The sequence below is a fragment of the Cryptomeria japonica genome, chromosome 10 (genome assembly GCF_030272615.1).
Source record: "Cryptomeria japonica chromosome 10, Sugi_1.0, whole genome shotgun sequence".
NCBI lineage: Eukaryota > Viridiplantae > Streptophyta > Pinopsida > Cupressales > Cupressaceae > Cryptomeria > Cryptomeria japonica.
In genome coordinates, this window is record NC_081414.1 from 680,572,696 (window position 1) to 680,644,784 (window position 72,089).

The following is a 72,089-nucleotide window of genomic DNA, read 5'->3' on the forward strand; positions in this document are numbered from 1 at the left end:
TACTTGTGTAAGGTTCCAAGAGCCATGCAATTCTTTGTGAGCCATTCTAATTGAGCAATTGGATCAGCCTTAGGATCAGGTGGTGCTGTTATTGTTCCATCTATGTAGTGTGTGAGACCCTTTTCCATTAATTTACTCCATACTTTAATTTTCCATGATGCATAACTATGTGGAGTTAAAGGTGGAAATTGATTAGAACTCATTGCAACAAAAATGGAAAGAGCACAAAGAGAGGCACAATCACACAAGACACCCCCCCAAATTCACTCAATCAAAGAACCCCCCCCAAATGTGATGATTTTGGCACTTTATAAGTAGTGCGTATACAATGGGCCACTTGCAAAAAATGGCAAAGTGGATTTCTGATTTACAATTTTACAACTGCCTTAATAAGGCCAAAAGAGACTCAAACTGATAATGCAAGAGATCTAACTAAGATCCAAGCAATTTACAAGTATCGAATAGGCCAAATAAGACCAATATCTGAAAGTACAATTTCCACTCAAAATCTCTAAAATCTGATCATATATTATGAAATTAGATGAAAAAATAAGCACTTTAAAAAAAAACGGCACCTAAAAAGGAGGTCGTATCAGCTCAAACGAGGCCTTTGAAGTTGCAAAATTGAGGATTGGATAGGTACAGCTGAAAGAATCTAAAAATTCTGAAAAACCTATGCACCAAAATCAGAAAATAACCACACCACTGCAAAGATCATGAAATTTTAGCCCATTTCAAAAAACATTGCACCAAAAAAGGAGCAAAAATGAGCAAGATATGGCCTTTCAAAGTTGGACTGCAAAACTGAAAAGCTCAATGGAGAGGGGTCAAAAAAATTTCAAAAAATGCTGATGTGGTGCTGATGTCAGCAATTCACTATGTTAAATTTGACGATCGTATGACCATCGCAAAAACTCTGCCTCCCTACTGACTGGGCATCCGTACTGTACGGACTGCTAATTGGGCAGATGACTGTGCAGGTCTGCTAACATAGCATACGGATCTGACATGGTTGACAGAATGTACAGTTTTAGCCCGCGGGCCAGTGACCGCCTGCCACATGGCAGACGCGGGGCCGCCTATCTTTGGTGGTCACCGGTGGAGGAAGCGGCCGGAGCCGAGGGAAGCCGGCGGCGGCGTGCAGAGACTGGCGGGTGAGTGGTCGCTGAGCGGTGGGAAGACCTGGGTGCCGGCGGGGAGACCTGGGCGCTCGGGCGGTAGCGAGCGAGCGGTCACTGAGCAGCGGGTGACGTGACTCAGCGGGTACCAGTGCGGGCAGCGGCGGGAGGACGAAACGGCTGGCGGTGCCTGCAACACTTGCGACACGCAAGTACGGGGTACAAGGGGGTCTGCGGACCCCGCAAAAACCAGCAAAAAAACTTTTCTTTTTTTTTGATTTTTTTGATTCGCCTTTGATTTTTTTTTTCAAAATTTTTGAAAAATAAATTTCTTTTTTTTGAAAAAAAATTTTGAAATCTGTACAATAATAGCCAAAATGGGGGAAAAAAAATTTCTCACCAAAATAGGTCGACTTTATAGTCGAAATTTATGGAAACGGCCTCCCGGATTCAATGGTGATGTCCAAATCATTGTATGACGCCCCCAAAAAATGAAGATCCCCAAATCCGAAAATAGAAGCCTTCCATGATGTCTCCAAAAATTGATCAATGAAGCCCCAATAGCTCTAATACCATGTAGGATTTTGCCAAGATCAAGGGCACAATGAAAAGCATAAAAGAGACAATAGAATGACAAGAACAAACTGTATTCTCATCAATATGCAAAATGATCAACTGGATTAACCAATACAATGAATAGAGGCCTGCTTATATAGGCAAGGCCATATGGATGTATGAGCACACAAATATGACATGTGGCTCAATGAGAAATAAGGGTAGGTAAGAAATACTAGGGGTAGGTAGGAGAAATAATATAATATTCCACAAGAGGTGGATGACCCACCAAATGTGGAGTGTAACAGCAAAATAAGACCACAAAAGGTGGAATTTCTCCTACAAGCTCTATCCCTATGTGCACTTTTCCCTAAGTGTCTCAAATCCAAACTACGAAGAGATGCATTATCCTAAGTTAACTTAAGTAAGTGTAATAATATCCAAAATGAATATTTATTTACACCAACAGTCTGAAACTCAATAGGGAAAACTACAGAATCTAGAGTGATAGGATGAAGATCTATATCAAGAGCTTAGGATGTCAATATTGGGAACATGTTGTTACTAAATATAACTTGCCTAGTGGGATTCTTTCATATGATCAAAAGAAAGAGAAACAGGAGAACAATCAAGCCTTGGGGGCCATAATTAGTTCCTTGTCTGATTGAGAGTATGTTGATGTTCATGGATTGGAGACTGCCTATGAAGTATGGAAGAAACTGGAAGATATCTATAGCATTGATGAGCATGTTAAGATTTCCAAAGAAGAGAGTCTGAGAGGTAAATTTGATGATATGCAAATGGATGAAGGTAAAAACATTTAATGATATGGTGAGAGGATCAAGGAGATAGTCAGAGAGATCAAAAGTGTTGGAGGTATAGCGGAGGATACCAGTTAGGTTACCAAGTTGTTTCTGAGTTGGAATTAAGTTTGGTGAAAGTTTAAGTATATTTTCTATCTACTAATTCACCCCCCCTGTCAGTAGTTGATCGGATCCTTATAGTTTCATCATATTATCACATGTGTCTTTTGAGTCAAAATGGGAGAGACCAAAAGAGAACTCAACACTTTGCATTGTCCCCAAGTAGATAACACTAGGGACAATAAATAGAAGAATTAAGAAAAAAATAGAAGAATTAAGAAAAAAATAGAAGGTTATGAACAAGTGAGAGAGGATAGAGAGAGAGAGAGAGAATATACTGCATGAATGAAGCTAATCAAGCAATTCATTCGCCTTCCAATCTTTCCCAACATTGTTTTGGTAAGGTGGATAATATGCAAGAGGGTCCTCTTTGAGCACGGTAGATGGAGCTACCACAAGTTCCAAACAAGGACAATGCTCTAATGATGGATCACTCTGTTTTTTATTAGGAGCTAGGATTAAAGCTTGTGAAAATTGTTTAGATAAATCATTGTCAACATCAACATCAATGCATTCATAATCATCATTGGAATCATTAGTATCAACTTTGTTAGCATGAATATCATTTTCATCTATCTCTTCATCAAGATTAATAAAAATAGGATTAATTGGAATAGAGCATGAACCATCATTTTCCTTAATTTTTTTATGTTTTGGAGATTGAGGTTGAACTTCCTACCTAGGGTTGGATGAAGGCTAGACAAATGGAATCACATCAACATTTGGAGTCTTCAGGGAGGAAATGGGTTAAGAAGCAAGCTCATGAACCTTGGAATGACATCATCGTCAACATTCTCTCACACAACAATTTATTTTAGTTTTAGCTAATGATTGTGAAGGTGTAGGATTAATAGGAATAGGCTTCTTCTCTTCCTTTAAAGAAGGATGCATGGGAGAAGGTTTTTTAGGTTGAAATATAAGAGTTGTCAGGTGCTTCCCTTTGTAATATGTAGGAGGCAGGAATGCAAAATATAGAGGAGGAATAGAAGGTGTAGAAAGAAGACCAGGTCCATCATGAGGAGGAGGAATAGGTATATCATGAAGAAGAGGAATGGGATTAGGATCTCTAGGATTTCTCAAGGATAGGATCATATCATTCTTCTACTTTGGATAAGGTTGAAAAAGAACATCACTTCTAGTTTTAAGAGGTTCAAATTGTTTAGACCAAAAGTAATCAAGATGAACAACTCCACACCTCACTGTGCATTTGTACATGCTATGATTAATTGTTATGATCTTGTCATTAAGAGGAAATTTCAAACATGTAGGAATCGATTTCATAGAAAAGATCCAACAATGTCCCAAAATTCACATGAAATTGATCCGATGTAGGAATGATAGCAAAAAAAGACATCTAAGCACTTAGTACTGACCTCCACAGGAAGAGTAATAGAGCCAATAGTGGGACAAGAGAAACCATCAAATATCTTAATCACCACATCAGATTTATTGTATGTTACTTAATGCAATTATAAGGTATAAAGATATTCTTCAGTTATCACATTCACCATCACACTCGATCAATGAGCACCCCTCATGAGAGTATGTCTTTAATCCTCACAATGATATATAGTGGGCCATCAGGTGTGTCAATAATCCTATTAGAATCAAAGGCAATACATAGGTTCTTAGAAGGTGTATGTATATCAATAAGATTAACCACATTATTAGACTCAAGTCCAAGATCATTAGGAGAAAAGGCAAGATGCTCAGACTCAATCACATTAGTAGAATGAGAAGGCAAAGGATTAGTAAAGATTTGGAGGAGCTACGGATTTGTTTCCTTTGTCATTCACACCAACTACATATATGGTATTGTTATCAATAAGGTCTTTAATTCTACTCCTTAGAGAATAACACTTTTCAGTGTCATGAACGGGTTAACGATGATATTGGCAAAAGGCTTTGGAATCATGATAAGGTGGCAAAGGTTTGGATGTGACAATTGGTTTGATGGGAGGAGGTTTCAACATATTTTTATTCGATAATTGTATCATGATGCTATACAAAGATTCAGAAAGAGGAGTAAATTATTTTCTAAAATACTTGGATAAAGGAGGAACATTTGTTGTTGTGGCTATTGAAGAACACAAATGGACACTGAGAGGGGGGCGAATCAACGTATTTAAAATATTTTAACTATGTGTGCAAATACTAAAACTGCAAATTAATTAAGAACACACACACACACAAATCAAACCACAATACTCGATTTATGAGGAAAACCCAATGTGGGAAAAACCTTGGTGAGAATAGTTTTTGGAGTCTACTGCTCCAATCTAGCCTCACAATAAAGAAAGTGTTTACATTATGTTTAGGGTACCAACCCAAGGAGCTCCAACCCCTGATTCTTTTGAGCACCAACTCAAGGAGCACCTACCCCTGATAAATTTTTAGCACCAACCCCTAACTTTAGAGAACTAACTCAAGGAGCACCTACCCTTGCTTTGAGAACCCACTCAGAGAGATACAATGATATTAATTTTTACAATGCAATGATAAAACCTTGTTACAAATGTGTTTTGTAACACACAAATTTCTCACACTTGAGAATAGATTTTTCTTCCTGTTGATGTTCTTCCTCTTTTTCCTTTGTTTGATTATCTACTTCTCTCTACCTCTACTTCTCCTTATCTCTGCTTCACCTTTTTCTAAGTATTATGTCTTCTCCATTATTTGTCTTTTTTGCTTCTGTAGCTTCTACTTCTTCTCTTGGCAGAAATTCACTCTCTCCTCCAGCTCACTACAGTAGTCTCATTGAGACTTCTTTATTTCTACCTCTCTCTCTATCTCAATGACCACACCTACCAATGTTCAAATCTCATCACATCTGCTACTGGATTGAATCAACTCTGTACACATCATATTTTTCCTCCAATGCAAAATTTTAATATTTTATTCAAGTCAGTTGTCTTAGAGATTTGTACCTTTGGAGATTTTATTCTTTGTCCTAAATATGAACTCAAATTTGTTGCCTATGTTAAATGCATCTTGTTTGTCTTTGGATCATTCTCTGTACTTAGATTACTAAGTTTAGTAATATTTCTCTACCCAAAATGATCTGGAATCCTTCCTCGAGCCACACAACCAGCCCACAACTTGGTTGCCATTAATGTATTCTCCATTCTCTTTCGACCTGCCTTGAAAAGATCAACAACTAACACACTTAAATCCATCATCACCAACTTCTGCATAATTCTCATCAACAAGCCTGGATGCCACATGTCTTCAAAACAATCTTCCATGTCGTTCAGTCAATGTTGATAAACTACCATGTGAAACCATATGAGTATCAGCCTGCACTTGTGGCTTCAAAATCCTAACATTTAGCATTTAAGTTGCTTGGACAACATTGGTCAACCGCATTCAACCTGCCACGTGGACTATCGAGCTGCATCAGACTCCATATTGTGACTAACTTTCATGTTATGCGCATCTCAAATATGTCTATAGGATGGTAGGAGCCACTAACTACTTTCTTTTCATTAGCCTACATCATCATTCTCAAACCCCTTTTTCTCATGTGAGCTAGTGGGATGCACTATTTTCAATTTGTTTTACTCCACAAGAGTTCCATCCTCTAGTTATTGGTATCACTGGATAGCGGGGAATGTATCTCCTTCACTTGTGTTATCTTGCAAGGTCATCTTCAAGTCTATTTTACTCATGGCAGCTAGCGGGATGTATTAGCCATTCTCCTCCTTGATGCCCTACAGACTCTTTTTTGTCTATGCTTCCTAACCACGGGATAGCGGGGACATCGTTTACTTTGTTCTTACTTACCTTACATGACTTTTTGTCCTCGACATTATATAGTGTAGGACGGTGAGAGACATATCTTGCTTCTCCTTGTGTTACCCCACACAACCATCGCTTCTCATGTTTTGAAGATGCAGGATAGCGGGGAGCCTCTATCCTTCCATTTATTTATTATCCCATAGGACCAATTTGTTTAGGTTATCAATGATGTGGGATGGCAAGGAGCCTCATGCTTCATTTTTGTATTATCTCGCGAGATATTTTTGTTGCAGTCCATCTTGTTGCGGGTTAGCGGGAGCGACCTCTTACCCTTATCCTTGTTAGCCCGCATGGTTATATCACCTTGGCCTTCTACGGTGAGAGGTGGTGGGATACACCATTTGCCTCCTAACTTTGTTATCCCACAAGGTCTCTTTCCTTCACTCGAACACACTACGGGATCCCATATGCATGCATCATCATCTTCATGGACCAAAACACAACTACAAGCTAGACATAAAAGTGCATGATAAGGAGAGCCGCTTGACACAAACTGCTTCTTGCCAAGACATGGCAACCACTACAACAAAGACAAATTTTGTTAGTATAACAATGAAGCTCGATTAAGAAAAAAGATGGTTTTGAGAAATCGCCATCTTACACAGAAAAACATCATCTCTGAGACAAAAACCTTGTCTCATCAAAAAAATTACCATCAAATGGATTTTTTACCTCTGCAACCTTCATCATTTGTGTAGCATAACATGACGTGTTATGCATGACTGCATAACCTACAAGTTATGCACTTCTCCTATCTTCATGTTCTGCACACCTGCTACCTGCTTCTCTACAACCTCTTGTCATCCCTGTTACTCTTGTGGACATCAATGACAACATTTCCAAAAATCTCTCCCTTTTCCATTGATATCAACACACTCTTAGACCATTTATGCCCCTTTGACAACAATGGCAAAGGGTAAGACAAGCAACACACTCTTCTTCCCCTATGATCATCTAAGTATCCATATATTGCCTGAAGTCTAGATGAACCATTATTACAATATAAAAAGTAGTGTCTATGGGGGAAAAACAATGGTTATCACACAACTAGGTACTCAATCTAGAGACACAAGTTTCCATTGAGCAGCTATCTGAATTCCATTCTTCTAACTCATTTATCTATCAATCTGAAGATGTGTGACTTGAAATGGGACTGCAAAGTATATGCACTTTTAGGCAATTGAAAATGATTAAATAACCATTTATAGAAAAACAAATTTCTTGAAATCACAACTCTAAAGATAGTATTAATTTTTTGCTAACAAAATACCAATTTCTTCAACTTGTACAGAATTAGCTATTATGCCCCACCATGGTTGCAAGAACAACCACAAAGTTATAGATTGTGGCTACAGGAGAAAACAATGAGCAAGCAAATGAAACAAAATTAAGTAACTTGAAGAATAAAATGCATAAAAGACAACCATACAGAATCCTCACCAAGTGGGCCCCCTTGGATGAGTCTCCTGAGAGGAGAACTAAAGCAAATATTAATTGATTAAGCCCACAACCATATCAAAATGTTATATTGACTCTAAAAATAGATACTTTCTTTATTCAGAAATCAACTGGACAACATAACATTACTCAATATATGATCAAGAACTAACCAACACAAGAATGGATAAAGGATTTATAGCATTCATCCTTACAACAAATCCCATATTCGCTCCACTCCCCACTATCTAGGTGGAAGCTTTATTTGAATCTCATAAAATCTAAGAAACCTAAAATAATCAGGACCCCTGTCCTTCTTTGAACATTTGTATATTTTCCCTAAATCCTCTCTAACATCATTCATGACAACTAACAGTATTTATTAATGGATTGGGATTAGTTTGCAGACTCCTTAATGAGCAAGGATAGTAGTGACCAGGTCCATAATAGATATTTGAATTCTTCTTGCCTTGTTGTACATCCTTTGTCCATGTTACCCTATTGCTATAAATGAGACTATGTTCCTTCATAAATATTGTTCAATGTAGCTACCACACAAAAGTTAGAGAAATCATTCTATGCATACATCATGATCATTCATTTTGAACACATTCACTAGTCACACATAAAAATAGTAAAAACTTATGATTGCATTTATAAAGTTCATGGTTTTGTCAGAATAAAGGTTTCAACTATAGGTAATAAGACTTATCAAAACAAGCATATAAGGTCGATAAGCATGTTCATGAAGTCCATCATCAAAATATAAGTCTTAAAGATAGAAAAATGTCTATAAAAGAAGCATAAAACTATGGCTCATCTATGCCAATACTATCAGCTAGTTGGAGAATTATCAGCTAGGTGGAGAGGAGGGCCTCTATCAATCATCATGAGAATTATTAGCTAGTTGGAGAATTGTATGAGTAGGCCTTATATGGGCCAAATTTAGATTTTGCATTATCTCCTTGGTCATTATATTAATAGCAGCTCCTAGGTCTATGAGAGCATTTTGAATCATGACTCTAGTTATCATAATTGCAACAACTGGTCTACCAGGGTCTGAGTACTTAGGCATGAACACTTTTCTCAGCATAATGTCAGCTAGTTTACCCATGACATGAACCATTGTAGGGTCCTTTTTCTTCCATCCAGGTTTCTTTAAACAAGCTTCCCTAATAGATTTGATATATATAGGTAATATCCTTAATGGCGTGGAAAAGAGGAATTTTTATGGAGACTTGCTTGAGTTGATCCAAGAAATCAAATGTTGGCTCAGGAATAGATTTTGGTTGAGTCAATATTTGAGGGAATGGAGGGTCTGTATCCTTAGGTTCATTAGGTGACAAGGTTAGTGTAGGTTCAACTATTTCTTCCTCCTCATTGGTTAACTCTGTGATTATTGGAATAGCTGGTGATTACAATTTTTTTCCTGACCTTAAATGAACATCACTGATATTAACTAAGTAGAAAGGATATTGGTTAAACTCTACTTAATACATAGTTTTTTGTTGTGATTTATTGTTAGTATTAGGTGCAGGGTGTGTAGGAAGTTGAGTAGGTCTTGGCGGAACATTTTCAAGTGGCATAATAGATGGTTGGGTGGTGGGAGGTGGAATAACCTGATTAGGCCATTGTTGTAATCTCCAAGTCTGTAGTTGGGGCCAACTGGATTCCTGAGCCTGCTAGTTTGCATGAGGTGGCTACCAATTTCCTTGAGGTCTAGACCAAGAATTAGGTTGGTAGTTCCATTGTGGTTTCCCCTAATTGCCAATATTAAGAGGATATTGGTTTTGCCATTTATTATTTGATGCATATGAATATGGACCATTAAAAGATAAAGGATCAAGAGGCATACCTTATCTTGAAACCCATGGCTTTCATTGTGCCACAAAAAAAAATTGTCCTTCATCATCCTCAATTTGATGAAATTCTGGCTGATGCACTTTGTTGTCAACACTAGCCAATTTTTTACATCTACACTTCTTTTTCTTCTGTCTGCAATATGGACAAAATTGAGACAACATTGTTTTTGCAACTTCTTATTTATGTTTGGCTTAAAGAGTCTCAATTTGTGTGGCCATATTGTTGATGATATCCTATTGAAAATCTTTGAGCAAATTGGTCAACCCCCAATCTTGAGATCCCAAAGCTAGGTTGCTTCCTGAAGAAATGTACTTGGATCCTCTGGGTTTCCTTAATGCAACTCTTGAATAATTTTGGTAGAGTAATTGTATGTCACTCCATGCAGCTTGAGTAATATCACCTCCAACCATGAGGTTAAGATAATCTATACACTCTTAATTAACTCCCCTTAAGAAGACCAATTTGTATGAATCTTCACTCAACTGATTATGTTGGGATTTCTTCAAACTAAAGAGGAACCTTCCTAGATAGTCTTTCAAGGACTCACCATCTTTTTGCTACATCCTGAAAATGTCATCTCCCCTCATATCACTTCCCCAACAATAATCCTTGTATTTCTTGAGGAATTTTTCTTTCATGTTGTTCCAGTCAATGATAGAATCTTCTCCTAAAGACATGAACTAGTGAAGAGCAGAATCCTTCAAGGTGGATGGAAACAACTTGAGGCGGTGTTCATCTATAGTCTAATCATAGCTTTAGCATAGGACATCAAATTCAAAAAGAAAGGTATCTAGATCTTCTATAAGAAGTCCATAAATGTGAGGAAGAGCAGAAGGAGGGATGTTTTTCAAATTGCCATTGGCTCCTTGTGGAGGAATAGGAAAAATTGAAGGTTAGATTAGGCAGTAGAAGTGGATGATTTCCACCACCACCCCTACCAGCCATATTACCTTGGTAAATGACTAATGCGGTAGTTGGATCTTCTTCAGGTGGTGGTTTTGGTGGAGGAATTATTTTTTCTAGACTATTATTATCTAAGTCTACGAAGAGTTGTACAAAATGGTCAAGCTCTAGCTCAGTAGTATTTTCAAATGGATCTTAATCAGAGTAATTCAAATTAGGAAGGAATCTCGCAAGGGAATATCTTCTTCTTATATGCATACAAATTTTGAAAGGTTAAAATCTATACTGCATCAATAACATAAATAACTTATACTACATTGAGGATAAAATGTGCCTAATATATTATTTTAACAAATGAAACCCTATTATTCCAAGAAACTCTCAGTTTGTCGCAATCCCTGACAACGGTGCCAAAAATGTGGGGGCAAAATAATGGTTATCACACAGGTAGGTACTCAAGCTAGAGACACAAGTTTTCATTGAGCAGCTATCTGAATTCCATTCTTCTGACTCATTTATCTATGAATCTGAGGACGTGTGACTTGAAATGGGACTGTAAAGTATATGCACTAAGAATATCCAGGAACAAGTCTATCCTACTTTTAGGCAATTGAAAATGATTAAACAACCATTATAGAAAAGGAAATTGCTTGAAATCACAACTCTAAAGATATTATTAATTTCTACTAACAAAATACCAATTTCTTCAACTTGTACAAATATAGCTATTTTTCCTCATCGTGGTTGCAAGAACAATCATAGTTACAGACTGTGGCTATAGGAACAAATGACGAGCAAGCAAATGAAACAAAATTAAGTAACTTGAAGAATAAAATGTGTAAAAGACAACCATATAGAATCCTCACCAAGTGGGCTCCCTTGTATGAGTCTCCTAATATGAGAACTACAACAAAAATTACTGATTAAGCCCACAACCATATCAAAATGCTATATTGACTCAGAAAATAGATACTTTCTTTATTCAAAAATCAATAGGACAACATAACATTACTTAGTATATGATCAAGAACTAACTAAGATAGGAATGTTTAAAGGATTTATAACATTCATCCTTAACAAAAAATCCAATAAAATTCACTCCACTCCCCACTATCTAGGTGAAAGCTTTATTTAAAACTCGTAAAATCTAGGAAAGCTAAGATAATCAGGACCCCTGTCCTTTTTTGAACATTTGTAGATTTTCCCTAAATCCTCTCTAACATCCTTCATGAAAACTAACAGTCTTTATTAATGGATCAGGATTAGTCTATAGACTCCTTAATGAGCAAGGACAGTAGTGATCAGGTCCACAATAGATCTTTGAATTCTTCTTGCCTTCTTGTCCATAATTTGTCCATGTTACCCTATTGCTATAAATGAGGCCATGTTCCTTCATAAGGATTGTTCCATGTAGCTGCCACACAAAGGTTAGAGAAAGAATTATATCCACACATCATGATCATTCATTTTGAACGCATTCACTACTCACACATAAAAATAGTAAATACTTATGATTACATTTATAAAGTTCATGGTTCTGTCAGAATAAAGGTTTTAAATATAGGTTATAAGAGTTATCAAAATAAGCATATAAGGTCCATTAAAGCATGTTCATGAAGTCTACCATCAAAATATAAGAGTCATAAAGATATAAAATGTCTATAAAAGAATCATAAAACTGTTGCTCATTGGTGCCAATACTGCTCATAAAAAATTATGATCTCCCCCTGAGACCAAGCATGAGGTTCCAAGGTGAAAAGTGTAAAACAATAGGCTCCTCATGAACCACAAACTACACAAAAAATGCTTAAGTGATAAAGGAGGGTGGAAGAACACCCATCTTATGTCTCAATTATTCAAAGTTGTCCTTGGGCAGTGGCTTACTGAAGATATCAACAACTTGTTCACCAATGCACACATATTCAACTTTTACCGCTTTCTTTGCAATCTTTTCCTTGAGAAAATGATATTTGATTGCAATGTGCTTTGTCTTAGAATGAATGACAGGGTTCTTTGATATATTTATTGCACTTGAGTTGTCACATAGTATAGAAAAAGGATCTAAAATTTCTACCTGAATGTCCTTGAGAGTCTGCTTCATCCACAAGACTTGAGAACAACTTGTAGTAGCTGCAATATACTCAGCTTCAGTAGTTGATAGTGAAATGGACTCTTTTTTCTTGCTATTCCATGACACCAACCTGTCTCCAAGGAAGAAATATCCACCATTGGTGCTCTTCCTTTCATCTACACATCCTACCCAATCAACATTAGTATAGGCTTGTAAAGTGAAATCTCCTTTCTTTGGGTACCATAAGCCATAAGTGTCCCCTGTAGATACTTGAATATCCTCATAAAAAAATTGACATGTGATTGCTTACGAGCTACTTGGAATATTTCCACCATAAACATAGCTTGAACTATATCATGCCTTGAGGTTGTAAGATACAATAGACTTCCAGTCATTGATCTATATAAAGTCTGATCTACACTAAGTGACTCAACATGTTTTCTTAGCTTGCATCCAGTCACCATGGGGATACCAACTAGTTTGTTGTCCTCCATCTGAAATTTCTTCAACATGTCTTTAGCATACTTGGTTTGTGATATAAATACACTATCATCTAATTAAGAAATCTTCAAACCAAGAAAATATGACAACTCTCCAATTGTGGACATCTCAAACTCAAACTGCATTTGATCTGCAAACTCCTTGCATAACGAATCCTTGTTTCCTCCAAACATGATATCATCTACATACACCACTACTAAGATCATGTATTCACTTTCTATTTTGATGTATAAGTTACTATCAACACTCCCCTTTTTGAATCCTTGTTGATGTAAGCATTTATCTAACCTAGAATACCATGCTCTAGGTGTCTGCTTTAGACCATATAATGCTTTTTTTAATCTGCAGACAAAGTTATCATCTTCATGCAGTTGGAACCCTTCAGGTTTCTCTATGTAAACTTCTTGAAGATTTCCATTTAAGAATACAAATTTTATATCCATTTGATATACTTTGTATCCCTTGTATGTTAAAAATGCCAAAAACATTCTGATTGCTTCAATCCTTGCAACTAGTGCAAATGTATCCTCAAAGTCTATTCCTTCTACTTGAGCATATCCCTTGCATACAAGTCTTTCCTTGTTCATTACTACTTTTCCTTCTTCATTCATCTTGTTCCTGTAGAACGATTTAGTCTCAATGACATTTTTGTCAATGAGTCTAGGAACCAATTTCCATGTTTTGTTCTTTTCAATCTACTGCAAATCTTCCTCTATATCCTTCAACCACTTTTCACTCTTGTTGGCCTCATCATTTGTCTTGGGTTCCATCTCAGTCATAAGGCAAAAATTTATTTGCTCATTATTTATTGTTCTCCTTCTTGTTTGCACACCTTCATTCTTGTTGCCAATAATATGATCCTCGGGGTGATTCTTTTGCACATATCTATTTGGGGATTTTCTTGGTGCTTCTTCTTCATGTACATGTACACTCTCAACTACCCTCTTTAGTCTTTTGTTGAAACACTTCTAGGCCTTGTTGTGAATGGAATATCTTAAGAAGACACCTTCATCACATCTTGATTCAAAGCTGCCTAATCCATCCTCATCTCTTTTGATTAAGCATTTTCTACCAAGCACCTTGAAGTATTTGACAGAAGGTTTCATATCATACCATAATTCACAAGGTGTCATTCTTCTATTCACTCTTATTTGTACTCTATTTAAGGTGTATATAGTTGTGTGGACTGCCTCTTTGCAATAAACGTTAGGAATATTTGCTTCATTTAACATTTTTCTTGCCATTTCCTTGAATGTTCTATTTTTCCTTTCCACAACACCATTTTGTTATGATGTCCTAGGGGCTGAATATTGTCTTTTGATTCCATGCCTCTCACACTAGTCTTCAATATCATTTGATGTAAACTCACCTCCATGGTCTGACCTTAGGCATTTCAGCTTGTGTCCACTTTCCTTCCCAACCATTTTCTTGAAGACCTTGAATCTCTCAAATGCTTGTGACTTGTATTGCAAGAATGTGACCCATGCCATCCTTGAAAAATCATCTATGAGCAACATGAATTATCTTTCTCCATTTAGGGCTCTTGTTATTGTAGGCCCACACAAATCAATATGCACATGCTCAAGAGGTCTTGTAGTTGAATACTCTTTTGTCTTAAAGTTGACCTTTGTTTTCTTACCTCTTTGACACTCATCACTGAAAGTACTTGTTGGCTTAATAATTTGAGGTATGTGTCTTACATACCATTTCATGCTTACCTTAAAAAGTGGTGCAGGAGCACTAACTTTAAAAACTTGATTATCCTACCTTGTTATGACTCCTAAGGGGTCTTGGAATGTTTATTTCATGCTAGGAGTCATTAGTCTTGTTTTCGATCCTTTTGTGAGGCCTAGTCCCAGGTTTGGCAATTTATGAGCCACTTGGTCAACTATGGTCAAAGGGTCATAAAACTTTAGTTTTGAGTTATTTTATTTTTTTTGGAAATAAACCGGTCCTTCATGACCATTGGTAGGATTTAGAAAGTTCGTTTGCGCTTTTAAGTGCTTTTGAGCAAAAATTGTCAAAAAGTGTCAATGTTGTCATCACAACACTTGACAACTTTTTGTTTGTAAGAAAATATCCTTCCCCATTGGTTAATTAGTTCAAAAATTAGTTGTAACTGATGGGGGAGGCATTCATAAGCCCTTTTAGGTGGGTGATGAAGGAGTTGATGTATATTTTCATTTGGCAATCAATAAAAAAACCTTGTTTTCCTACAAATAGTCACATTTTTTTTCTCTTGTACGGATTATTTTTGGACTATTGGGAGGTTCTAACTTATGGATTCAGATTTAGGGGCCTCTTACCTTTATTTTTATTTTTATTTGAGGTCTCTAAGTGCTCTGGTTCAAAAGTTATTGCATTTTTACTAAAAACAGTTTTGAAACCCTCCTAAACCTAGGGTTTTGACCTATTTTTGCATTTCCTCTCATGGCCACCATACAAAAAATTCTAAAACTTGATGGATTGAGAGGGTTTTATATGTACTCATCAATTCTGGAAGAAATTTTTAGGTTGGCAGGTGTCTTTGGCCTTTTCTTTTATTTTTAGGTTGGCATCCTCATGTGACAACCTAGTTTCAAAATGCAAAATTGGTGATAAAACAAAATAGGGGTTGAACCAATGCACAAACTCCTGGATTTGGTCAATTGGGGTGTGGAAAAAACTTTTTCATTTGGTTAAACTTTCTGATAAATCACATTTCATACACTTCCTTCACAAACCCACCTACATAAGCCTAATTAGGCCTACTTGCATTTGTGAAGGGTAGCAAGTCTCCTTTGTTTTCCAGACCACATCCTTTTGGATTTAGACCTTTTTCAATAAAGGGTATTTGGATATCCATTTTGTTTTGTTGGTCATTTGCAAGTTTGTAAAGTTGTTTTGATAAGTCCCCTTGAGTATACAAGGATTTTGGGGTTTTACAAAGGAACCTTGTTGAATTGATCAGTTTGTTGTGTCACCACACCTTGAGCATGTTTTTATGGGCATTTTCATCCACCTTGACCATTTGTTTTGATCCCTGCTCACTGTTTTGTCAAAATTCCAACTTGAAGCCAAGTTTGTTGTCTAGTCGGTTTGAGTAGGCTTGAGCAATTTTACCAAGTTTTGATCCTAAGATCTTGTCAATGTTATTCTTGGGGTCCAGAATGTTGTTTGTGATCATTTGAAGAGTGTCTTGAAGGTGTAAGTCTAGTTGGTAGGGTGTTTTGGGTTTCCTTGGTGGCCTATTGTGACAGTTTTGTCCTGAATTGCACTCACCTAGCCTAGCACTTACATCAAGTGGTATCAGAGCTTAGGTTTTGAACCTAAGGAGTGAAAGATGTTAGAGAATAATGCAGATGGAGATAATAACAATGAAAGGCTCCCACACCACATGACAAATGTGGAATTGGCAAAGAGGGTGCAATCCTTAATGAATCAAGTAAATAGTCTTAACCAAAAGCTTAATGAGAGGAGACAAGGAGAAGACCTTGGAGCGAGGGGTGAAGAAGAGGAAGAACCCTTGTGGCAGGATGATGTTGATGATGTACCTATAGACCAAAGGTACCTTGTTAATGCCCTCAAGATAGTGGCAAGGAAAACCACTGATAGTAAGCTTGACTTGCCTACCTTCAATGGCAAGATGGACCCTGATGTGGTCACTGAATGGGTTGATGCCCTAGATTGTTTCTTTGATTGTGAAGAGATCCCTGAAAGTCAGAGGGTCAAGATAGAAAAGTCCAAGATGAAAGGTGGAGCTTTGACATGGTGGAACTTTCTTCAAGGAGAAAGGGTGAAAGAGGACAAGAGTTTGGTTACCTCTTGGAAACCATGAAGGCCTATATCCTTGCAGATTATGAAACTCAACTTCATAGAAGGAGGCAAAATATCAGGAAAAAGGACATGGACATCAGCACATACACCGAGGAGTTCCAAAAGTTGTGTTTGAAGTCCAAGACTCTGGAAAGGGAAAGTGAAAGGTTAGCCAGGTACTTGAATGGATTGAAAATGAATATCCAAGATGAGTTGAATTTGTGTACCCCCACCACAATACATCAGTGCTACCAATTGACACTTAAAGTAGAAGATAAGTTGAAGAGGAGGCAAGACCAAGGCAACAAGGGTAAAGGCATCAATTTCAAAAAGAACTCCAAAGGCAAGAGCAATTTTTGGAGTAAAGGGCAATCAAGTAATGACAACAAATCTTGGGAGCAGCCCCAAGGAAACAAAGAACAAGGTGACTATGGTGGTAGAGGAAACTCTATAGGGAGAAGACCTTTTGGTAGAGAAAGAGGGAGATCAAATGAACCCCTCAAATGCTTCAATTGTAATCAGTTAGGACACCATGCTGGAAGGTGCCCTAAAAGAGGAAACAACAACAACAACCAAGGTGAAAGAAGAACTCAAGTGGTCCAAGAGGAGAGACATGAACTTGATGCTGAAGAAGGTATGGTCCTAATGACGAGGCAGGCCTTCCTACAAGTTCTCCACACCCAAGAATCCCCCCAAAGGAAGAATCTCTTCAGGACAAGGATAAGGTGCCAAGGTAAAGTGTGAAACCTACTCATAGATTTCGGTTCAATTGAAAATTTGGTTTCTAGAGAAATGGTAGATAAACTTGGACTAAATAAATCTGCTCATCCTTTTCCTTATCATGTTTCTTGGCTTACTAAGGGGTAGAAAACCCTTGTGACTAATCAAACCATGATTGAGTTCTCTTTAGGTGATTTTAAGGACAAAGTTTTATGTGATATTGTAGAGATGGATGCTTGCCATCTTCTACTAGGGAGGCCATGGAAATATGACATGGATGCCACCTATAGTTGTAGGAAGAACACCTACACCATTGTAAAAGATGGAGTCACCTATAGCAGGAAACCATTGCCTGACACTAAGGCAGAGAAAGAGCCCACAGTCATAGTAATTGGTGAGAAAGAGATGGTAAAAACATTGAAAGAGTCCCAAGAAGAGAATTTTGTTTTGGTTGTGAAACCCAAGGACAAAGAGGAATATGATCCTATAGCACCTATTCCCGATGTTGTGAAAGGTTTGCTTGGCAAGTAGAAGGAAGTCAACACAAGTGAGTTTCCCCCTACCCTCCCACCCTTGAGAGATGTTTGCCATCAAATTGATTTGATTCCTGGTGCATCATTGCCCAACAAGGCACCATACAAGATGAGACCCAATTAGAATGCTAAGATCTCAAGACAAGTTCATGAGATGTTGAACAAGGGACTCATTCAAAATAGTCTTAGACAATAAATGGCACATTTCCATAGAAAAGGAATAGGAAATGAGGGAGAAAATATTTGCTCAGCATTTTCCTGATGTATCTAATTCAGAACTTTTTGAAGTTATGAATAAATACAAAGGCCTCTTCTTCATGAGAAGAAGAAGACTCCTGTTACTGGAAGGAAAGGGTCAAGAAGTGATCAAGGATACACATACTCATGCTCAATAATCTCTTAAGATGCATCAAGTGGCTGAAGCCAATAGAAAAGTTGAGCGAGAGCCAGAAACTGGCAAACCAGATGTAGTGTATGACAGTGAAGAAGAACCGGTCACAGAACAAATGGACCCCATTGATGTAGATGCCTTAGATGGGGAAAATGTTACTTAGGATACACCATCAGAAGCAACAGGACAGGAGAAGTAGGCAGAACAGGTAGAAAAGAAAAAGGAAGTAGAGGACAAAAAGGAGGAAGCAAAGAAGCAAGTGGAGGAGAAGAAAAAGAGAGAAGATGAGGAGAAAAGGAAAGAGGAGGAAAAGAGAAAAGAGGATAATAAGAAAAGAAAGAGGAGGAAAACAGAAAAGAGGAAGAAGAGAAAAAGAAAGAAGAAGAAAGAAGAGGAGGATAAAGAAGAGGAGAAGAGAAAGGAAGCAGAGAAGAAGAAAGTAGAGGTGGATAAGGAAGAGGAGAAGAGAAAGGAAGTAGAGAAGAAGAAAGCAGAGGAGGATAAGGAAGAGGAGAAGAGAAAGGAAGTAGAGAAGAAGAAAGCAGAGGAGGAAAAGGAAGAGGAGTGGCAAAAAGAAGCGGAGAAGAAAAAGAAGGAAGAAGAGAAAGAAGAAGCGGCAAAAAGCACTCAGATGGGGACTCCAAAGGCAACCAGTAGTCAAACCAAACCGGCTAACCTCACCAGTCCTATCGATCTCGAGTCTAAAAATGAAATGGAGCTGCTACAGAACATTAAGGTTGCTCAAGAACATCTTGAAGTGATAAGGAGGAAGAAGGAGCAAGATGTGATCCAAGCTGCGGTGGACACTCTTACTGGTTTGTTACCCGACACAAACCTCCCCAATACTTATTCATCACTAGCACAATTGAAGCTCCTATGCACCATAGTTGATGATCAGGTGAAGAGCCTAGAAGAGGTAGTAGAGGCAAATGCCAAGAAAGAGCATCAAAAGGCTCTCAACATTTCCCTGATGAAGAAGCTAAATGAGCTCCGGTCTGATCTGCAAAAAGCTCAAAAATATATAAGGAATGCTCTGGATGAGGGGAATCTACTTCTGAGTAAGATCTGCCAACCCCATCTCTTCTGTGATGATGTTCTTGCACAGAAGCAAAAGCTACAATCTGACTTGTAGTTATACATGAGCACCTTCAAGATGCCATATGACTCTTTTATAGTTTATGGGCAAACCGTTCACCGGTCTCATATCCAGTTTGCCAAAATAGAATTGGAAATCAACAACCAGACTTGAGATTTGCTGGAACTATAACTGGTTCTACTCCCATGCCTACGAATACTTTAGAAATGTTATCTCAATCTAGATGCCTTAACGGTGACTCAAGAGATGAGCACAATAGATGCCATGGAAGAACAAGTCTCCTAGATGCAGACAGAGAAAGAAGTGGCTACCTCCCTACTTGAGTCCTGGTCCTTATCTATGAAACAATTTTTGCAGGACTTTAAATCAGTTTTTGACAAGTTTTCCTCTTTATCGTCATAAACTCTTATTATTTTAATACCAAATGGAAACAGGGGTTGTTCAGCTGTACTTTGTCATTGTTGGCAAAGGGGGAGAAGTATTCTGGTATTTAAAATTTTGATGTATGCTCTGTATATCTTCATGTCTATCTCTGTGCACAAACAGTTATACATTGTTTTGTTTGCAAAAGGGATAGTGTATATGCTTAGGGGGAGTAATTTTGATTATGGCATATTTTTGTTGTAAGTATTCTGGTATTTAAAATTTTGATGTATGCTCTGTATATCTTCATGTCTATCTTTGTATGCAAATATTTATACATTGTTTTGTTTGAAAAAGGGATAGTGTATATGCTTAGGGGGAGTAATTTTGATTATGACATATTTTTGTTGTAAAACACTTAGATGTCAAAATTTTGCCTAAGTGTTGCCATCAATGCCAAAGGGGGAGATTGTTGGCATTTTTGATGATTAATGCTGTGATTGTCATTGATGGACACACAATTGATTTGAGATAACTTTTTGTATGTATGAGTTAAAGCTCAACCGATATTTGTTCCAACCGGTATGATGTATTATAGTCTTTAGACTATCAATGTTTTGCAGAAAGGGTGTACTGATCTGAAGTGGTATGAAGACCCCAAGCAGTTCGAGGATCTCAAGCGGTAAGAAGGAATGAAGCAGCACAACTCATATTTCCCAGTCTTCATTATTGTCAAACCGGCAACCGGTATTTTGCTTTAACCGGTATTTTGTATGAACCGGTAATACTCTGTGATGAGTTACCATCCACCGATTGTTTGACAATGTCGATACTTTAACGGTACCTTTTGTGTCATGTTACAGAATATGTCTAGATGCATTGAACCTAGGAAATTGTATTGTAATCCTATTGGACCGACATGAAATCAGATTCCTTTATAAGGACATCATGTCTAGGGTTTTAGGTTGTTGCTAGGGTTTAAGGTGGTTGATGAGTTAGAGAGAGTGTGAATGTGTTGAAGACTGAAGTAATGCTGGAATGCATTAGGAACGAGCTATCAAGGATCTAACCAAGCAAGCTCTGCTATTTGCTAGATCACTCACTTGTTGATTACTCACATCTTCGACAAGTTTGAAGCCCTTAATTGGGTAGGCCCAAAAGCCTTTTGTAAATCCTCTAACAAGGTGGTTCACATCTGTGGATCTAAAATCCTCTAGCAAGGTAGTCATTAACTGGACTTATCTCCTAACAAAGATTGAAGATTCCTAATAGGATCTGTTCTGGTAAAGAACATTGTATGACCTTAACCGGTCTGGTTCCTATTTTGCAGATAGTCACTTGTGAGTTCCATCTCACCGTGGTTTTTCCCATTTGGGTTTCCACGTCAAAATCTCTTGTGTTATGGTGTTTGTGCTTCTATGGGTGAATGCATTATTTGCTATTTGGTTTGCATGTGTGCTAACCGGTTTGTCTGCTAAACTGTTTTACCGATTTACTGATAGTCTAGTAAAGTGTTTAAGTACATTGATTTTTGGCATACTAATTCACCCCCCCCTCTTATTATTCATCAATTAGCACCCAAGAAAGATGGGAAATGGAGGTTATGCACTGATAGCAGGGCTCTAAACAAGATCACTATAAGATATAGGTTCCCAATTCTGAGGATGGAGGACCTAATGGATCAACTTGGAAATTCTTGCTACTTCTCTAAAATTGATCTCAAATTTGGTTATCACCAAATAAGGATCAGACTGGGAGATGAATGGAAGATTTCATTCAAGACAACAAATGGTTTGTATGAATGGCTTGTCATGCCTTTTGGTTTGAGCAATGCTCCAAGCACATTCATGAGGTTGATGAATGAAATCTTCAAAGATTTCAATGGTAAGTTTGTGGTTATATATCTTGATGATATTCTTATTTTTAGCAGCACTTTAGAAGAGCATATTAACCATTTGGAGCAGGTTATAAGGAAGCTTCATGAGCACAAACTAATCATCAATCTAGAGAAGTGTATCTTCATGCAGAAGGAGCTCACATTTTTGGGCTTTGTCATCTCTCAAGGCACACTAAAGATGGATCCAAGCAAGGTAGAAGCCATTGTAAGTTGGCCTCAACCAAAGAATCTAGGTGATGTGAGAAGTTTTCATGGATTAGTCACCTTTTATTAAAAGTTTATTAAAAATTTCAGTCATATATGTGCTCCATTGTTGGATACAATTAAAGGTGGTAGAAAAATTAAGTTTGTATGGACTAATGCAGCCAATGAGGCTTTTTAATATTTGAAGAACAGGGTGGCACAATATCCTATTCTAACCTTGCCTGATTTTGGAAAAGTGTTTACAGTTGAAACTGATGCTAGGAACTTGGATATAGTGGCTATACTAAGCCAATAAAATAGACCTATTGCTTTCTTTTCAGAAAAACTCAATGAGGCCAAGAAGAAGTATTCTACTTATGACCTTGAACTCTATGCAATGGTTCAAGCATTGAAAAAATGGAGACACTACCTTCTACCAAAGGAGTTTGTTGTTTTCATAGACAATCATGCTCTTAGCTACCTGAACTCACAAGACAAACTAAGTGTTAAACACATCAAAAGGATGGAGCAACTTCAAGCCTATACTTTCACTATTAAGCACAAAAAGGGTCAAGCCAACAAAGTGGCTGATGCATTCAGAAGAAGAGTGGGTTTGGTTCAAGAAATCCAACTTCAAAGCATTGGTATTTATGCCTTGAAGACTCTCTATGCAGGTGATTTAGATTTTGGTGAAGCTTTTGAGGTTTGCTCTAAACTTGTGGGTAAATATCACAATAATTTTTAAGATTTCCTCATTCAAGATGGTTTATTGTTTAAAGGATCTCAAATTTGTATTCCTAAATGCTCAATGAGATCTAATATTATCAAGGAAAAACATTGTGGTGGCATGAGTGGTCACTTTGGTATTGATAAAACTCTAGATCTAGTCAAAAGGAGCTATTTTTGGCCTAAACTGACAAATGATGTCAAAAAGTTTGTTCAAACTTGTACAATATGTCAGCAAGCAAAAGGTGTGTCAAACAATCAAGGATTGTATCAACCCTTACCAATACCTTCTATACCTTGGGAATCAATCTCAATGGATTTTGTAATGGGATTGCCTAGGAGTAAGCAAGGGTATGATAGTGTTTTTGTCATTGTGGACAGGTTCATCAAGATGGCACATTTTGTACCTTGTAAAAGCACAAATGATGCTTCACATATTTCCCATCTCTTCTTCAAAGAAGTGGTCAGAATTCATGGGTTACCAAAAACAATTGTCTCAGATAGAGATGTGAAGTTTCAAGGCCATTTTTGGATAACTTTATTCAAGAAATTGGGCACAAATCTGACCTATAGTTCTGCATCTCACCCACAAACTACTGGCCAATTAGAAGTGGTGAATAGGTCATTAGGTAATCTACTTAGATGCCTAACAAACCAATACAATCAAAATTGGGAGATCGTACTCCCTCAAGTAGAGTTTGCATTCAATGACTCTCTAAACCGGTCAAGAGGGAAGACTCCTTTTCAAACAGTGTTTGGCATGCATCCTCGGGGTCCCTTAGACTTAGTACAACTACCATCTGATTTCAAAATCAATGCACAAGGAGAAGAACTTGCAGATTTGATAGCAAAAGTGCGGGAAGAGGTGAAACAAACCCTTCAAAATACTACTCAAAAGTACAAAGCCCATACTAATAAAAAGAGAAAGGAAGTACATTTCAGAATTGGAGACAAATTTTGGGCATATCTTAGGAAGGAAAGATTGCCTAAGGGCATATATTCCAAGTTGCATATGAAGAAAGTGGGGCCATGCACCATTTTAAACAAAATGGGTGACAATGCCTATGAGATTTCTCTTCCTCCTACTTTGCAAATTTCTCCTATTTTCAATATTTTTGATCTAGCCTCTTATAAAGGTGATCCAGGTATTGACATTTTTGCAGGTCCTTCTAAAGGTGTAGGTACTTCTAATGATCAAATCTTCCATGACCAAGAAGACTATGTCACCAACCTTCCTCAAAGCAAGCCGATTGAGTTGGAAAAGATCTTGGATTCTAAGATTCTGAAACAAACTAGGAAGAAGACATATTTGTAGTACCTGGTAAAGTGGAAAGGACTCCCCACCATTGATGCCACATGGATGACTAAAGAGCAGATCCAAAATCATGGATCTTCACTTCATAAACTTGACTCAAGTGGGAACTTAAGTTCAAAAACTCATGGGGAGTATGGTGTAGGAGCGCCAAATTTAAAAAATTGATTATCCTACCTTTTTATGACTCCTAAGGGGTCTTGGAATGTTTATTTCATGCTAGGAGTCATTAGTCTTGTTTTTTATCCTTTTGTGAGGCCTAGTCCTAGGTTTGGCAATTTATGAGCCACTTGGTCAACTATGGTCAATGGGTCATAAAACTTTATTTTTGAGTTATTTTATTTTTTTTGGCAATAAATTGGTCCTTCATGACCATTGGTGGGATTTAGAAAGTTAGTTTGCACTTTTAAGTGCTTTTGAGCAAAAATTGTCAAAAAGTGTCAATGTTGTCATCACAACACTTGACAACTTTTTGTTTGTAAGAAAATATCCTTCCCCATTCGCTAATTAGTTATAAAATTGGTTGTAACCGATGGGGGAGGCCTTCATAAGCCCTTTCAAGTGGGTGATGAAGGAGTTGATGTAAATTTTCATTTGGCAATTAATAAAAAAACCTTGTTTTCCTGCAAACAGTCACGTTTTTTCTCTTGTACGGATTATTTTCAGACTACAGGGAGGTTATAAATTATGGATTCAGATTGAGGGGCCTATTACCTTTCTTTTTATTTTTATTTTAGGTCTCTAAGTGCTTTGATTCGAAAGTTATTGCATTTTTACTAAAAACAGTTTTGAAACCCTCCTAAACCTAGGGTTTTGACCTATTTTTGCATTTCCTCTCATGGCCACCATACAAAAAATTCTAAAACTTGATGGATTGAGAGGTTTTTATATTTACTCAACAATTCTGGAAGAAATTTGCAAGTTGGCAGGTGTCTTTGGCCTTTTCTTTGATTTTTAGGTTGGCATCCTCATGTGACAACCTAGTTTCAAAATGCAAAATTGGTGATAAAACAAAATAGGGGTTGAACCAATGCACAAACTACTGGATTTGGTCAATTGGGGTGTGGAAAAAACTTTTTCATTTGGTTAAACTTTCTGATAAATCACATTTCATACACTTCCTTCACAAACCCACCTACGTAAGCCTAATTAGGCCTACTTGCATTTGTGAAGGGTAGCAAGTCTCCTTTGTTTTCCTGACCACCTCCTTTTGGATTTAGACCTTTTTCAATAAAGGGTATTTGGATATCCATTTTGTTTTTTTGGTCATTTGCAAGTTTGTAAAGTTGTTTTGATAAGTCTCCTTGAGTATACAAGGATTTTGGGGTTTTACAAAGGAACCTTGTTGAATTGATCAGTTTGTTGTGTCACCACACCTTGAGCATGTTTTTATGGGAATTTTCATCCACCTTGACCATTTTTTTTGATCCCTGCTCACTATTTTGTCAAAATTCCAACTTGAAGCCAAGTTTGGTGTCTAGCCAGTTTGAGTAGGCTTGAGCAATTTTACCAAGTTTTGATCCTAAGATCTTATCAATGTTATTCTTGGGGTCCAAAATGTTGTTTATGATCATTTGAAGAGTGTCTTGAAGGTGTAAGTCTAGTTGGTAGGGTGTTTTGGGTTTGTTTGGTGGCCTATTGTGACAGTTTTGTCCTAAATTGCACTCACCTAGCCTAGCACTTACATCAAAAAGATTATCAAAATTTGTGTGACCTATCCTTTTAAGCCATAACCAGCTCTCATAAACTTGTCTCATCATGCATTGAGACTCAAAACTTTCCTTCAAATTGTATACATTTCCATTTGTTCTTTTACCTTTTGCAACTAGTTGACCATTACTCTCTTTTCTGATTTTACAACCCTTGGAATCAAATGTAAACATATATCCTTTGTCACACATTTGACTCACTTAGCAACTTGTGTTTTAGACCTTCCACATAATAAAAATCATGAGCTTTCAGCTTACCATCAATGTTTAGTGTACCTTTTCCTTTGATTTTGATTGATTAATTATCTCCAAACCTCACTGAACCTCAATTCCAATCTTCAAGCTTAATAAATTTCTTCCTATCACCAGTCATGTGGTTGGATAAACCACTATCTAATACCCATAATTTTTTCCTTTCAACATGTAGGGTAGTTTGAACAATCAAACTTGACTCGGCCTTGTCCTTCTCCTTTTCTACCCAAACTTTCTTTTATTCTTTATTTCTCTCTATTGTTGTTTCATGATCTGAATTGACTCTTGGTTCCAAGGTTGACACCACCACCTTTTTCTTAGCAGTCCTTAGCTTACAGTGTTTTTTGTGATGTGGCCCACATTTTAACAATAATTGTTTACAATATGTTTATGACACAAACCATGATTATTTTGAGCACCTACCCCTGATGATTTTTTAGAGCCAACTCAAGGAGCACCAACCCTTAACTTTAGAGCACCAACTCAAGGAGCCCCTACCCCTTCTCTAAGCACCCACTAAGAGAGATACAATGATATTAAGTTTTAGAATGCAATGATAAAACCATGTTACAAATGTGTTTTGTAACACTTACAAATTTCTCACACCTGAGAATGAATTTTTCTGCATGCTAATGTTCTTCCTCTTTTTCCTTTGTCTGATTATCTACTTCTCCCTGACTTTGCTTCTCCTTATCTCTGCTTCACCTTTTGCTAAGTATTCTATCTTCTTTATTTTTTATCTTTTTTTCTTTTGTAGCTTCTACTTCTTCTCTTGGCGGCAATTCACTCTCTCCTCCAACTCACTATAGTAGTCTTGTTGAGACTTCTTTATTTCCACCTCTCTCTCTATCTCAACAACCACACCTACCAACGTCAAATCTCATCACATCTACTATTGGATTCAATCGAATCTATACACATAAGATTTTTCCTCCAATGTAGAATTTTAATATTTTATTTAAGTTGATTGTCTTGAAGATCTGCACCTATGTAGATTTTATTCTTTCCCTAAATATGATCTCAGATTTACCACTTGTCTTAAATGGATCGTCTCTATCTTTGGATCATTCTTTGTACTTAGATTACTAATTTTAGTAATCTTTCTCTTCCCAAAATAATCTGAAATCCTTCCTTGACCCACACAACTAACCTACATCTTGGTCGTCATTAATGCATTCTCCATCCTCTTTTGACCTACCTTGAAAAGATCAACAACTACCACACTTAAATCCATCATCATTGACTTCTCCATATTAAATATTGTCATCAACAAGCCTGGATGCCACATGTCTTCAAAACAATCATCCATGTCGCTCAGTCAACTACCACGTGAAACCCTGTGAGTATCAACATGCACTCGTGGCGTCAAAATCCTCACATTTGGCATTCAAGTTGCTTGGACAGTATTGTTCAATTGCAGTCAACATGCCACATGGACTATCAAGCTGCATCAGACTCCATACTATGACTAAATTTTATTTTATGTGCATCTCAGATACGTCTGCGGGATGGTGGGAGCCACTAATTACTTTCTCTTCATTAGTCGACATCATCATTCTCAAACCCCATTTCCTCATGCGGGCTAGTAGGATGCACTATTTTCAATTTGTCTTGCCCCGCAAGAGTTTCATCCTCTGGTTATTGGCATCATGGGATAGCGAGGAATGCATCTCCTTCACTTGTGTTATTCCACAAGGTCATCTTCAAGTCTATTTTACTCATACTAGCTAGCAAAATGTATTAGTGATCCTACTTCTTAATGCCCCACAAACTCCTTTTCATCTATGCTTCCCAGTCGCAGGATAGAGGGGACCCTATCTACTTTGTTCTTACTTACCTCACATGACTTTTCATCCTCAACATTATGCAATGCAAGATATCAGGAGACATGTCTTGCTTCTCCTTGTGTTACCTCGCATGACCATCGCTTCTCACATTTTGAAGATGCGAGATAGCAAGGAGCCTCTATCCTTCCATTTATTTCTTATCCTGCAGGACCAATTTTCTTTGGTATCAGTGATGCAGAATGGTGGGGAGCCTCATGCTTCACTATTGTTTTATCCCATGAGATTTTTGCTGCACTCCATCTTGCTGTAGGATAGTGGGAGTGACCTCTTACCCTTATCCTTTTTATCCCACATGGTTATATCACCCTAGCCTTCTATGGTGTGGGGTAGTAGGATACACCATTTTCCTCCTGACTTTGTTATCTCACAAAGTCTCTTTCCTTCGTTCGAACATACTGTAGGATCCCGAATGCATACATCATCATCTTGATGGACCAATGCATAGTCGCTAGCTGGATGTCAAAGCACACGTAAGGAGGGCTCACTCGACACAAATTGCTCATCGCCAAGACATGGCAACCACTACACTAAAGATGAATTTTGTCGATATAATAATGAAGCCTGATTAAGAAAGAAGATGGTTTTTCCTTCAATCACCATCTTGCACATAAAAGCATCATCGCTAAGACAGAAATCTTGTCTCACCGAAAAAATACCATCGAAGGGATTTTTCACCTCTGCAAGCTACATCATTTGTGTAGCATAACATGACATGTTATGCACAACTGCATAACTTGCAAATCATGCACTTCTCCTACCTTCATGTTATGCACACCTTCTACCTGCTTCTCTGCAACCTCTTGTCATCCCTGTTACTCTTGTTGACATTAATGACAACAATGCCAATAGCTACTACTTGGGTATTGTTGTTGTCATTGAACTTGATGAACCCCTTGTTTGGTTCAAACTTCACAAAGGTTGTTGAGCAATTTCATTCTTATCAACTAGAGCCATTGAAGATGATTGTTCAAATTGACTCACTTGAAGCTGATAGTTATGAAGGATTGTGCAGAACTGCATAAAGAAAGGAAACTCAGAAAAGAGAAGCTTATCCCTAATGTCTTTTTGCAAATTAGAAATAAAAATTCTTTGAACATCTTGATCATGCATAAGATAAGAAATTTGAGAATACAAATGCTTATACCTACCAATAAAATCAATCACTTTTTCTTTAACACCTTGCATACAATGCATCAAATCAATCAAAGTAATCTTAGTACCAATATTATTTTAAAATTGTTGAATTAAATAATTAGATAATTTTTGAAATGGCATAATTGAATAAACAGGCAAAGAACAATATCATTGAAAAACTTTATCCCTAAATGTTATAGTAAACAATTTAGCCAACAGTCTTTGATCATAAGAAAAATCACTACACAAAGTTTGAAATGTTTTCACATGAGTCACAAGATCTCATTTTCCATTATAAAGCTCCAATTGAGGGACTTCAACATGTTTAAGGGGGATAACACAAATAATATCATTAGATAATGAGCTTGCTACATCAATTGTGGGAACATTAAACTTTGATTGGTTCATGGAAGTTATTTGTTGTTGCAAGGATGACACAGTTTGATCTAGGCTATTAATGGTTGATTCAGTTGATGGATTAAATTTAGACATGTTTGATTGGGATGGAGGAATAACATTGTTAACTCAAGGAGGAGGTTGAGAATAAGGAGGTAGAACACTATGATAGGTAGGTATGGGAGATAATCAGGTGACAAATAGAAGACTCACAGAAGGAGGGATGAAAGAATTTTGATTAGCAATGTTTCCCCCTTGACTAACATGTGTAGGAATAACATTTTGTGTGGAAGTAGGTATAATTTTGGATGTGAAAGTAAGCACACTAGTCATAGAAGTATTCATAGGAATAGAATGATTAACTTCACTAGGAAGTTGAGTGTAACCAAGGACTTCAACATTTTATTCCTTCAATCAATGGGATAGCCTCACTTTTCAGGTATTGTTGACTAATCCATTATTGAAGATTTTTAAATTCATTGTCAATGTTCTCCAATTGATCAATAGAAACCCTAGTTAATGATTCGTCCTCATCATGAGAATTATGTAAAGAATGGAAATAAATAACATCAATTGTTGTAGTAACATTCTCATGAAACAAGTTATCCAAATTAGGCTCCATATCCTTAGTAATTAAACCTTTGGAAGCCTTAATTCTATAACTTCTTCTCAGAAATATTATAGGTAGGACTAATGGTACTAAAACTGAGGCACAAAGGAGAGAAATTTTAATTTTAATTTTAAAAATAATGATTAAGAAATACATTTTTTTGTGAAAATGATTGATTAACCAAATAATTAATCAATTTGATTTGTGAATTTAAAAGATAAATGAATCTAGATCATAGAATAACATTCATAAAGATCAGATCTGAAAACTTAATTTGAAAACTAATTATGCAACCCACATGATAAATAAGAATTATAAATTAGGGTTTTTGTAAATTCAACCACTAAATTTATGTAATTCAATTTGAAAATGAGATCTAGGAGGGAAATTTTGAATTTAAAATTAAATGAATAATCAGATCTAAAATAATAAATCCAAATCAGACAGCCTACAAGCTCAATTTTAGAATTAAAAAATTAGGGTTTTTGTGAATTCAACCTCTAAATTTTTAAAACTTGATGAAAAAATTAGGGTTTTTGTGAATTCAACCTCTAAATTTTTAAAACTTGATGAAAAAATAAACTTAAAGATGTAAATTTGAATTTGAAATGCATAAAAACTAATATCTGAGAACATAAGTCATAATTACAAGTTTAAGGAGTTGGGTTCACCAAAATGTAATGGTGAAAAATTAGGGTTTCCACCACAACAAGGTTGAAAACCTCTAATGTTTACTTAGGGACCATTACATTAATATAGGTGTAAATATAATGGATCTAGCCACAAACCAATAAGGATAAGGGATAATAATTCTATTGGATTTGCTAGATTTGATTAGACTACCCTCTTTTAAGTTGAATTGTGAAAATGCTAAAATTAGGGTAAATATGCTAGAATTGATTTAAAAATGCATGAACAATAAGATATAGTCGTTGGATCAAGCCACAAAATTGGATTTGAAAATTGTAAGAGTATTCAGATCTATTCCCAAAAGGAGCTCCTAATTTGTCAGGACCAGGATGGTGGTCGCTCTAGTCCTATGTACTTTTCACACTCTAATGGGCCATTGATTCTTCACTATGAATAACCCAATTCTAAAGATTGCATATTTGTACCTGCTCTTGCACACAATAGAGAAGGGAAATAGCTTGGGAATAGGGGTTTTCCCTAGGTCAAACCCTGGTTTTGGAATTAACCATGAAATAGAGATGAAATATGATTGAATTGCAATAATGGAAATGTTCTCCTTTTGAGGGAGATATTGAAAAATGACTGAAACACAAATGTTATACCTCCTTGTGAAGTTTTGTTTGTCTTCACATGGAACTAGAGTTTCATGAAGTCTTCAATAACATAGAACATGAATGTCAACTCCAATGCTTGAATCTTGACCTTATCTCTACTCCAATGCTTGAAAGCAGACTGATTGGTTGTGCACTTGAACTTGAATGTTTGATTGCTTGATGTCAAATTGGTTTATGTGTATATATTTTATCAAAATGAGAGGGGTAGACCTCCTTTTATACTTGCTCATCTAAAAACAACTTAATTTTCCAACATGGGCCGACACGGGGTCTGAATTCCCACCCAAACCTTGTGACGATTAAGGGGCCTAAAATTGGGTCCTAATTGGGAAGACTAGGGCACTGGGTGCTCTGGTCCCTTGAGGACCAAGGCGCCATGCCCTAGTCCTACCCAATTAGAGACCAAAAATTGAGGGCAAAATGAGGTGTGAGGTGAAAATGGTGGTAAAATTGCATTGCATGCGCAAAATCAGGTCCCAGTCAAGCCATAGGGAAAGAATGCCAAGGTGAGGGCCCAAATATGGTCAAAATTGTAAGGGACTACAATTTAGGACGCTACACTTTCTAATTATATATATCACCACTTCTAAAATTCAAATATAATAGAGTTTTGAGGTTTAATTGTCTATCAAATTTATTTAACAGAGTTATTTTTATACATTACTCCATCATAGCATGCATATATCTCAATGTATTTTAAGTAAATGGATAAATACTATACCTATGCTAGTTTATTGAATATTTAAAACTTGTTCTATATATAATATTGATAATGGACATTGCCACATAAATGAAAAGAAGGTTTCTCAATAACAATTATGGCATGAAGATAGTATCTTTAAGAAGATGTGTCTGAATGCAAAAAAGGTGGCAACAATAATAAGATATAAAAGGACACACACTTTACTTGTTTGAATGGATGGTTATTTGTGACTCTTGAGGTTTGATGTGATGGCCTATGCAAATCATCAATCTCCATAACTAGTAATTATGGCCCTCTCTTTTTTGAATTGTTTAGAAGGGTTGCGAAATGATAGATCAACCATCATTGCTTGAACATTGGTGGTTTATATTAGGCCATCTTTTCTTTATTTATTTTTGAGATGGGCAATTATTACTATTATAAATGTGCCTAGTAATCAAGCTAAAGGGATAAAGGTGAAATATTAAAAAGGATAGAGGTTCCAAACAATGATAAATGTATTTTCAAAAAGTAGGTAAGAGAAGAGGCATAAATGATGATTTATAATAGTATCAAAGATGGTAGAGATTATTCTAATGGGGTGGAAAAGAATTTTATTGAGTATAGTTAGGAATAAATCTTAACAAAATTGACCCATGTACATATGGTTTCTATGAATGTGGATCTTGTAAAATGATATGGATGGGTAACCATGTGTAGGTATCAAGGAGGTTCTTTAATACCTTGGATAGTCCATAGGAAGGATTTTATTTTTACATGGCACATGATCTAAGATACACATCAATGTTATCCATAATAGTTGGATCTTTCATGCTTCACCAAACCATTACTCATGGCACTAACTAAGCTAGGGATTTCCACAAGAATTACCTAGATCATCTTCACTATTTTATGTATAGAATACAATATTACATATAAGGTTATGCAAGAGATATCCATGATGTTGAACATTTATCCATCTAAGAATATAATTTTATACATATAAAAGGGTTGTTCATAGGCTCCTTATAACACTTGTTTGAGGAGGTACAAAGGGATGTATAATGTGTGAATTAGCTACTACTAAGGATCTATGTAATTTGATATTGATATCTAATACTAATTCAAACTCCAAAGAATATCCTTTTGTGAAGGATTAGGAAAAAATCAAATTAAAATAAAGGGATTATAAAACATAGGTTTTGTTGGTCAATAATATTGTGTTTGATAAATTATTTTTAATTTGGATTTGATGTACAACAAGTAAACACGATCTCATTATTAACTAATTTTGAAAGGTCTTTGTGTTCCTATCCTATGTTAATTAGTCAATATAAATATACATGTATACATGTGTGTACATACATACATATGTATTTGTACACACACACATGCATATATATATATATATATATATATATGCATATGCATACATACGTACATACATACATATATGTGTGTGTATGTATATGTATATGTATACATACATACATACATACATACATACATACATACATACATACATACATACATACATACATGTGTGTGTGTGATATATACATTAACATATTATATGATGTTAGATCTAGAATATAATAAGTGAGATTAAATCCATCTTAAAAACTTATTCTAAATCAAGAAAACAATTGGCTGTAAAGAAGATTAAATAAATTAATTTTCATTTTCACTTGGCAAATAAAGAGATATCCTTTATTCAGTGGATTTTCTTACGTATACAACTGATGTATTTACTCCTAGAGTCTCAAGGTTTGGATAGGGTGTACTTGTATGCGTATACTTGATATTCTTAATAGATATTCTTTGTGAGCTTGAGCATGCTATATGAAATCAAGGATTGATGAATTAATTTATATGTGACCCAAGTGAATATGTGAATGGTGGAGATCAAAGTATTGGTGGATGGTGGATATTAAATGATACAAAGGCATTGGATCATGCACAAGGAAGGGGCCATTTTTATTTTAATCTAGTTATTATAAATGGATGATGTATACCTATTGATGCTTTGCAAAAAGGATTAGAAAATCTGTTTGATGGCAACACACACAAGAGCACAAGAAACAAACGTTAGTGTTAGCAACAAAAGATTATCCTAAACAGGCATATCAAGAGAGATATTAAGCATGAAATAGAAAGCATATAAAGATAAAATAAAATAGCTAATCAAGATGCTCATAGTTGCTCCTCCCTTGTTCCTCTCCTCTCCAAGTCCCAAATGAGTGTAGCTCTCAGCTTTTAACACTAGCCATGGATGCCATATGGAGATTCAAGATAGTTGAATATGATAAGCAAATGCTATGCAAGTGTAGATAGTGATGCTATGAGAAAGCTCTATGCTAATGCCAGTATAACAACAATACTCTAATGCTTCTCTTTTGCTTGAGGAGAAGGGTTCTATTTATAGAAGAAATGGGGAAATGAAGGGTTAAGATTGAATGGTTTAATCAAGGGTCAAGTTTGAAAGTTGGGGATCCATGTGCACAATTGGCACCAATAAAATGGTGACAAGTGTCAACATAGGATTGGGTTGAGAGAAGAGGTTGGAGGCATTAAAGGCCTGAGAAGACCTCATGGTTATCTAGAGGCTAAGGGTCAAGTCCAAATTAAGATTACCCACTGGATTAAGAGTTAATCCAAGGATAAACCTTTGTGCAAATGTTTAAGAGATAATCATGGTCAAAGCATTAATGGCCTGATGAGACCTTTGGGTTGGGTAGAGGTTGAGTCAAAACAAATGTTTTAACCATGTGGGAGGGTTTGAGGTAACCATTAATGGTTATTGGAGACTTTGGGGATTAAGTGGTTGAAGGTTGAAAGCCTTCAATGGTTATCAAAGACTTTGAGCCATTTAGTGGTTGAAGGTTGAAAGCCTTTAATGGTTATCAAAGACTTTGAGGGTTTGAGAAGTGACTTCCCTTTTGCTTAGGAATGTGACAAAGTTTAGAAAAGGGGTTAGGTTATTTAGAAGTGATTAGAAAATTCTAGAAGGGGTTTAGGCATGCAAGTGGGAGAAATTTTGGTATTTTCAATTAAAATAAAATCATTTATTTCAATTAAATGGTGTAATTTGCATTTGGATAAATATTCAAATTTATTTAAATGAGAAAAAGGAAGATAAAGCATTAAAATGCTTGAAGACTTTGAGGGAAACCATTAAAGGCTTGAAGACTTTAAGGAAAACCATTAAAGTCTTAAGAAGACTATAGAAGGAAGCCATCAAGTTTGAATACTTTAAAGCCATCAAGTTTGAATACTTTAAGGGAAACCATTAAAGGTTTCAAGTGGGTGAGGATAAATAGGATTTTAAATAAATAATTTATTTAAAATAGTTGTGCAACTTGCTTTTGTAGAAAAATACAAGTGGGTGGAGGATAAAGGTGATTTAAATAAATTATTTATTTAAAATAATTGTGCAACTTGCATTTGTAGGAAAATACAAGTGGGTAGAGGATAAAGGTGATTTAAATAAATGTTAATTTATTTAAATGTGAGAGGTGGGATTTTGGGGGATTTAAATAAATATTAATTTATTTAAATGTAAGAGAAGATTTAATTAAACAAATATGATTTATTTATTTAATTAATGGTCTGAATTTGGTTAAGTGAATTAAATCAAATAAATTGAATAATTTATTTAATTAATAGGAGAAGAGGGTTAAGATGAATTAATTAAATATTAATTTAATTAATTCATTAATTGATGGTTAAATAATCAAATAAATACTAAGTATTCATTTAATTAAGTGGACAGATTTATGTGACTACACCTATTTATTTGAATTTTATTTAATTAATTTAAGTGGGTGAGAAAAAAATTATTCAATTCAATAAATAATGAGGTGTGAGTGGGTTTATTTTATTTAATATTAATAGCAAGTGATGTGGACATGGAATGAATAGTGCATGAAATTAATTAACTATTAACATTATTTAATTATTTTAGATGAGGAAAATTAAGTGTCTATATTTTTCACTCTTTGGAATGGCATTGTATCTAAATAAAGAAAATTGATTTTAAAGAAAAAGAAAATAAGATGCTCCAAAACTAAAATAAAATTCTCCAAGCATAAGAATCCAATGATGAAGTGTTAGAAATTAGAATCTTAAAATATTAATCATTATAAAAAATATATAAAATAAATAAAATGAGAATTATAGAAGAACATACTAAACATTATATAACATATACATTGGGGAAACACAAAGCTTCATAGATCACAAAACACTTACAAAAACTTGTCTATATTAATATAGAAAAATCATATGGATATTACTATTGAATGATATGAACAATTGAGATGGGAGGTGAATTAGTTGTCAATTAAAACATATATTACTTTTCCACACAAACAAATCTGACAATTTAAATTCTAGATTCCTTAACCATGAACATATAATAACATGAAAGAGCACACACAAGAGACATCAGATATGACGTAGAAAACCTAAAAGGGAAAAAAATAGAGAATTTTAGTTCTCAGAATAAAAACACTTGTTAGGGAGACATTGATTAAGGTGATTTTTACAAGATTACTCATTGCCAAAAATTCTCACTATAGGTGGGCTTACTGCCCAGCTAAAACCGTCAGAAAAAGGAGGGCTCACTACCCAAAGAAAGAAAGAAAGAATCCACCACAAAGGCACAACTGTCACTCTGCTGCAATATCCAAAGAAACCTTAGGCTCACTGCCACCGGTGCCAAACAACATCACCACACAACCACACTAATCAACCACTTTGTATCACCAAAGATAGATCTTCCTTTTACAATCAATTTCCTTCTACATTTATTTCATTACAATAATTATTTATATAACCTGATCTCAAAAATAGATTTTTCAAGTTAGCTAAGGAGATAATAAAGCATAATACAACAAATAGGTCTTTACTAAGCATTCCTACGGTGGAAAGGAATGAAAAGTGGACCACACCACAATACAACAACACGTTATCCAAATGTTGCAATCACCAAACCTAAAAGATAGAGTATCTCAGGTTAAGTATACTAGGTAAGAACAATTTTAGAACACAACAACACATGTTGAATTAGAATAACAAAGATACATGCATTAAAATCATAAATCTATAAATGCAACAAGAAAACTGAATATGTGGAGAAATGCGAAGCTTTGCAAACTCTGTCAGACAAACATCATTAGCACAACATAGACTTCCAGAGAACACTTTCTAGACCACCAAAACATGAGAGAACAATCTCAAGATAGTATCCAACAACATGCTAACATATCATGAATATATCTCTAATAAGTCAGAACATCCAGAGAAAAAACCAAACACTGAGATAGAATCAATAAGTTGACATCAACGACAACCATACTGAAACATCAACCAACTTCACATTTGCAACAATCACTTGTCCTCAATTCCATAGGCCTTTATAATATTGTGCAAAAATATTAATTCTTGTGTCCTCTCAATGAGTGAGAACCTCCTTAAATATAAACTCTCATTTATAAATAATGAATAAACTAATAGTTATTGAACTATATGTTGGCAATATAGCATTATAATAGACAATGAAAGATTGTTGGCATTTCATAAGGATATTGAGAAGGTTGTTGATGATTATGGATATAACTGATTAAGGATGTTTACTATCTTGATATTATTATTTTGTCATTGATGTCAAGAAATTGATTTCTAATTCAGTATGATGTTGCCATATCTTGAGAAGTATGATTTGAAGATTATAAAGATGTCGGTAAAAGACACAGGAAAGAATATGATGAATAAGGGGATGAATTAAGGTATTCAATGGGAAACTACTACCGAGTCAGACAATGATGAGATCATGATGTTTAGATTGTTTTAACATCATACATATGTTGTAAATTGTAAAGGTTAATACTATACTATGTTACCAAGCAAAGAACCTAGTCAGTAAACCCTAAGGTTATCGCTATCGGTTAATGAAGGCAGAATGTCTACCGAGTGAAGTTTAGTATTCACCGAGTTGTTACCGAGTTGTAACCGAGCTATAACAGAATGCATTAAATGTTTGCATGCGTTATTTAATGAAGGAAGATGGTGAGCTAGAACTGATTAAATGATTGGTGAGCCATGGATGAAGTTTGTTAATGAATCTAAGGCAATGGAAAGTTGGCATGAAGATCTACATCATAGATTGAACCGCAATACCCTGGCACAAGTTCCAAGACTAATATGAAAGTTCCAAGGTAGGGTAAAATGTTTTCAGATTGAAAGATGCATTGAACCTAGACAAGATTGAAGATCTGATGGCTATGATTGATCATGGGAAATGTGATCAAGGAGATTAAGCGGTTACCTAATTTTTTATAAATAGGAAACTGATGATAAACAATGTATGCGAGCAAGTGTATGCACAAGGATGCTACATAGTGATTACCGAGCACAGAAGATTGAAGACTTGTTTGAATAACAGAGTATAGAAGCCCAGTAGATAGACAAGATTAGTTCTATGTCTAGATTGTATTGAACAAATAGGAATCTGCTTAAGCATTTTAGATGTGAAGTTGCAGATAGATTTTATTACTATTATTTTGAGAAAGTGACAGAAAATCTCTTAACCGAGTCGACTTAACATTCTTATTTGTAAAACCCTCTAGCAAGGTGACATTCTAATTGAGTGTTTGAAATCCTTTAACAAGGTCACTTCTAACAAGGTGAAGATCCTAACAGATCTGAGGGAAATCCCTTAACCGGGTCACATCTAGCAATGTGTTTGTAATCTTTAACAGGATTTTCTTTTAACTGAGCATACTCTAGAAGAGTATATTTCTTAGTGGGTCCAAAATCCCATAGTGGTTTTTCCCTATTTGGGTTTCCACGTTAAATTTGGTGTTATGAGGTTTATGATGTTTATATGCTTTTGAGTTTGCATGTTTGACAGTTTTGGTTATATTACTGATATATATGTTACCGAGGTTGAATCTGATGTTTTTATGGAAGATTAAGTTTGTATGATTCACCCCCCCACTCTCATCTTATTGGCTATTGGATCTATACTTATATTAAGTATCAAAACTATCAATTGGTATCAGAGCTTTGGACTCCGGAAGAATAGTTTAAAGGCACTTGAGTTAAAGATCCAAAGATGTATAAGAGGGATGCACCGAAGCTGAACAAGTCAAGTTTCTCTACATGGCAGAAAAGGATGAAGCTGCATCTATTAGGAGTTGGAGAATATGTTGTATACTATCTAGAGAATGATTTTGTTACACCGAGCACCTATCCATTGACTATGGAAGAGATAAAGGCAAAGCAAGAACATATTCAAGCAATGATTGAAATAACATCTGCATTGACCGACTCAAAGTTTAATGATCTAGAAGGCTGCAATGATGCAAAGGCAATGTGGGATAAACTCATATCAGTATATGGAGGAGATGAACATGTTCAAAGAGAAAAAGTAGATAGTCTAAGAGGACAACTTGAATCTATGAGGATGAATGAAAGTGAGAATATAACTCAGTACAGTACAAGACTAAAGGAGATTGTCAATCAAATCAAAGGAGCAGGTGGAACTATTGAAGAAAAGGATATAACAAGTAAGTTGTTGAGAACCCTTCTACCAGCTTATGCAATCCAAGTCTCTGCAATCAATGAATTGAGGTCTATACCTAATATGCCAGTTTCATTAGACGCTACTATTGGTAAGCTACATGCATTTGAGTTAAGTAATTTTGATAACAGTGGATCTTCAGTAAATAAACTTGAATCTGCATTTAGTTCTTTTCATCTTGATGAATCTAATGATTTCAATGAAAGAAAGTATAAGTACTCTGAAGGAGATCATAGTGGAGCAAGTGAAAGATTTCGTAAGAACATGGAAGAAGTACACAAACCGTATGAGAAAATCAGAAAGCAAGAAGAGTTTGAAGCACTACTAGCCAAAAGGTTACCGAGGGGCAAAGGTAAGTATAAAGGAAAACTACTTTTGAAATGTTTCAATTGTGATAAAATAGGACATATGGCTTCTAACTATCCTGACAAATATTTTACTAAAAGGAGAGATTACCAAGATGACAGACAGAAAGATAATCATTACAGAGGACACCGAGACTTCAGAAGAAGAGATAGAAAGACATGCTTAATAGCTGATGAGGAATCCAATGATGATAAATCAGATGATACAGATACAGAGAAAGTAGTTTATGTGGCTATCAAAGATGGATCAGATGAAGAAGGTATGAAGAAAAATCCCTAATATCTCACATAAACACTAATGATTCTTGGATTATAGATAGTGGATGCTCACATCATATGACAGGAGATAAACACAAGTTTGTTATATTAGAAGATTATGATGGAGGCTATGTGAGATTTGGTAATGATGCACCATGTCAAGTGAAAGATAAAGGATCTATAACACTTCTTGACAATGCAAGATGCAATGATGTTTATTGGGTTGAACGTTTGAAATACAATTTGTTGAGTGTAGCACAGCTAAACAACACAGGTTACCAAATAGAATTTTAGAAAGGAATTGTCAAAGTTCATGACAAGAATGGAAAGTTAGCTGCTATTGAGACACAAACAAAAGGTAACACATTTCACCTTGACTCAAATCGTAACAATTGTTTGCATGCAAAGATAGATAATACCTGGTTATGGCATAAAAGGTTTTGTCATGTAAATTTTCATAATCTGATCAAAATAAGTAAGAAGCACCGAGTAAGAGGTCTACCAAGTCTTGAAAAATCTGAGAATGTTATGTGCCGAGGATGTCAAATGGGTAAGATGACAAGATCAAGCTTTACAAGTAAATCTTACACTTCTAAGGGTATTTTAGATCTAGTGCACACTGACCTTTGTGGTCCTATGAAAGTTCAAAGTTATTATGGTGACAAATATTTCATATTATTTATGGATGACTATTCAAGGATGATGTCAGTAATGTTTTTAAAAGAAAAATCAGAAGCTTTTCAAATGTTTAAATGGTACAAGGCAATAATTGAAAATGAAACAAGAAGAAAACTGAAATGTCTTAGATCAGATAGAGGAGGAGAGTTCACATCTGATGAGTTCAACTTATTTTGCAATGATCATGGTATTAAAAGACAAGTCTCTGCACCGAGAACTCCACAACAGAATGGAATAGCTGAGAGAAGAAACAAATCTATTGTGGATTGTGCTAGAACACTGATGATTGAAAAGAAGGTGTCACAAACATTTTGGAGAGAAGCAATAAGCACAATAGTTTACACCTTGAACCGAGCTCAATTGAAGAAAGGTACTTTGAAGACACCATATGAAATCTGGTATGATAAGTAACCTAATGTAAGTTATTTTAAAATCTTTGGAAGTAGATGCTATGTTCACAAAGATGATAGAAATGGAAAGTTTGATCAGAAAAGTGAAGACGGAACATTTCTAGGTTATTCTTCTAAAAGCAAAGCATTTAAATGTCTGATCAAATCATCTAACAAAATAGTAGAAAGTGAAAATGTGAAAATTGATGAATTTGCATAAAGAAATGATGAAGGAAATTCCAAGGAACCAGAAGACTATGATGAATTTGTCTATGTTCAGCTGAGAAGTCTTACCGAGAAGACTGTTGAAGAAAATGAAGAGAATATCCAATTTTTGAGTGATGAAGAAGATCATACAGAGCCTACCGAGCATGTATTAGCCAAGTATGTCAAAAGAAACCATGCACCAAGTCAGATTATAGGAGATAAGGATGATCTAGTGATGACAAGGAACAAACTGAGACAGAACACATGTTTGATATTTGAATTTGAACCGAGAATAGTGAAAGAGGCATTTAACAGTGAAGATTGGATAAATGCTATGACAGAAGAGATTGATCAAATCAAGAAGAATGACACATGGACACTAATCCCAAGACCAAAGGACAAAAATGTAATCGGTACAAAGTGGATTTTCAGAAACAAGATGAATGAAAAAGGAGAGGTCATTCGAAACAAATCAAGACTAGTTTGTAAAGGTTATGCTCAAGAAGAAGGAATTGATTATGGTGAAACTTTTGCACTTGTTGCTAGACTTGAAGGAGTAAGAACATTGTTGGCCTATGCTTCTTACAAAAACTTCAAGGTATATCAAATGGATGTCAAATCTGCATTTCTGAATGGAATATTAGAAGAAGAAGTTTTTATTGAACAACCTGAAGGATTTGTTGAAGACAATAATAAAGATCAGGTATGTAAATTGAACAAAGCTCTATATGGTTTGAAACAAGCACCTAGAGCATGGTATGAAAGATTGCACTCTTATTTGATTAAGATTGGTTTTATAAGGACAAGTGAGAACATCAATATGTACATGAAGAATGATGAAAATGGAATACTAATCTCAACCATATTTGTTGATGATATTATATTTCGTGGAAATGACTCTTTATGCAAGAACTTTGGAAATGAAATGAGCAAAGAATTTGAGATGTCATTAATCGATGAGATAAAGTATTTTATAGGTCTACAGATACTGCAAATGAAAAATGAGATTTTCATTACTCAATCCAAGTACATAAAGGAAATCTTGAAGAAATTTGGAATGGAGGATTCAAAACCAGTAAGTACTCCTATGACTACCAACTATAAATTATCAAAGAATGATGAATTTGCATCTGTTGATGAGACACTTTACTGATCCATGATTGGAAAACTACAATATATCATTCACAGCAGACCAGACATAGCACATGCAGTAGGTATAGATGCAAGATTCTCTGCAGATCCTAAGGAAACACACATGACAGCAATCAAAAGAATATTTAGATACTTGAAAGGCACTGAGGATTATGGCTTAGTATATTAGAAAGAAAATGATTTTGATTTAAAAGTTTATACTGATGCTGATTGGGCAGGCAACATTGATGATAGAAAAAGCACAAGTGGAGGAGCTTTCTTTTTAGGAGAAAGACTAGTGATTTGGCTTAGCAAGAAATAAGGATGTGTTTCACAGTCAACAACAGAAGCTGAATACGTTGCTACAGCATTGAATTGTACCAACATTGCATGGATCAAACAACTGTTGGAAGGTATAAATGAGAAATTTACCGAGCCAGTAACTATATTCTGTGACAATACTAGTGCCATTAATATTTCAAATAATCTTGTTATGCATTCTAAGACAAAGCACATCTCTATCAAATATCATTATCTTAGAGAAGAAGCTCAAGAGAAGAAAGTGGTGTTGGAGTATGTTAGCATAAAGGAACAAATAGAAGATATCTTCACCAAGCCACTACCAAGGGACACTTTTGAATATCTCAGAAGTCAGTTAGGGGTCCTACCCCTATCTTCTACTCACTGACCGAGTTCGGTGAAAGCATCAATCCGATGACTCTATCGCATATCTTTTAGGAGTTGATGCTGCATTACACACTTTAGGATGTTTTCTAAAGGTGTATAGGAATTATTACAGGATATTACAGGGAACAAGAATTAAAGACAAAATGCTCTGACCGAGACTCAATTGATACACAACAGTAGGAAATCACTTCATACAGAAAGAAATTATGTTTTAGTTCTTTACTTTTTGGCATTGTTGTCAAAGGGGGAGAAGACTAAAAGAAAACTGAGAAGACTACAGATTGGAAAAGAAGACTGAAGAAAAGAGGATAACTCTAATGAATGGGGGAGAGCATTTCAGCATTTCAGAATCACAGCAATCCGAATCTTTTAAGATCAAATCAATTGGTTTTTCCATCAATGCCAAAGGGGGAGATTGTTGGCAATATAGCATTATAATAGACAATGAAAGATTGTTGGCATTTCATAAGGATATTGAGAAGGTTGTTGATGATTATGGATATAACTGATTAAGGATGTTTACTATCTTGATATTATTATTTTTTCATTGATGTCAAGAAATTGATTTTCTAATTTAGTATGATGTTGCCATATCTTGAGAAGTATGATTTGAAGATTATAAATATGTTAGTAAAAGACACAGGAAAGAATATGATGAATAAGGGGATGAATTAAGGTATTCAATGGGCAACTACTACCGAGTCAGAAAATGATGAGATCATGATGTTTAGATTGTTTTAACATCATACATATGTTGTAAACTGTAAAGGTTAATACTATACTATGTTACCAAGCAAAGAACCTAGTCGGTAAACCCTAAGGTTATGGCTATCAGTTAATGAAGGCGGAATGTCTACCGAGTGAAGTTTAGTATTCACCGAGTTGTTACCAAGTTGTAACCGAGCTATAACAGAATGCATTAAATGTTTGCATGTGTTATTTAATGAAGGAAGCTGATGAGTTGGAATTGATTAAATGATTGGTGAGCCGTGGATGAAGTTTGTTAATGAATCTAAGGCAATGGAAAGTCGGCATGAAGATCTATAGTGCAGATTGAACCGCAATACCCTGGCACAAGTTCCAAGGCAAGGTAAAACATTTTCATATCAAAATATGCATTGAACCTGGACAAGATTGAAGATCTAATGGCTATGATTGATCATGGGAAATGTGATCAAGGAGATTAAGTGGTTACTTAATTGTTTATAAATAGGAAACTGATGATAAACAATGTATGCGGGCAAGTGTATGCACAAGGATGCTACATAGTGATTACCGAGCACAAAAGCTTGAAGACCTATTTGAATAATAGAGTATAGAATCCTAGCAGATAGGCAAGATTATATTCCAAAGTTTATAACCTTTTACATTCTCACCATATCCAAAAATGATATGTTTTTGAGCTTTTGGATCCAATTTAGATCACTTCTCTTGAGGCACATGAACAAAATCCTAGGGCAGTCACCGATTGGGAGGGACCTCAAAGAGATCAGTCCAGACCAATCAAAAAGAGTAAACACAAAGGAAATACAAGGATCTGATGGAGGTAGTGCAGAACTGAATGAATTAAATCATGAAAACTGATTACAAGCAACTGGTAACATTCGGGATACAAGATTAGGCTCACTAGCCTACGACAAACATGCTCAATTATAGAATAGGTCACAACTAAGACCTCAAAATTTTTGATCTAGATTCTATACTCTATATTTCCTCTGATCTACATTCTAATGCTCAATTAAAATGATCTATACGATTCAACAGGATCCGGTCAACCCAAAAAGGATCAGATGTCGAAGAACAAGACCAAACGTGTAAAACCAACAAGGTTGGCCTCTGCCAAAGAGATTCCTTTGGGAATCCAAAGAATGAAGTGTGGATCAAAGGGAAGGTTGGCCACATGCCAAGGAACATTAGAATCAATGCTCAGGGCTTTGCAAGCTACAGAAGGGATTCGATAGATTCACCAAAGAAAATAAATACAACTGGTTCTGGTGCCAAAAACTGTCTTGAAAACCAGGATCGATAACTTGCTGGAAAATAATCCAAATGCTCTACGGTTTAAGAATAAGGAATATGATCAAGTCCTCAAGCAAAATCCAACTCCTCAAAATCTAGTGAGCCAATGCTAGAAAATGCAGAATGAAATGTTGAAACTGTCAAAACAGAAAAGAAATATTTTTGGTTGATGCAAGATTAGCAAGAATCGAGGATGCTCCTGCATCAAATCCTCACAACCAAAGACCCCTAAATGTTACACTAAAGGATTTTTACCCAACCGCATTTGGTAAGGTGTTTTATCAATAAGAGCTTTACAAGGAGATCTATTAGTTAAATAAGAAACAATACCAACAATTTTTTCACAAAAACATTTATCTAGATAAACACTACTTCACATACTCCTAGCTCTTTTCATTAATGTACAATTCATTCTTTATGCTACCCCATTTTGATCAAGAGTGTAAGGTGGAGTCTTTTGCCTACTAAATTCCTACATGTTCACACAATTTCTCAAATTTCTTAAATTAATATTCACGCCATTCTTAGATCTCAATACTTTTATCTTATAATCTAATTGCTTTTCAGCCAATGCCTTAAATTCCTTAAACTTACTAAAAACATATTTTGAATTCATAAAATTAACCTAAGTATATCTTAAGACATCATCATTTAAGGAAACATAGTACTGAGATCTATTCAAAGATTCCTTATCAATCAGACCACATAAATCTAAATGAATAATATCTAAAGGTCTCTTAGCCTTATTGGCACTTTTAGGAAATGAAGATCTATTTTGTTTACCAAACACACAATTCTCACATAAATCACTCCTAAAAAAATAATTTAAAATCCCCTCAACTAGTTTCTTATCTAGAATGTTTTGAAGACCTTTTTCACCAATGTGACCCAATCTATTGTGCCACAACATACATCCATTTTTAGTCCTCTTTACAAAAGAGAAATTACAAAGAGTGGAGTGTAGCTTAAACAAAGTTCCTATTTGAGATCTGTTATCAAGCACCAAACCCCCCTTTACCAACCTACAACCAGACTTATCAAATGTCACATGCATTTCTAAATCATTCAACTTGGAAACTAAAAGTAAACTTATTGCAAGATCCAAATTATGTAAAACATTATCAATGGAAACAAATCCTCTCATCACTAAAACACAACTTTACCTTTCCTTTACCTACAATCTTCAGTGAGATGATATCAAAAAGAAAAACTTCTCCTCCATATTTTGTGTGCAAATAAAAATACTCTTTGTGAGGAGTCATATAGTAGGAGGCACCTAAATCGACAAGCCAAACATCATTACTAACAGAGTTAGCTGAAATAAACAAAGAATTAGAACCACTATAGGAGGACTTATTCATGGAAGCATCAATTCTCTTCTTATTAATCCTACACTCATTCACATGTCCTCCTTTTTCAAAGTTCCAACACTTAACTCTTCTCTTTCCAAGGGTCTTAGAACATACTTTTGACTCATCTTTCTTTTTATCCTCTTTAGGCCATTTCTCCTTGGACCTTCCTCAAACATACAAGGAATGGGAACTAGAATTCTAGGTCTTTCTCCTCATCTATTTTAAAAGAAGTATAGGAATGATGGTGTCCATATTTAGTTATGTATCACTACTTATGGAAATGATCAGATTTTCCCAAGAATCAAGTAAAGAGATAACCAACAAAATGTATTCATTTTCATCTTTACTACTAACATCTATTAATGTAATCTTTGATTATAAATAAATTAAAAGCATTCCAATATCCATCAATAGAATCACCATCCCTCATTTTAAAATAATACAAATGTATTTTCAGATATAGCTTGTTAGACTAACTCTTAGTTTGACAACTTTCATCTATTTTCATCTATTTACTAAAATTGACAACCACTAATATCTGTCTTCAAAGAGATCTTTAACTTTCAACTTTCACATCTCATAACCAGTGTCATTTAACTTCTTAAAATCCTAATGAGAGGTGGATACCATGGTATACAACCTTTTACAAATCTACAAAAAACTTACAAATACAAAAGATCCTTTGCAACAAAATGCCATCAACACTTTTAAGAGAAATGTGTCCCTCCACAAAAACATTAGCTCTAATACCAAATGTTGTAAGCCAAGGTGAAGGAAACTTGCAATATGAACTTAGAGGAAAATTTATTGCAAATATAAAATTAAATATGAACCCTTAATAAAGTGATTGTATAATCAAAGTAAGAAGAAGAAGAAGGCCATTGCTAATCCAAATAATGATTACAATAGAATACACTTATGTGTAAACCCTTATAAAATCTACCATCACTCCATAACCTTGCGCATCTGAATAAAATTGAATAAACAACTCTAGCTCAAGAGCCCAATTTATAAAAAACTTGTGAGGATGAACAAATTGCGGTATCACCAAACAACAAGAAACAAAACCAATTGGAAAAACTCACACCAACCACCCATAATAGCCTCTTATAGATGCTTCTTACAAATTTCATATGGCATCTAGCTAATTTGGACACCCCTAAACCAATATAGGAATATTTGTCATAAATTCTTGTCATAATAACCCATAATGACAATCATAGCCATTATTTGTCCACTTACAACTCCTAACAAGTGTCCATGTACCTCAAAATAGGAGATTCCAAAAGGAGACGCCTAGCTATTTTATCTTTTTCCCCAAATAACAAGCAATAAAAGTAACTACAACATACTTTGTATTTTTCACTATCATTGGTTAAACAATTTAATCTCATATAGGTACATTATAAATGACTTTAGGAAATAATTAAATAAAAGATTTCCAAGGTTGATGGCACCTAAATCCTAGCAATCCTTAATAAAGGATATAATATATATAATGTTTTATAACCTTATATTAAAAAAACTATATGGGTAAATGATCTATAATATAATAATGTTCTAACACTCTCCATTAATGTTAATAGCAAGAAATACCTATCATTTTTATAAATAAAAAATGAATCATCGTAGTTAATGTAGGTATTTTTTCACAATGATAAGTAAGGACACAAATATATGTCAAAATTAAGATCATTTATTCTAGATTGCATGAAGATAATGTTGTCATAATTTATAATTAGTGTTATAAAACAAGAGGTCTTATAAAATATTTATTAGAGCCCAACACTCCTCAAACAAGCCACCACAAGATTTGTTACAATATTTTTATGAGGTATGAAATTAGCTAAAACATCATAACATCAAATTAGTTAACCATGAAAAACTACTATGCTATGAAAAAAAATCCTAACACATTCAATAAAGAAATGAAGACAATACATATAAAAGAAATGCAAACCATATGCAAATGTTTCCTTCATTGACCTACATTGTTCATCGATCTCCTTAAAAAATTTATTAATCTCACCTACAAAATGCAAGTGTGATGCAAACAAGATGATAGAAAAATAGATTGAAATTGATAACATAAGGATACTAGAAGTGTGATTCGAGAAGGATGAGAAAAGTGCTCAATTTATAGAGAAATCAATGATGATATCAAATTGGCATGAATGATGTTGGATATTGTTGCTAATAGGATATGTTGTTGTCATTGATGTCAACATATTCCTATGTTTTGGTGTTGCAGAGAATTTTTTTGGTGAGTTGATCTAGTTGGTTTATATGTTTTATTTTATGAAACAACTAGAGATATGTCATTCTTTATTGATTCCATAATTCTATGTGATGATTTAATCAAGTTGAGGATTCCGGTATGAAGATTGGTTTTTTAGTGTTCAATGTTGTAGTATTCTGGTGTTTGATCTATTGTGTTGCAATATGATCATCTTGTGTTGTGGATTTGGGAGAATGTTTGGGATGATCATGTGTATCTTCATTTCAGATGGCTCGTGATTGATGCTCTAGAAGCTATCTTTATTATCCAAGTTGTTGTTGTTAAGTGTTCTTGAGTGTTAGCATGTTGATCAATGAAGATTTGAATAAGTGGTGTTGGTGCAGCTATTTCGGATGGTTCTAATATGCATGTTGGTGTTTCCTAATCATGTCCTATTTGTTTTGATCATCCACATTGATCCTTGTGCAAGTTTTTGATGATCTTCTAGGTCCAAGGATATTCTTCATGTTATGCGGTATTTCTGGTACTGTAACATGTTGTAGTTGACCTTGGCGATATTTTTGATGGTGGTGTGTGTTTGAGGAGTTGATTTAGGTCCATGATATGTTGTTTATGACATTGTATTGATCTAGTGGTTGATTTATGTATCGTGTGATGTAATTTTATAATTAGGTGTTAAAGGTTTGGTCGCCCTTGTAGTCAAGGTGGTTGATCTGCATAAATAGGTGTTAAATTTGTGTTTCGGTGACGTATGGATGTTGAGTCTGCATTATCAATGAATGGTGTATGCATGATCAATTGAATTCATCCTTTGGTGTGGTGTGTTGAGTTGAGATCGGTGAAGGGCAGACATATGAGCTTAACTGAAACTATCATCAAGCATTAGCAAATACTATTTTTGAAGTTCATCTTAACCAGATTGTAGTCCATGTTGGAGAGTTTTGGGCATTGTTTCTACTAGGATATGTTGTTGCCATCGATGTCAACATATTCCTATGATTTTCTCTAGTTTTTGTAGATTGAGAAGATCTTATGATCCGGTTTGCACTTTTGTATTATTGATCAGAGCTTTGCAGAGTTCAGTATTTCCTTTGATATTTTCCAGTGTGATTAGATCTTGTGCTGAGTTTTTGGGAGATTGTTTGGGATGGTCTTTTGTATCTTCCTTTCAGATGGTTTGTGATTTGGTGCTCCACAAGTTATCTTTCTTCATGATAGTTGTTGATTGGTTGTGTTCCTGAGTTTTCAGACATTGACAAAAGAAGATTTAATAAGTGGTGTTGGTGTAGCTATTTTTGATGATTCTAACATCCCTGTTGGTGTTTCCTAACTATTTCCTATTTGTTTTGGTGATCCACATTGATCGTTGTGTGAGTTATTGGTGGTTTTCATGAACTGGTGATGATTTTCGTGTTATGCGATATTTCTAGTGGTGTAGCATGTTGTGATTGATCATGGCATGATTTTCGGTGGAGTTGTACATTTCAGAATTTGAATTAGGGCCATGTTATGTCATGTAAATCATCATATTGGTCTGGTGGTCAATATTTTGTATCATATGATGTAGTTTTGTATTTGTGAGTTGAGGGTTTGCCCAACCTTGTTGTCAAGGTTGATGATTTGTATATATAGGTGATATTGTCATGTAATTTGGTGGTATCGAGGTTGTGCCTGCATTATCAGAGAGTGGTGTATGTGTTGGTAATTGACACTGTATTGGTTAGGTTTCATTATGTTGTCATTGATGGAAACATGATTTTGGGTTCTGGCTTCATATGGTATACCAACAAGCACTTCGCAGACTCTACAGTAGCACCGACACCGACACCAGCATGATAGAAGATTTCTTTGGTCATAAAAAATGTAGGCTGACATGGTATAGTAAAGTTCATCGGTATTGGAGGCCGACACATCTTGGATCCAACATCGACAACTTGTTTTAATGCTTATTCATTTATGCTATATGGGCAACATGTAAATATGATATTGTATATATCTTTGTAAGCCAACATAAGGCATAAAATTGTATAGGGTATATAGGGGAGATTGATTAGATCATTTTGGAATAAGAATAAGAAAAAAGATAAAATGATAGGATGAATATATGAATGTGATATAATGCAAAATATATCAGAGAGACTATGTATGTGAGGAATTCATTGTAAGTGTTATTCTGATATTGAGGTTTAGGGTTTTAACCGGAACAGACAGGGCTTAAACCGAAACTGTATTTTGGAATAGGAGATGTTATACTAAGTAGTTCATACTTCTCTGGATTATTGTCTGGATTGTTATGTAGTCAAGGAGGCTCCTATTGTGATGAGAAGTGTGCTCTAGGCTATAAGCCTTCCTGGAAGTGCATGCCCATCATATATTGTAATATCTCTTCATATGGCCAGTGAATTGATATTGTGGGTCACAAATCCCACCGTGATTTTTCCTCTTTGAGGTTTTCTATGTATAAATCTGTGTGTTATGGTTCTCATTTATGTGTTTGGCTTATTGGCTGCATTACTTCTTTCAATTCTATTTATACCAGTATACCAGTTGGTGTATGAATGTTTTGTTAAGGCTAAAATCTACTATTTTGATATAACATTGATTCACTCCCCTCTTAGTGTTATTGGTTTCCAATAGTATGTGTGATCAAGTGATTCATCTTTCAATGTTGTGATTGAGGAGAGATTGGTGTTGTAGAGTAGACAATTGTGCTTAACCGGAACTGTAATCAGCCATTTGGAGATGTTATTCTTTCAGTTCATTTCCTCTGGATTGTAGTCTAAATCTTGTTGTAAGTCAATGAGACTTCCCTAAGGGTTGTAGCCTTTTGGGTCATTATCTTTTGAGAAGTGATCTCTAGGTAGTGCTCCTAAATGCATGTGTATTCCTCATTGTAATAATTTCACATACTATTGCAGAGTATCATCTTACTATGGGTAGGTTCCCACCATGGGTTTTCCCTTAACCGGGTTTTCCACGTCAAAATCTTGGTGTTGTGTGTTGTGTTTTCAATTTGCTTATCCTTGTTATTACTACAGTTTATTAGATATGTATTTGTGATTAAGTTTGCAGATTTGGTGAAGATTGATTTAGCCCCCCCCCTCCCCCTCTTAGTCTTCCTTCATTGTCATTGCCAACAACTAATATCAGAGCTAGATCCTCCAGAAGAAGATTAACTACTTAAGGAGATCCAGGATGGAAACTATCTTTAAAAAGGATAGTCCAATATTTGATGGAAGTAACTATGATATATGGAAGAACCAAATGGAGGTGCATTTGAGATGTCTTGGAGAAGATCATTGGAAGATTACTAAGGATGTCTATTTTGTTCCTCAGAATGGACTGGTTATTGAAGTTGAGATTAAGGATGTTAAAAGTAACATCAGAGCAAAGGAAGCATTGCGTAGTGCCTTGACTGATTCAAAGATGACAAATGTAATGGGACTTCAGACCATACATGAGATTTGGGAGAAGGTTGAGACTGTTGGCATTATGTGTACCGGTATGAACACATGATGACATTGTATGTTGTCATTGATGTCAATATGCTGAAGAGGAGAGAACCGATATATGTGAGAACCAGTATAATACTATGAACCAGTATTTGTGCCAAAGTTAAGCGATGTGTTTGCTTAAGGTGAACTAGCATGTGGTAATGGGAACCGGCACATGGAAGCTTTGTATGACTACCGGTTGGTAGTCTCAACTTCAGGGTTCCCGGTTGAAGTGTTTCAAGCCTCTGTGGCTCAACTGGTGACTTTGTGTGATGAATTAGCATTGTAACAAAGAACAGATTGTGTTGCCACATCAGCCTTGTGCACGTGAAGGATCCTGCATGAAGGAGATTGTTCCCATCTACCTTGGGAATGTGTGAAGCCTGTAAATGGTGATAACGCGTGATGGGTTATCAGCCGCCATGAAATCGGTGGAAAATGAACGATGGAGAATGTCTTGAGATTGGATCAAGATTGTTGCATTTAATGCAATATGCTCAATGGTCAGGATTGAACCGTTTGAATTGCTTAACCTAACAGGTTTAGGGTTTATGCTACCGACCTATCTCTTTCCTATAAAGTCGATGTTGTGTTCCTTTTTGAGGTTGTTGGAAAAAGTTGTGTCTGTGTATCCAAGAGAAGAGATATGTGATTCTTGCCAGATTAGAGGAGAGAAGTGATACCTGCAGAGTGTAAGTGCAGAAGGTGAAGAGGAGCTAAAGCAAATATGCATTGGCATTGAGTGTTGTTACCAGATCATTGTTATACTTGTTGATCTCTAAAAAACTCAACAGTTGGCAAATCCCTTAACAGGGTAGCTTTAACCGACTTGCTATAAATCCTTTAACAGGGTGACTCAAAACCATTGAGTTCTTGAAATCCTCTAACAAGGTAACCTCTAACAGATTTTAACCCTTAACTGGGTATTCTAGCAATCCCTTAACCGGGTGATCCCTAATAGGATCGGTTCCTAACAGAACCTATTGTATCAGTCTTTAACTGAACAAGGCTCCTAACAGAGCAGACTTCTAAAGAGTTCAAAAATAGCTTGTGGGTATTCATCCCCACTGTGGTTTTTCCCAGTTGGGTTTCCACGTGAAAGATCTGTGTGTCATGTGTGGTGATATTCTTGTGATGGTTTTAGTGATTTGTGTCTGAAGGTAAATCATGTTGATCTAGCTGCTTATATATCTTTTGATGATAGATTACCTATTCATGCACTAGGGTAAAATGGAAATGAAGTATTAAAATGTATGAAAAGATAAGTGTCAATCGGTTTATGCTTGTCTCAGTTACTCTGGGTTATGTTGGTTATACTCTGTTTAAGACTGGTGTTACTGTTTGTCTGTCAAAGCACAATGCCTGCTGACAAAACAGTTTAGGATTGTGTTTTTTCCTGTACTGATTCAGCGCCCCCCCCCCCCTCTCAGTACCAGTTTGGTACTATCTATTCATCATTGAGTTATCAATTGGTATCAGAGCGCCCTCCAGGTCCTCTGTGTTATAAGCTTAACCACTTGAGGTAAAGATCTTAGTCTAATGATGAAGAGGGAAGGTCCAAAGTTCAATAGAGAAAATTTTAGTATATGGAAAGACAAAATGAAGATATACATCAGAAGCATGGGTGCTCAACACTGGAGCTATGTTGAGAATTCCTATGTTGCCCCTACCAGTACTCTCACTGATGATCAAAAGAGAGAGATGTAGGAGAGTGGGCAAGTCATGGAAGCCCTAATTAGTAGTTTATCTGACATTGAGTTCATTGATGTCCAAGATAAAGTAAATCCCAAAGAGGTATGGGATACTCTTGAAAATATCTATGGTGGTGATGAGCATGTAAAACAAGCTAAGGAATCAAGCCTTAGAGGGAAGTTTGAAGACATGCAGATGGTTGAAGGTGAGACCATTCAACAGTATGGAATAAGAATCAAAACTATTGTTGGAGATATCAAGAGTGCAGATGGTAAAATGGAAGATTCTAGTGTGGTAAGCAAAGTCCTAAGATCCTTATTACCGGTCTATGCAATAAGGGTTGTTGTTATTCAGGAGTTGAGATCAATAGAAAAGATTAAGGTATCCGTAGACTCCATCATTGCAAAGTTGACAACCTATGAGCTAAATAGTTTTTATGGCAGTGTTTAAAAGACTGAATCAGCTTTTAAAGCTTTTGTTGTACCATCCAAAAAAGGAAAAGAAGCTAGCACTAGTGGTGAACCAAGACAGAGTAGAGAAATGGATGATGAGGAGATTCTGATGGCATTTGAAGCTCTTCTTGCTAGGAAACACCCTAAAGGAACTGGCAAATATAGAGGTAAGATCCCTTTGAAATGCTTTTCTGGCAACCAGATAGGACATATAGCTATAAACTATCCTAATGGCGACAATAAGGACAAACCGGAAAGGTTCAAGAAATTCAAAGGAGGAAACCGGAGAAATTGTTTTGTGGCAGTTGATGAAGGTGTCATAGATGAGGAGTCAAAAGATGAAGAAAATGAAGATATTGTGTTTTTTGCTGTCAAGGAAGATGTGTCAGACAAGAAGGCTCTTGTCTCCCAGTTTGATAATTCCAATGAGTGGATTATTGACAGTGGTTGTTCTCACCACATGACTGGTGACTGGAGCAAGTTTCTATCCTTGGAAGAGTATGATGGTGGTGTGGTTTGCTTTGGTAATGATGCACCATGTATGGTCAAAGGCAGAGGGTCTATCTCTCTGAATGGAAAGAGTAGTGCTGACAATGTGTATTGGGTTGATGGTCTCAAACACAACCTTCTGAGTGTTGCCCAACTGAATGAGAGTGGTCTCACTCTAGAATTCAAGAATGGAGTTTGTAGAATAAAAGGAAAGAGTGGTGAATTGGTGGCCACCGGCATGCAGACCAAAGGTAATCTATTTCAGCTAAATTTGATGATAGTTGGATATGGCATAGGAGACTCTGCCATGTAAAATTTGATAATATTGTGAAGGCTAGTAAGATCAAGGCAGTTAGAAGGTTGATGGTGCTAAGCAAACTGGATAATACCTTGTGCAGAGAGTGTCAATTGGGGAAAATGTCTTCCTCAACCTTTAAAGGTAAACCTTTCACTGCTGACAATTTGCTTGATCTTGTGCATACTGATTTGTGTGGTCCTATGAAAACTAGGAGTGTGCAAGGTGATAGGTACTTCATGATTCTCATTGATGATTGCTCAAGAATGATGTGGGTCACATTCTTGAAAGACAAGTTTGAAGATTTTGTAAAGTTCAAAGCTTTCAGAGCATTAGTGGAGAAGGAAAGCGGTAAAAGGATCAAGTGCCTGAGAACTAATCAAGGAGGGGAATTCACTTCCAGTAAATTCAACAAGTACTGTGAAGAATATGGCATCAAGAGGCAACCGTCTGCCCCCCGGACTCCATAGAAAAATGGCCTAGCAAAGAGGAATAACCAGACTGTGGTTGAAGCGGCTAGAACTATGTTGATTCAAGGAAAGGTAGCTCACACCTTCTAGAGAGAAGCGGTGAGCACTGCAGTCTATACAATGAACCGGGTACTCATTAAGAAAGGTAAGGATAAAACTCCTTATGAGTATTGGACCGGTAAGACACCTGTGGTTAGCTACTTTAGAGTGTTTGGTAGCAAATATTACATCAAGAGGAGCGAACACCAGAGCAAATTTGATGCGAAATGTGATGAGGGAATATTCCTAAGGTATTCCACCAAGAGCAAAGCTCTCAAGTGTTTCAACAATAGGACTCAGAGAATTATGGAAAGCATCAATGTAAGAGTTGATGAAACCTCTGAGAAAACTGAGGAAACCGACAGTGAGCAAGTGATAAATGAACTGATTGTAACCTACTTGGAACTAGTTGTCAGTCAGCCTAGTACCAGCAACAGTGTCCCTACACCAGTAGATGTAGATGCTAATACTGATGGAGATGAGGATGAAGAAGAAAAGCAAGAGGAATCTATCATGACCATTCCTCGATATGTCAAGCTGAATCATGATCCTAAGCAGATCATAGGAGATAAGGATGCAGGAATTCTTACAAGAAAAAAGGTCAGAGAAAACTCATGTATGATCTCTGAATTTGAGCCTAAATCATTCAAAGAGGCACATAAAGATGAAGACTAGATCAAGGCAATGGAAGAGGAACTTGACCAGATAGAGAAAAATGGTACATGGTCTTTGGTACCAAATGGGTTTTCAGAAATAAGCTGAATGAGGATGGCACAGTGATAAGAAACAAAGCCAAACTAGTGTGCAAAGGATATGCCCAAGAAGAAGGAGAAGACTATGGAGAAACCTTTTCTCCTGTAGCCAGATTGGAAGGAGTATGCTTCTTGCATATGCAACTTTTAAAGGATTCAAAGTATATCAAATGGATGTAAAATCTACATTCCTAAATGGTGTACTTGAAGAGGATGTGTATATAAAGCAACCAGATGGGTTTTCCCTATCTGAAGACAGTGACATGGTGTGTAGGCTACATAAAGCCTTATATGGTCTAAAATAGGCACCTAGAGCATGGTATGAACACCTGCACTCCCATCTTGTGAATATTGGATTTGAGAGAACAAGTGAAGATAACAATATCTACTTGAAGTCTGAAGGAGATCAAATCCTAATCTGTGAGGTATTTGTTGATGACATTATCTTTGGTGGAGATGACAAGATGAGTCATGAGTTTGCAGATGAGATGAAGAAAGAGTTTCAAATGTCACTCATAGGGGAGATTAAGTTCTTCATTGGACTGTAGATCTAGCAGATGAAAGATGGAATCTTTATCACTCAGACCAAGTATGTCAAAGAGGTGTTAAAGACCTTTGGCATGGAAGATAGCAAACCGATTGGTAAACCAATGGTGACCGGTTGTAAACTATCCAAAGAGGATGACTCAACATTGGTTGATGAGAAGGAATACCGATCAATGATTGGTAAGTTGCATTATGTAGTGCATAGCAGACCAGATATTGCGCATGCAGTTGGCATTACTGCAAGGTTCCAGAAAAGTCCACAAGAATCGCACTTGGTACTAGTCAAGCGGATTCTTAGGTATCTGAAGGGAACTATTGATTATGGATCGTGGTATCCATATAGCAAGGATTTCAACTTGAAAGTATTCACAAATGCTGATTGGGCTACTAATATAGATGACCGGAAGAGCACAACCAATGGTGCATTCTTTCTCGGTGGTAGACTAGTCTCATGGATGAGTAAGAAGTAGAGTTGTATCTCTCAGTCTATAGCGGAAGCAAAGTATGTTGCAGCTTTCATGAACTGCACTCAGACAATTTGGATGAAGCATGTATTGAATGGCTTCAAAGTTGTTGTATCTGAACTAGTAAGTATATTTTGTGACAATACTAGTGCAATTAACATCTCCAAGAATCCAGTTTTACATTCTAGAACCAAGCACTTTGAGCTTAAGTATCATTTCTTGAGGGAAAAGGTTCAGAACAAAGAGATTACACTGGAACATGTTTCCAGTAAGGAGCAGTTAGCAGACATATTCACCAAGCCTCTACCAAAGGCTACATTTATGTACTTAAGAGGTGAATTAGGGGTTCTTCCCCTTCAGGAAGTAAACTATAGGTATATGCTCCACATCAGTCAGGTATTGCATAGTCAAAATTTTTTTGGATTGATGTGTTGAATGATGCTACTCCTTAGGGGGAGCAGCATAATGGAATAGGGAAGCTTGTGCCTCCATTTTGGAATTGTTGTCAAAGGGGGAGAAGAAGAAAAGCAGAGAAGATATCTACAGAAATTGGGAGAGAAGATGTAAAGAGGAGAGATATCTTTGTATATTGCCATCAATACCAAAGGGGGAGATTGTTGACATTATGTGAACCAGTATGAAGACATGATGACATTGTATGTTGTCATTGATGTCAATATGTTGAAGAGGAGAGAACCGGTATATGTGAGAACCGGTATAACACTATGAACAGGTATTTGTGCCAAAGTGAAGCAGTGTGTTTGCTTAAGGTGAACCAGCACATGGAAGCTTTGTATGACTACCGGTTGGTAGTCTCAACTTCAAGGTTTCGGGTTGAAGTGCTTCAAGCTTGTGTGGCTCAACTGGTGACTTTGTGTGATGAGTTAGCATTGTAATGAAGAATAGATCATGTTGCCATGTCAGCCTTGTGCGCGTGAAGGATCCTGCATGAAGGAGATTGTTCCCATCTACCTCAAGAATGTGTGAAGCCTGTAAACAGTGATAACGCATGATGGGTTATCAGCCGCCATGAAATCGGTGGAAAATGAATGATGGAGAATGTCTTGAGATTGGATCAAGATTGTTGCATTTAATGCAATATCCTCAACAATCAGGATTGAACCGTTTGAATTGCCTAACCTAACAGGTTTAGGGTTTAGGGTTTATTCTACCAACCTATTTGTTTCCTATAAGGTTGATGTTGTGTTCCTTTCTGAGGTTGTTGGCAAAAGTTGTGTGTGTGTATCCAAGAGAAGAGATACGTGATTCTTGCAAGACTAGAGGAGAGAAGTGATACCTGCAGAGTGTAAGTGCAGAAGGTGAAGAGGAGCTAAAGCGGATCTACATTGGCATTGAGTGTTGTTACCAGATCATTGTTATACCTATTGATCTCTAACCACCTCAACAGTTGGGAAATCCCTTAATAGGGTAGCTTTAACCGACTTGCTGTAAATCCTTTAATAGGGTGACTCAAAACCATTGAGTTCTTGAAATCCTCTAACAAGGTAAACTCTAACAAGGTTTAACTCTTAACCAGGTATTCTAGCCATCCCTTAACAGGGTGATCCCTAACAGGATCGGTTCCTAACAGAACTTATTGTATCAGTCTTTAACTGGACAAGGCTCCTAACAGAGTGGACTTTTAAAGAGTTCAAAAATAGCTTGTGGGTATTCATCCCCACCGTGGTTTTTCCCAGTTGGGTTTCCACGTTAAAAATCTGTGTGTCATGTGTGGTGATATTCTTGTGATGGTTTGAGTGATTTGTGTCTGAAGGTAAATCATGTTGATCTAAGTGCTTATATATCTTTTGATGATAGATTACCTATTCATGCACTAGGGTGAAATGGAAATGAAGTATTAAAATGTATGAAAAGATAAGTGTCAACTAGTTTATGCTTGTCTTAGTTACTCTGGGTTCTATCGGTTGTACTCTGTTTAAGACCGGTGTTACTATTTGTCTGTCAAAGCACAGTGTCAGCTGACAAACCGGTTTAGGATTGTGTTTTTGCCTATACTGATTCACCCCCCCCCTCTCAGTACCAATTTGGTACTATCCATTCATCATTGAGTTATCAGAGACCTTGTATGAAGGAGATAAACAAGTGAAAGTTGCTAAGTTGCAGTGTTTGAAAGGAAAGTATGAGACATTGAAGATGGGAGAAGATGATAACATACACTCTTTCATGGTTAAGGTGAATGACCTTGTCCTAGGTATCAGATGTGCTAGTGGAACCCTTGAAGAAGATGAAATTGTTGCTAAGGTGTTGAGATCATTGCCTCCTACTTATAAACACAAGGTAGCCGCTATTGATGAGATATGGAGTGTGACTACAGTGACAAGAGATATGCTGCTTGGAAAGATTATTGCATTTGAGCTAAGAAAATTTGGAGAATCACATGGAAAGTCTGAAACTACATTTAGAGAATCAATATGTGTATCCAGAAAGAAAAAGTATGATCCCGATGAGTGTAGAATACCCAGATATGAAAGAGAGAGAAGAGAGATGGAAGAGAAAGAAAGAGAGTTGGATGAGCTTGAAGCATTGATTGCTCAGAGATTGCCTAAGTGAGCCGATAAGACCAACCAGAAGTATAAAAATCAAAAGAGCTATTATTGTGCTACTAATGAAGGTGTTACAGATGATGAATATGAAGGGGATGAAGTTGTATTTCTTGCCACTAAGGAAGATGGACCTGTACCTGTTGATTCCACTAGTTGCACTATTGAGGAGAAAGATTTAGCTTCTAAAGTTGAGGAAAGAGATGAATGGGTGATAGACAGTGGTTGTTCACATCATATGACAAGTGATAAAAGAAAATTTGTGAGTATGGAAAGATATGATGGTGGAATAGTAAGATTTGGAGATGACAAAGCCTGTGTGATCCATGGGAGAGGTTTTATCTCTTTTGATGGTAAGCATAATACTGATGATGTCTTGTATGTTGAAGGTTTGAAGCATAATATTTTGAGTGTTGGACAGATGGTTGATAAAGATTATGATCTACAATTCAAGAATGGAAAATGCAAAATCCTAAATGCCTTTGGTATAGAGATTGCATCTAGAACTAAGACTAAAGGTAACATTTTTCATTTGAATGTTAGTGAGAAAAGTTGTTTGATTGCTCAGATAGATGAGAGTTGGTTGTGGCATAGGAGAATGTGTTATTTTAACTTTGATTCAATGATTAAGATAAGATCTACACAAGTTGTTAGAAATGTGCCTAAGATTGTTAAGATTGTTAATTCTATATGTAAGGAATGTCAGTTGGGTAAGCAAACAAGAATATTTCAAGAGAAAACAATATACATCTGATGGATTGCTAGATCTTGTGCATACTGATCTATGTGGACCTACAAATGTTAGAAGTGTGCAGGGCGATAGATGTATACACATAAAAATGGCTGAATGATTAAATAAATATTTTATATTTATTTAATGATTATTCTTCTATTAAATAGTTAATTTGAAAAGATTAATTTATTTAATTCATTTTCGTATCTTTCTATTAATTAATATTTTATTAATTAATTCATCTATTCTATTCTTCTAATTAATTAAATATCTAATATTTAATTATCCTTCTAACCAATTTAATTAAATATTTAATGTTTAATTATCTTCCTCCAATCAATTAAATATTCTAATATTTAATAGTTATTCTCCTAGCCTATAGTCTCAAATATTAAAAGATTTCCTAAATTATTTAATCTCTCTTATCCAACTCACCCTCCATCTCCACTTCATCTTCCCTTTGCCAACTCATCAAACATGTGGCTAAGGAAATTAATATTTCTTAAATATTAATTCATCATTTATCTCCAACTTCCAAAATTTAATGAAAATTGTGTACGTACACATATTTCATAACTGTTTCCTACATCATATCCAACACCCCCTACATCTTAGGAAGGACTCAAGTCCACTTGTCCTCTCATGCCTAAATCTTCTCTAACCATCCCTATATTCTCTCAGTCAGCAACCCAGTCAAGGTGAGATGAGTGACACTTGTCTTCTCCTTCCCTCTTTCTATCAACCTTCACCTTTGCTCACAGTCATTCAAATTTATAGATCTGATCATGACCATTGATCTAAGCCACATCATCTAATCCTCTCAAGGTCTATACAATCAAGAGCTTCAATTGAGAGAGAGTTAGTCTTCAAATTGATCATATGCATCTGTGAGTTTTTGAAGCAAATAGCAAATAGAAAATAGTAATAACAAAGATCATATATCATTTTAGCATAATCACTTTAGCTTAATCATGTAGTATTGCATATCATAGTATCAGTTAACTACAAGTTATCAGTCCATTCTTCATATGCCATCTTAGAAGCCATCAGTGCATTGTCTGAGACCACACCATCTGCAACCAGGAAAAGTGGAGTTAGGACACAATGAGACATAAGCCATGAAGGTAATATTAGTATTTTATTTCATATGTATTTCATGCAGTTTCATTGGTTGAATTTGGATTTCCTATAGTATTTTCATTTATATTTTGTGAAACTAACTTATTACAGGTAGCATTCTAAGGATGAAATTCAAATCGACACATTTTGGCACCCACCGTGGGGCTCATATTGGACCTTGCATATACCTTTAAAAATCTCGTAAATAGTAAAATTAACGCATTTGTAATACAGATTCATGCATGTTTGAATTCTGACAGTGCTTTTGTTCCGCAGGTTAGCGCTTTTGCATCCTAGGTTAGCGCATTTGCATTATAGGTTAGTGCATTTGCACCATAGGTTAATGCATGAGAATTTTAGGTTAGCGCTTTTGTTTTAAAGTCTGCGCATTTGCATTACAGGTTTGCACATTTGCATCCTAGGTTAGCGCATTTGTCAAAGAAATCATGCTTTTGTATCCACAGAGTAGCGCTTTTGCAGTCTAGGTTAGCACTTTTGAGCAAGAAGATAGCACATATGTTAGATTAGCGCTCCTGTTCACAAACTAAAAAAAATTTCTTGCAGGTCCAAATGTCTAAGAAATCAGATTTTACAGATTACTAACATGCATGTGCAGGATGGTATTTAAGGCAAATTTTATGCATTTCATCATCTAATTAATAGGACTTTTAAGAGGGCTAAAATAAACACCATGTTTGTTGGAGCAACATCTCCAAATAGGACTTAGCCAACAATTGCTTTGAAAAGGTTAAAAAAAACAGTTGTATTTCGTGTCTCGAAAGTGGTAGGTATATGCTCTCCCCTTAATTGGGTGACCAAAAAGCCAAACCCACTCTTTTATGCTTTATTTACTTTCAAGAAATTAAATCCTTTAGAGGGTCTTCCTTCTCGAGCTACCTTGAGGGGGCCAGTGAGAGGGGAAAGACCTAAAGTGGAAATGGGATAATACCGAGTCCTTCCAATCCACTATAAATAAATCGTATTTGTGATGAAATTCTCAAACAACATGTGCTAATAATTTCATACCGACACTATGTTTCCCCATAAACCCTATGGAGCGTAACCTCTATAGGTTGGGAACCTTCTATATTTATAGAGCTGAAAGTGCCACATGTATGGCCACATGACTAGAAGCCTTTACTAAAAACCATTTGTACTAGTTGCCAAAATCCTTCTAGTTGTTGGCGCAGGAGGTCGGACCTCTGAAGCGGCTCACATACATATGGTTCCTAGTAGAGATATAAAGTTTTCCATGGGGAGTTTTCATGGAAACTCATTCTTGGCTGCCCTGAAGAAGTGAGTGCCAAGGGTGGAGTCAATGGGGTCAAGCATCTAAATATCCACTTTGAATAGCGTAGCCTTGGGGGAAACCCCACATGAGATTCAACAACTATTGTCTTAGCCTGCCATAGGGATTGTACTTGCTTGTGCATTTTGTTTTATTAAACATTGTGTCTTCTATGTCTGTAACATGTTTCAAATGGTCAAAAATTGAAAAAAATTATCATCTACAAGAGAGAAAACATCCAACAAATTACTGAAAAAGTGTGATCAAAAGGGTAATACAAAAATCTTTCCAACACTTGAAACACTAGATCAAAATCAAAGTGTCAAAATGTGAGTATCAAAAAAATTCTTGAAGTAAGTTTGTCTCTAAACCATCACATATTGTCAAAACTAGCTCAAATAACTAGGTCACTAATCCTACTGGTTGTTCCCGAAAAGTTCTATAAACATCAACATTCAAAAAGCTATTGATTCAAACATCTTAAGTGCAAAAGAAAATCAACATCCTTGTCAAGTTTCTCATCAGGATAATCAAATCCTCTATCACAAAGCTTGATCAATCTATACTAGGTTCCTAATCTTGGATATATCTTTCCTATTTTGAACCTAGGTTATATCAAAAGCAAAATCACACCAACATTGGAATCAAACAAACTTGTGAATTGCCAAATGCTTATATGACTTTTAAGTATCACCTTAAGAAAAGAAAACCCAGTTATAAAGCTACTTAGAAAAGGATAATATTCTTGTATATCAATCGCAAGATCTTATTGAAACATAGGACATTCCTACACCATTTTCGTCACTACCTACGTGGCTATGGTACAGAATTTGACGGTGAAATTTTGCAAAGACGTGCTTTTCAACAAATAGATGCTTTATCCCAATGAACAAACAATAGTGGTAAAATCAACAAGGCATGTCTTCCTAAACCAATAATCACCTATTGATTTTTTCCTTTGGAAATTTCAACAACTTTTGAAATAATCACATGCCAATTTGGACTAGAGCCCAACACGAACAACTTAGAAAACAACAACAAATGGAAGAAGAAGATAATCCTGTATTCCAAACTTTTGGATTTACCGTTGTTGACGAAGAAGCAATCAATAGCACCATTAGAGACCTTGAGCAAGATTTCAAATTTGATAGGCTAATGGAAAAATTGTTGGCAAAACAAAAAGAAAAATATCTCTTGATGTTGGCAAAATCTAGAGCTAAACTACCGCAAGACTTTAACATAGAAATCTTGAAAAAAGATGTGGAGGCAAGTAACACCCAAAACACAGATGAGCCAAATAACGAAGATGTGAACAAAGAAAGCAGTGAAGAAACAAGGAAAGAAAGGGATGACAAAAGAAAAGAGCGTAGTGATAAGAGAACTCACGAAGAAACAAAGAGAAACTATGTGGATAATCCATTATCAAACCTTACTAAAAAAATACAAACTCTACAACAACAGATACAAGACATGCAAAATGGGACAAGCTCCAAGTAGTATTCATTAGAAGATATATGCCCATATCCGTTCGATAAAAATCTGAATATGATACCATTTCCACAACATTGTGAGAAGTTTTGTACTATGAGCATGGATTTTTCTCATGATGAAACTTACCTTATGCATCTTTTTCCAAGAAGTTTTGTACTATGAGCATGGAATTTTCTCATGATGAAACTTACCTTATGCATCTTTTTCCTAGGAGTCTAAATGGACAATCAATGGAGTGGTTTTCAAGATTGCCATCTGGACCAAATCTTTTGAAGAACTTGTGAATAGGTTTATTTCACAATACTCCTACAATATAAGGATTGAAATAACAATGCTAGATATCTGCAATGTTAAACAAAAGAATGGTGAATCCTTTATGATATTCTTGCAACGATGGAAACGTATGTTTAATAGGTATCCCCGAGATGTACCTAATCAAGAAAAAATGGGCATATTCATTGATAATCTTATCAGTGAAATGAGTTATTGACTAAGGATGCAATGTCCTCCCTCTTTTGCCAAAATGATCAAGAATGGTCTGAAAATAGAGAACATAATGGTAAAGAAAGGAGAGCTAAAACTTTACAATAATACATACAACAACAACAACAACAATGACAAACCCAAGTTCTGGTCAAAGAATAGGAATGTCAACAATGAAGGGAATGACGATAATAGTACTACAAAACAACAACAACCAATTTTTAATCTACCAAGTCAAATCCCAAGCAATAACAATCCAGAAAATAATAAAGCCAAGTCCTTTTTCTCCAATCCTCGGAGGAAATTTATAAACATTGGAGAATCTTTGGAATCAGCTCTAAAAACTCTGCTTGCCAACAAATTGATTGTTTTACCAGAAGCAAGAAGTTATGAACCACCAGTCAAGCCAAATTGGTGGAATGACAATCATTTTTGCAATTACCATCAGAATAAAGGACATCTAACAAATGATTGTCAGAGATTGAAACACCTTATCCAAGATCTAATCGATAATGGAACCATCACAGTGGATAGCCATAAGACAAACGAATCACAATTGGCTTTCAAAACTTCACTTCCGAATTATGACAAAGGTGAATCATCCCAATTAAAGGATGACAAAGGAAAAGACAAAGTGAATTACACTTATACATACGATGATGTGGTAAATGTGATCATTGTTAATGAAAATCCACCTTCAAAGCCAATCAATGTTATCACGAGAAGCAAAGAAAAAGTTACCTTTCCAGGTATAGCAAAAGACTCAACACCCAATCCACAACAATACAATTTAGTAGAGCAATTACAAAGAATACCCACTCAAATATCAATTCTGGAATGTCTCAAAGTTTCACCTATGCATAAAGAAATTTTGGAAACAACTTTAGTGGAAACAATATTTTCAAAAGATTTGGATGTAGATCAGTTCCAAAACATGGTAGGACACCTTATAGCTCCTCATTGTTTATCATTTTCTGAAAATGATGATGCATCCTTAAAACATCCTCACAATGCTCCCTTACATGTTGAAGTCTCCATTAATAAAACTCATGTCAAACGTATGCTCATAGATGGAGGAGTTGGCTTAAACATTTGTGCATTAAGTTTGATAAAAGCTTTGGGATATTCAGAGAATGCAGTAGACCCGAAAAGGAAAATAACCATCAAGGCTTATGATGAAGCATAACGTTCTTCTAAAGGAACTGTTGTACTACAAATAAGGATAGGACCTGTGGAAAAAGATACATTGTGTCAGGTTTTAGATTTGAACCTCTCTTACGACTGTCTTCTAGGAAGGCCATGGATTCACAAAATGCAAGCAGTTCCTTCTACATATCATCAATGTGTAAAATTTCCTCATGAAGGAAAAGAAATCACTATAATTGCATCTTCCAGTCAATATTGTAATAATTCGAAACCCGCACAAGATACAAGAGTTCCACATAACAGAGAATTGGTATATCCTACCAAATAAATTCAAGAAAAGTTATGGAAACTTTTCAAGAAAATCTCAAGTTAAATGATGAAGGAATAGGAAAATATTCTTTGCATAATTTTCCACTTTCCCCTAAGTCATATGGAAATCCTATATATATTTCATCAAAGCCATCAGAAAGATCAAAACATATGTTTAAAGGAACATTTGTTAGTGCTGGAACTCTTGCAGAGGAAAATGAAGACAAAGACATTCTTGGTTGGTTATACAAGGATGAAGATAAAACTATAGCAACAAAAGCAGAAGTGAATATTCCCATAAAATAATATGGTAAAGGATATGAAATCATGCAAAAGATGGGATATGAAGGGAAAGGACCAATTGGTAAGCAACATCAAGGTATTTCAGAACCTATATGTCCGCACTCACAATCCACATAAGATAAATCCGGGCTGGGATATCTAAAATCCAATCAAAAGCAACATAATCATCCACAACACAAATGGAGAAATAAATCAGTTTCTAAAGAAGAAAATTGGCAAGAAAAGCTACATCAAGCGGCCGAAACAGTAACCAATAAACAAAAGGAGCAAAAAGAACATGAAAAGAAAGAAGAGGAGATTACCATCAAAGGTGAAGAAAAATCTTGTCAACAAGTTCTGAAAATACAAACAAAGGCAAAATTTGAACAAGGTATTCCAGAAGCAGTAAAAATAGAGATGAAAGAAATCAGAGAACTTTTTGCACCATACGACATTCCAGTATGGTATAGTGGAGTAATCTTAGATCAGGATTCAGAGACAGATTCCAATGAATATGAATGGGGTCCAGATGTCTTATCTACTACATCAAGTAAAGAACACAATGAAGACCAAGAAGCTATCACAAAAGAAGACTTGTCTATTACAAAACAAAAGATGGAGTTAGAAAGAAGGCAAGAAAAACTTAGAATTCAGAGAAAAGAGGCGTATGCAAAAAGGAAAGAGAATGACAAAGACAAAGAAGTAATGCCACAAGAAGCACAAACAAAGATAGATCAAGCATCTAGAAATACAAGAATTTCATCACAAGAGGAACAAGTTGTATCCAGATATGGAAGAAACATAGAAGAATTAAGAGCTAGTCAAGTTGGATTGACTATTAGTCCAGAAGAAGTTGAGTTTGAAAGGAGACAAAATCTATTAAAAGAATCCTCTTTTTCAAGTGCACAAGTATGTCAACTCCAAAATGCAAATGAGGTCAATCAAGAAGGAATTTGCAGTATTAAAGATGTGCATGTGGATATAATCCATTCATTTAAGGGACAAACATCAGTTGAAGAACCACTTGAGTGTGAACTACAAAATGCTAATATTGATTTGGTTAAGACTAATTCGGAGACGCTTGAGAAAGACAATTCTCAAAAACATTTAGTCTATGACAGTACCTATTTTATGCTAAAGTATGATCATTATGTCATGAACATTGAAACACCTAATGATGACAGTGATTATGATTTACCCCTTCTCCATCCTAAACTAATCGATTGGGATAATTTAGACAACCCCGAACTAAATGTCTTTTCCAATGATCATGACTTATCCATGTACCTTAACATTGTTGAACCCATCCATCCTAAGATATCTTCCATTGTAGAATCAAGTAATGTTTCTCATAGTTAGGAGAATGCCAAACTTTCCAGTTGTGAAAGTGAAATAAAACAAGGAAAGAGACCTATTGTTGAAAACCATTTCATGGCAACATTAGATCAATCAAAAGGGAAAACAAAGGATGCATCTGATGGTAAAAACCTCTTTGAGGTGTCAGAAGATGGAAAGTTTGACATTCTTCCTACATATTTTCAAGAGAGATCTGCTATCCTGATAGAACCAACAGAAGCAGTAAACATTGGTACATCAAAAGATCCTAAAATACTTCATTATGCATTATCAGAAAAAGAGAGGAATGAATACATGGAATTATTTAAGCAAAGGCAAATAAATTTTGCTTGGTCCTATCCAAATATGTCAGGACTTAATCCAGATCTTATCATGCATCATCTTAATGTGGATTTAAAAATAAAACCCGTTAAGAAGAAGCTAAGAAAGATGCATCCGCACATTTCTCTTCTTGTAAAACCTGAGCTGAAGAAACTATTAGAAGTGGGTTTCATAAGACCTATTGCTTATCCAGAATGGGTTTCAAGTATCGTACTAGTATCAAAAACAGATAAAAGCATAAGAGTCTGTACAGATTTCAGAGATCTGAATAAAGCATGTCCAAAAGATGATTTCCCGCTACCAAACATTGATATCATAGTAGACTTATCAGCAGGACATGAGATGTTTTCATTAATGGATGACTTATCAGGGTATAATCAAATAAGAATCACACTTGAAGATCAAGTGAAGACAACTTTCACCTGTGCATGAGGAACATATTGCTAGAATGTTATGTCATTTGGGCTTAAGAATGCAGGAGCGACTTATCAAAGGGCTATGACGATAATTTTCCATGATATGATGCATACATTTATGGAAGATTATGTTGATGACATACTTGCAAAATCTCATACAAGACAAGAACATTTGAACATTTTAAGCAAGATTTTTGACAGACTGGAAAGATATCAATTGAGATTAAATCCAAAGAAATGTGCATTTGGGGTAACCTCTAGAAAGCTCCTTGGGTACATTATATTAGCTCGTGGCATTGAAGTAGATCCTGAAAAAGTCAAACCTATCATGGAGATGGAGTCACCCAAGAACATAAGTCAATTGCGATCTTTACAAGGAAGGTTGCAATCAATGAGAAGATTTGTTTCTCAGTTGGCCGATAGATGCCTTCCATTTACCCATCTTCTACATAAAAGTGTTCCATTCAAATGGGATACTAAATGTGAAGAAGCTTTTTTGCAAATAAAAGAATATCTTATGAGTCCTCCAGTACTGATATCACCAACCAAAGGGAAACCATTATTTCTCTATATCTCAGCAACAAATGTATCATTAGGCGCTCTCCTAGCCCAACATGATGATGAAGGAAAAGAAATACAATTTATTATATCAGTAGAACGCTTGTTGGCTATGAATTAAATTATTCCTCAATAGAAAAGACATGTCTAGCAGTTGTATTTGCAACTCAGAAGATTCAACATTATATGTTGATTCATTCTGTAAAACTAATAGAAAAGATAGATCCTCTAAAATATTTGTTGAGCAAGTCAACATTAACAGGGAGCCTAGCCAAATGGGTCATGATACTGTGTGAATTTGACATAGAGTATGTTGACCAGAAAGCTATCAAGGGACAAGTCATCATTGATCAATTGGTTGATGCACCTTTACAAAATAACGTGCCTTTGCACATCGAATTTCCTGATGCAGATATCTTGACAATGAGTACAAACTTTTGGGAATTGTACTTTGATGGTTCTTATACTCAATATGGATCAGGTGCAGGAATCTTTTTCATCACACCTCAAGGACACACAATTCTGAAATCATATAGATTGTGATTTCCATGCACCAATAATACTGCAGAGTATGAAGCATTGGCTATTCTAGTGAATATTTTACTAAGTGGATTGAAGCAGTGCCTTTAACAACAGTGACAGGAAAACAAATATCATCATTCATCTTGAATTATATAATCTATCGCTATGGTGTTCCTATGACCATTATCACTGATTATGGAAGACCATTCAAAAATAAAGATGTGAAAGAGCTATGTGAACAATTTCATATCAAACATAGGTTCTCTACTCCATACTATCCACAAGGTAATGGTCAAGCTAAGGCATCAAACAAAACTATCTTGAAAATCTAGAAGAAAATATTCAATGAAGCTGGAAAAGACTGGCACATTTAGCTAAATCCTGCTGTTTGGGCAAACCGAACTAGCATTCGCACTCCAACAGGGGAAAATCCATATTGTTTGGTTTATGGATTAGAAGCCATATTACCTATAGAAGTAGAGATACCTTCTCTATGTGTATCCTTACATGGTCTTATACCAGAAGAAGAACAATGAGTCTCTCAACTCCAGGAATTAGAACTAATTCAGGAACATCACCAAAATGCAACAGAACATTTGAAAGTATACCAATAAAGAATGGAAAGAAGCTATAACCACAGAGTCAAGCCATGTATTTTCTAGATTGGGGATATAGTTCTAAGGGAGAATCCAAGAAATTAGCAAGACTCGAAAAAGAAGGGAAAATTTGAACCAAATTGGCTAAGACCTTTTGTCATAGTAGCAACATACGGATCAGGAGCATACAAGTTATCTACCCCAAAAGGTGATAGGTTTGATGAACCTATCAATTCTATCCATCTCAAGAAATTTTATGCTTGAGATATGAAATCTTAAAAAAAATCAATAAAAAGCATATACAGTCCTGAAAAAATCAACAAAAAGCATATAAAATCCAAAAAAATGCAATAAATTTAGATGGTGAAAACCTGGTAAATAGACCCATCTATTGAGATCACTTTGCACACCTATCCACTCCATCCTATCACTTCTATATATCTTTTCTTATCCATTCCATCTTTCGCATCCATTGCTCTTAACCATTATCAAGAAATATGCAGCTTACCAACAGTTAACAATCTTTGACATACTTGTCGTAGTCACTATCTTAAATTTTATCAGAATCAATCAAATCTGCATTTGTATCTCGCCATGGTTTGGATCTTGATCAATTCATATATCCATAATAAATTTTTGTTTCTACTGGGGGAAAAATCCTAATTCCTTTTGCTAAGGTGATCTTTTGAATCTTTGAAAAATCCAAAACATTCGAAAAACTTAAAAAAACCAAAAACACCTAGGGTTTTGAAACAGATAATGAGCAACAAAGCAATGAAAATCAAGGCATTTCATCAATAATTGAATCATAAACTCAGGAAATGAAGAATCGATCAGCAAGTAATAAAGGATTATCAAAGATCATTCATCAAGATGATTATATCAGTTAATGACCATAAGAACATCTGAATGACATGCAAGATTCAATGTTTATATCTTGATTTTTTGCTAATCATGTACTCTATGCAACTCAAGGATGTCCATGAATAGAGAATCTATGATGGGGCATGATTATTTTCTTTTATTGTTGTTTGTGGTTTATCTCTTACTACGGTATGTACTTGTCTCACGATATGATCGGCAAAAGATCAAGGAGGATGTTCCAAGTCATGCATGAAAGGGGATAATCCTTGTCTGTTCTGCAAGTAATACTCAGGTCAACTTGATCCATTATATCAAGTTGCTT